The following is a 70,070-nucleotide window of genomic DNA, read 5'->3' as shown; positions in this document are numbered from 1 at the left end:
CAGGATTTTGATAAATCCTAAAGGAGAAGACAGGCAACAACCTCTGTGACCCTGGCCACAGCAACTTCTTGCTAGACACATCTGCAAAGGCAAGGGAAACAAAGGCAAAAATGAACTATTAGGACTTCATCAACATAAAAAGCTTTGCACAGGAAAGGAAATAGTCAACAAAACTAAAAGACAACTGACAGAATGGGAGAGGATATTGGCAAGTGTCTTATCAGGTAAAGGATTAGTATCCAAAATCTATAAAGAACTCATCAAACTCAATACCCAAAGAGTGAATAATCCAATCAAGAAATGGACAGACAGCATGAACAGATATTTCTCCAAAGAAGACATGCAAATGGCCAGCAGACATAGGGGGGGGAAAATGCTCCACAGCACTTGGCATCAGGGAAATACATACCCAAAACACAATAAGATACTACTTCACACCGGTCCAGAGTAGTCAAAATTAGCGTCAGGAAATGACATATGTTGGTGAGGATATGGAGAAAGGGAACCCTCTTACACTTTTGGTGGGAATGCAAGCTGGTGCAGCCACTCTGGAAAACAGTATGGAGGTTCCTCAAGAAGTTGAAAATAGAGCTAACCTACAATCCAGCAATTGTACCATTAGGGATTTACCCCAAAGATACAAATGCAGTGATGTGAAGAAACAACTGCACCCCAATATAGCAACAATGTCCACAATAGCCAAACTATGGAAAGAGCCCAGATGTCCATTGATAGATGAATGGATAAAGATGTGGTCTATATATACAATGGAACACTACTTTGCCATAAAAAAAAAAAAAGAAATCTTTCCATTTGCAGTGAGATGGATGGAACTAAAGGGTATTATGCTAAGTGAAATAAGTCAATCAGAGAACAATTATCATATGATCTTATTCATATGTGGAATTTAAGAAACAAAACAGAGGATCATAGGGGATAGGAGAGAAAAATAAAATAAGATGAAATCAGAGAGGAAGACAAACCATAAGAAACTCTTAATCATAGAAAACAAACTGAGGGTTGCTGGGATGGGGGGGATGGGTAACAAAGTGATGTGCATTAATGAGGACATGTTATGTAATGAGAACTGGGTGTTATATAAGACTGATGAATCACTGAACTCTCCGTCTGAAACTAACAATACACTATATGTTAATTAATTGAATTTAAATTTTTACAAATGAAAGGAAAAAGTATGAAACTCACAGGTAAAAGCAAATATATAGGCAAATACAGAATATATGACTGTAATGATGGTAAACAAATCACTTTTAATTCTACCATAACAATTAAAAGAAACAGTTATCAGAAATAACTATAACTAAAAATATATTTAAAAGATACACAATATGAATAGATGTAAACTGTAACAATAATGACATAAAGTGTGTGGGAGAAGCTTCTAGCTTCCTCATTTGGAAAAGTATGCAACTTTTGACTTCTGGATCATAAGTTCCAGCCCCACATTCCGTATAGAGATTACTTAAAAATAAAAAATATTTTTAAAAAGTGTGGGATAAGCTATTGTGAACTTTTTTGTCTGGAATTGAATGAAAGTTGTTATTAGCTTAAAATACACTGTTATAAGTATAATATATTTTATGTAAGCCCCAAGATAACCATATACACACATACACAAAAGAAAAAGAGAAAGGAATAAAAGCATATCAATTTTAAAAATTAATAGAACATAAAGGAAGACAGCAAAAGAGAATAAGAGACAAAATGATTACAAGATTAATAGGAAATAATTAACAAAATGGCAATAATAAAGCCTTCTCTATCAGTAATTAATTTCCATGTAAATGATTTAAACCCCCCAAACAAAAAACATACAATGACTCAATGGCTAAAAACAAGACCCAACTGGGGTGCCCAGTGGCTCGGTCAGTTAAGCATCCAACTTTTGATTTCAGCTCAGGTAATGATCTCTCTCTCCCTTCCCCTCTCCTCACTCTCTTCCTCTCTCTTAAAAAAAGGAGGGGCATCTGGGTGGCTCAGTGATTGAGCATCTGCCTTTAGCTCAGGTCATGATCCTAGGGTTCTGGGATTGAGTCTTGCATCAGGCTCTCTGCAGGCAGCCTGCCTCTCCCTCTGCCTATGTCTCTGCCTCTCTCTGTGTGTCTCTCATGAATAAATAATTAAAATCTTTAAAAATAAATAAATAAATACCCAACTATATGTTGTCTACAAGAAACTTATTTTGGATTTTTAACAACTTTATTTTTTTTATTTATGATAGGCACACAGTGAGAGAGAGAGAGGCAGAGACATAGGCAGAGGGAGAAGCAGGCTCCATGCACCGGGAGCCCGACATGGGACTCGATCCGGGTCTCCAGGATTGCGCCCTGGGCAAAGGCAGGCACTAAATGCTGCGCCACCCAGGGATCCCTTATTTTGGATTTAAAGACACATATAGGCTGCAAGTGAAGGAATGGAAAAAGATACTCCATGCAAATGGTAACCAAAAGAAAGCGGGGATGGCAATTCTTATATCAGAATAAGTATTATATTTAATATAATATTATACATAGAGAGAAGCTTTGTTTTTGTTTTTTTTATTTGAGAGAGAGAGAAAATGAGCAGGGGAGAGGGACAAAGGAGAGGGAGAAGCAGACTCCCCGCTGAGCAGGGAGCCTGATGGAGGACTCAATCCCAGGGCCCTGAGAGCATGACCTGGGCTGAAGGTAGATAGATGGTCAACCAACTGAGCCACCTAGGCACCCATGAGAAAGAGAAACTTTAAGTCAAAAATGTTATAAGAGACAAAGAAGGACATTTTATAATGAATAAAGGATCAATCCACAAGGATGATATAACCATTATAAATATACATGCACCCAACATCAGAGTATCTAAATATATAAGCAAACATTGGCAGAACTGAAGACATAAATAGATAGCAATACAATAGTAGTTTGAGACTTCAATACCTCACTTTCAATAATGGACAGAACATCCAGAAAGTATATCAATCAAAGCATAACCATAAGGAAACAAATCTTGAGTAATACTACAGACCTAATGGACCTAAAAGACATATACAAAATACTTCACTCAACAGCATCAGAATGCATTCTTCTCAAAGTACACATAGATTTTTCTCCAGGATAGATCATATATTAAGTCACAGAAACAGTCCTAATAAATTTAAGAAGGTTGAATTCATGCCAAGTACCTTTTCTTGCTATCATGGAATGGAATTAGAAATCAAATGCAGAAGGAAAACTGGAAAATTCACAAATATGTAGAAATAAAACAACACATTACTGAACAACCATTGAATTAAAGAAAATATCAAAAAGGAAATTAGAAAAAAAATCTTGAGAAAAAAAACAAAAACACAAATACCCAAACTTATAGGATGCAGCTAAAGTGGTACCAAGACAGAAATTCATGGTAATAAATGCTTACATTAAAAAAGAAGAAAGATTTAAAATAAACAATTTAACTCTACAACCCAAGGAACAAGAAAAAGAAAAACAAAATAAGCCCAAAGTTAGCAGAAGGAAGGAAATAGTGAGAAATCAAGCAGAAATAAATGAAATAGAGAACTAGGAAAACAATAGAAAAAATCAATAAAACTAAGAGTTGATTTTGAAAAGATAAACATTGATGAACACTAGCTAAACTAATAAATAAAAAAGGAGAGAAGACTCAAATAAAATCAGAAATGAAAGAAGAGATGCTACAACTGGTGCCAGAGAGACAAAGAGGATCATCAGAGCTGACTATGAAAAATTAATATCACCAAATTGGACAACCTAGAAGTGGATAAATTCTTAGACATTTACAAACTGCCAAGACTAAATCATGAAAAAAAATACAAAGTAGAATAGACCTATAATTATAATGGAGATTGAGTCAAGAATCTCCCAACAAAGTAAAGCCCAGGACCAGATGGCTTCACAGGTGAATCCTATCATTTAAAATAAACTTAATGGAAATTCTTCTCAAATTCTTCTAAAAGCTAGAGTAGAAACACTTCCAAACTCATTTATGAGGTCAGGATTTCCCCAATATCAAAACCAGACAAAAACATCACAAGAAAAGAATTATAGGCCAATATCCCTGATGAATACAAATGGAAAAATTTTTAACAAAATCTAGCAAACTGAATTCAACAATACATTAAAAGGATTATATATCATGACTAAATGGAATTCATTCCTGAGATGCAAGGATGGTTCAACATTCGTAAATCAATGTGATAAGCAACATTAATAAAATTAAGAATAAAAACCATATGATCATCTCAAAAGACACAGAAAAAGTACTTGACAAAATTCAACACCTTTTCGTGGTAAAAGCTCCCAACAAACTAGGAATAGAAGAAAAGCACCTCAGTATAATAAAGGCCATACATGAAAAGCCCACAGCTAATATCATATTCAACAGTGAAAATTTGAAACCTTTTCTTCTAAGAGCAGGAACAAAACAAGGATGCCCACTTCCATTCAACATAGCACTAGAAGTTCTAGCCAGAGCAATTAGGCAAGAAAAAGAAATAAGAGGCATCCCCAAGAAAGGAGAGAAAATGAGTGAGAAATATCAGAGAGGGTGACAGAACATGAGAGACACCTAACTGTGGGAAATGAAGGGGCAGTGGAAAGAGAGGTGGGTAGGGGGTTGGGGTGACTGGGTGACTGGCACTGAGAGGGGCACTTGACAGGATAAGCACTGGGTAATATGCTATATGTTGGCAAGTTGAACTCCAATAAAATTTTTAAAAATAATAGTAATAAAAAAAAACACTGAGTTACCAAAAAAAAAAAAAAAAAAAAGGCATCCCCCAAAAGTAAATAATAATGCATCCAGAAAGTAAGAAAAAAGAAGTCCATGTTGGCAAACAACATGATCCTATATATAGAAAGCCCTAAAGGCCTCATTAAAACAGTGTTAAAATTAATGTATAAATTCAGTATAATTGCAGAATACAAAATTAACAAATACAAATAAAAATGTTAGTTTTGTTTCTATACACTAACAATGAGCTATCTGAAAAGGAAATTAAAACAATCCCATTTATCACCAAAAAGAGTAAAATATCTAGGAATGGACTTAACTAAGGAAGTGGAAGGAAGGCTTGGTTTTTACATTTTTTATGTATTTATTTGACAGAGAGAAAGAAAGCACAAGCAGGAGGAATGGCAGGAAGAGGGAGAGAGAGAAGTAGGCTCCGTACTGAGAGCCCTACATGGGGCTTGATCCCAGAACCCCATCATGACCTGAGCCAAAGGCAGATTCTTAACCTACTGAGCCACCCAGCACCCCAGAAGGAAGACTTGTATACAGAAAACTATAAAGCACTGATGATAGATATTAAACAAGACCCATATAGAAAGATGTCCTATGTTCATGGATTGGCAGATTTAACCTTGTTAAAAAGTCCATACTATCCAAAGCAATCTAAAGATCAATGCAATCTCTATCAAAATCCCAGTAGTATTTTTTACAGAAATAGAAAAATTATAAAATTCATATCAAACCACAAAAGACCACTTATAGTCAAATCAATCTTGAGAACAAAGCCAGAGGCATCACACTTCCTGATTTCAAAATATATTACAAAGCCACAATAATTAAAACACTATGATACTGGCATAAAGCCAGACATATAGGGTTCCCTGGGTGTCTCAGCAGTTTAGCACCTGCCCTCAGCCCAGGGCATGATCCTGGAGTCCCTGGATGAATCCTGCATCGGGCTCCCTGCATGGAGCCTGCTTCTTTCTCTGCCTGTGTCTCTCATGAATAAATAAAACCTTTAAAAGAAAAAAACAGACAGACATATAAAACAATGGAACAGAATAGTGAGCCCAGAAATGAATCCATGCATATATGGTACTGATCTTTCACAAGGGTGCTGAGAATACCAGTGAAGAAAGGATACATAGTGCTGGGTAAACTGATTATTCATCAGAAAATTAGTTTCTTACCTTACATAGCACACAAATCAACTTGAAATGAATTAAAGATTTACATGTAAGACCTGCAACTGTAAAAATCCTAGATACAAACAGTACAAAAGTTTCATGACATTGGTCTGAGCAATGATTTTATGAATATGACACCAAAAGCACAGGCAACAACAACAAAAATAAGCAAGTGGGACTACATCAAACTAAAAGGCTTTCTCTGTATAGCAGAAAGAGAAAAATGAGTGGAAACAATCTCTTGGTATATTGAAAAAGCAACTTCTACAATGGGAGAAAATATTTGCAAACCATGTATCTAACAAAGGATTAATCTCCATACTATATAAAGAATTCCCACAACTTAATAATTTAAGAAAAAAACTGATCACCTGATTTAAAAATGGGCTAAGGACTTGAATAGAAATTTCTCTGATGAAAACATACAAATAGTAAACAGGTATACAAAAAGGCTCAACATCACTAATAATGAGGTAAATGCAATTTAGAACCACAATGAGATATTTTCATTCATATCTGTCAGGATGGCTGCTATCAAAAAAATGAAGACAACAAGTACTGGTGAGGATGTGGAGAAATTGCAAGTCTAACACACTGTTGGCTGGAATGCAAAATGGTGCATCTGCTATAGGAAACAGAATACAGCTTCCTCAAAAAATTAAAAATAGGACTAGCATATAATACCACAATCCCATTTCTGGGTATTTATCTAAAGTAACTGAAATCTGGATCTGAAAGAGATACTTGCATTCATTTGATCATCACTGCAAAACTATCCAGGATAGCTAATATGTGAAAAATACTTAAACATCCATTGACAGATCAATAGATAAAGAAATTGTGATATGGGCAGACACTGGAATACTATTCTCTTTAAAAAGAAGGAAATTTTATGATATGTAAAAACATGGATGAACTTTGATAAATAATACTAAGTGAAATATGTTAGTCACAGAAAGACAAATACTGCATGATTCCACTTACATGAGGTATTTAATAGAGTCAAATTCATAGAATCAGAGTGTAATGCTGGTTGAGGGGAGGGGAAAATGGGGAGTCACTAACCAAGGAGCTTAAAGTTTCAGTCAAACAAGATGAATAAAATCTAAAGATCTGTAAAACATTGTACCTACAGTCAACAATAATCTATGGTACACTTAAAAATTGGTTAAGATAGGGGTGCCTGGCTGGTTCAGTTGGTAGAGCATGTGACTCTTAATCTTGGAGTGGTGAATTTCAACCCCATGTTGGCCATAGGGTTTACTTAATAAAAAAGAAAGATTGGTTAAGAGAAGAGATCTCATGTCAAATGTTTTTACCAAAATGAAACAAGAAAGTTTCTAAAAAGGACATTATAAAGACAATTAACAGTCTGAATAAGATCTGTATATTGGATAATGGTATTATATCAATGTTAATTCTGATTTTTATAATTATTCTGTGGTTATGCAAATGAATATTATTATTAGGAAACATACACTGAAGTGTTTACAGATAAAGGATCATTATGGTTTACAACTTCCTCTCAAATGATCCATGAAAAATTATATATATATAATATAGCATTATATATATAATAGGATAAACTAAATGAGATAAATTGCTCATATTTAGGAAGTGTGGATGATGGATAAGTAGGAATTCTTTGTTCTATTCTTGTAACTTTTCTGTAAAAATAAAATTACCTTAGAAGTAACAGTTAAAAGAATGAAACATGAGCAAGGATAGCCAAGTCACGTAACAAAGGCCCATATTTGGTTAACGGCAGATTTTAGGACATGTTTACACATTCGTTATCCCAAACTCCATGCTCCTTTTCTTCTGTGTGTGGTCAGCAACTTAAATGCCAGCCTTTTCTCTGCCCTTATATGAATACAGATTTTATTTTTTACAATAACAATTTGAGCCATTGAGTAAATACTGCTTTCCCCAGAGAGCAGAGAGCATCTCTGGATTGAATTCACTTTTTAATTTATGCCCAATGCAGAATTTTAGGGGTTCTTTGTTAAGTTTGTACTATGAAGAAACTGATTCAGCTTTTGGCTGAATTTGAGGAGACTGCAAAATTTCATTAAGGCACCTTGGATACAACCTCTTGGAGCTCAAAACAAAACAAAAAACAAAAAACCTTGGAAGACTTGACCTCCAAATTCTCTTATATCAATTGTTAGGAATATCCAATAAGAGACAGAATGGAGAATTTAAATTTCCAAAGAGAACTCCTCATTAGCACAAATAATGCTCACAAACACATCAGTGAGTTCACCCATTAAATAAAGAAAGAAGATAAGATCGCTCCTTACTGATCTATAATTAAGCAAAGGGAATGGATGTGTTTACTTTTTTTACTGACAAAATTTAATCTAAAAATATCCTGAAAAGGAGTCATTTGCAAGTAATAGTTCCTGGGAGTTATAGAAACAGGCTTTCTCAATTTGGGGACTTTTCTCCCTAGAACCTGATGCCAATTCCCTTTGATTATTTTTTTTACATTTATGCTTTCTGCACCTCTGCTTATGTTGCTTAATTTTTTTTTATTTTACATCTATTTTCCAAAAAGAAAACAATAAATAACTTAGGAAAAAACTTGAAATTTCACATTTTTTCTCTTAGTCATTTTTCAGAATGTGTTCATGTTAACTACCACATCCACCATGGTTGCTCTTAGTATAAAATTGAAACACCCCAACATGGCAGATAAAACCCTGTCATGGTTCATCCCTATACTTTTCCAGCCTCATTTCTCATCCTGCTTGTGTGCATTCTTTCCGCTCTAGCCATGCCGGCTTTCCTTTGGTCCTATGCACTTTTGCCTAGTTTCCTCTGCCTGGAGGTCTCTCTGCTCTACTTCTCTTTTCTACATAATTCTTCCTTTTCTTTTCTTTTCTTTTTTTTTCTTTTCTTTTCTTTTCTTTTCTTTTCTTTTCTTTCTTTTCTTTTCTTAATTCTTCCTTTTCTTTTGCAACTCAAGTCTCTGCTTCTCTGACTTCGATTAAATGAAATCTCTTGCATATGTTCTCCTAAATCTTAGTCATTATTTTTGTCGCATTTATCATAGCTATGACATTTTCTTTCACTTTGTGATCCTGTAATTGATTTCTGCCTCTGCCTCCCACCTTACCCCCTAAGCTCTTATCTCCTTTCAGGTGGAGACCAGAACCATTCAGCTTACTTTTCCATATGTTGGAGGCGTAGGAATACAATACATGATTCTTCAAATAATTGAGGAAATGATTGAATGAGCTGCCAGCCAAAAGAGATGAAGGTTTATCTACTTCTTGAGACCAGCTCTAAGAGGTGTTTGTGCATGCAGAAAACCTTCCAGAACTCATTTCAGTGATCTCAGATCCAGAAATAAAACTTCTTGAAATTGGCATTCTGACCTAGAGTCATGACAATTCTGACCAGATGTCTGCCTGAGGGCCTAATTTAAGTCAATTTAGGAGAGAGATTAAGAGTCATAAAAAAATAACATCAAAAGTAAATATTTCCCTGTAATTTTTTATGTTTGCTAAACACCAATTTTGATTTAATATATTGTTTTATGGAAGTCAAGGATTTTTTTTAGTGGTTCATGGACATTCAAGAACTTAGGAAGTCAGCAACATCTTGAAAGAATATACAAACCGTGTCCATATGTCTGTTGGCTTTTTTTGTTTTTGATGGTGGTCATAGACAAGTTTTCTCAGATAATCTAATGAGTTCATGTGCCATACACATTTAAAAACTATTATTCTAAACCATACTGAATACTGTTTGATTTTTTAAAAAGATTTTATTTATTTATTTGAGAGAGTGAGAGAGCATGAGGGGGTGTGGGGCAGAAGGAGAGGGATATGCAGACTCCCTGCTGGAGCAGGGAACCTGAGATGCAGAGCTGGACCCCAAGACCCTGAGATAATGACCGGAGGGGAAGGCAGCCCCCAACCCACTGAGGGACCCAGGCACCCCCTTGTTTGATTTTATAAATACAATTATTTGAAATACAAGATCATGGCTTAGAAGCATATCAGGCTAAGACCCTAGCTTGATTATTTATGTACTAACTCTAATTTGGGCAAATTACTTTGCTTCTCTCTGATTCTGTTTTCTCATCCACAAAATGTGTCTAATAATGCTTACTTTTATGAGTACTTTTAGAGATTTAAAGGTATGTGCAAAAATACAAAAGTGCAACATTGTAAGTGTTCAATAAACTGCAACCATTTTTCATCTATGTATGTATGTAAGATGGCTGGAGTTTGAAAACCTAGCAGAATATATTTTTAAATAGCTTGAATTAAAATTTTTCAAATTTTATTTTAGAAACTCTGTGGTTGATCTTGAACACCCCAGTAGTTAAATGCACAGCAGAACCACATGATAAATCACCAGTAGAGGTGCAGAGAGTCATTGAGAACGCAGGTGTAAGGAGAGAAGAGCTCCCAAGCAGTAGATGTGATACTGAGATTATAGCAGATTTCAGACTAAAAAGTTTGAATAAATTGCCAAAAAAAAAAAAAAATCCAAAACAACCCCTAAAACCCGAGCAGGCCCCGCTGGGATTCAAACCCAGAATCTCCTGTCTACGAGACAGGTGCTTTAGCCAACTAAGCCACGGAGCAAGTTACGTCATAGATAGAGGTGCTTTTCTGATCAAACTGTACCCAGTTAGGCGAAAAGCTGCGCTGCTGATGAGTGACTGCTGCAAGCCTTTCTGGAACAGGTGGCCTGGCAGGAAGGGCAGACTCGCGCCGGCGGCCGGGGCTCCCGGGCTCAGACTCCCAACAGTTCGGCAGCACGCATGCGCGCTCTCCGATTCTCTGGGAAAATCCCCGGGGCCACCAAGGAACCCAAGACCGAGCTGCCAAGCCGACGGTTGTGCGCGGGCAGGGGCTCCTCCAAGCGAGGCCCCGACAGTTTTTATATCCCACTGTATTGCAGGAATCGAGAATCATCAGCTGAGTGGGCATTCTCATTGTGAGTGACAGCATCCTCCAGCAGAAGCAGTCAGAACTTCGCCTTTGGCTGCTGGAGGACCGCACACCTGTACCCTGAAAACCAAGGCAAACCCACACCACCCAGAGTCCTAACACCTTCCAGCCCCGCCTGGGGAAGGAGCAGCAGCAGCAGGGGGCGGGTTGCTCAGGGGTCACCCACCCCAGTGGTCCAGCCCCGAGCGCCGGCAGCGCCGGGCCCCAGCGCCCCAGCGCCCCAGCGCCCCGCAGGCCGACAGCGCACTTGTTCCCCGCGCGGACAGCACCGCTCTGTGCCGCCACCCTGCATACGCCTGGCTCTCCGCTCTTCGTGTTGCTGTTTGCGGAGGCTGCTCTTTTGTATTTTTCTCATGGATCCTCAACTTGTAGGAGCTAAATACACATCAACCTGTTGTGGAGTCACTGAAGTCAGCATTAGGATTACCCTGTACTGAAATAACAAATGTTGGAGAGGACGTGGAGAAAGGGGAACCCTCTTGCACTGTTGGTGGGAATCGGAACTGGTGCAGCCACTCTGGAAAACTGTGTGGAGGTTCCTCAAAGAGTTAAAAATAGAGCTACCCTACAACCCAGCAATTGCACTACTGGGGATTTACCCCAAAGATACAGATGCAGTGAAAAACTGAGACACCTGCACCCCAATGTTTATAGTAGCAATGTCCACAATAGCCAAACTGTAGAAGGAGCCTCAGTGTCCATCGAAAGATGATGGATAAAGAAGATGTGGTCTATGTATACAATGGAATATTACTCAGCCATTAGAAACGACGAATACCCATTTGCTTCGATGTGGATGGAACTGGAGGGTATTATGAGTGAAGTAAGACAATAGGAGAAGGACAATCATTATATGGTCTCACTCATATGGGGAATATAAAAAATGGTGAAAGAAATTATAGGGGAAAGGAGAGAAAATGAGTGGGAAAAATTAGGGCGACAAAACATGAGAGACTCCGAACTCTGGGAAATGAACAAGGGGTAGCGGAAGGGGAGGTGGGTGGGGAGAATGGAGTGACTGGGTGATGGGCACTGAGGGGGGCACTTGACAGGATAAGCACTGGGTGTTATACTATATGGTAGTAAATCGAACTCCAATTTAAAAATATTTTTTTCCTTGAAATGAAAAGAATAAGGTGTATTTTTTTCACAGAATGACCTAGGTTCGCCTCTAGAGTTTCTCTAGCCACAAGACTTTGTAGAAACTATGAAATGGAGTCAAACTCAGTGTAGGCTCAGAGAAGTTTCATTGTTGCTAAGTAAACGGAGTCTTTGGCCTTTGCTTCAATGTTAAGGAATAAAGAGCAACAAATAAAATATTCCCCAGATGTCAGCTCTCTGCTCATATCTATGTTCTTAGAAAATAACACCTTTTCTTTCTATCTGTGCTCCTCTTAATACTCTGTATGCAGAAAAACTGCAGAAAATAAAGTCTGGCTTCATCTAATTAAAATAGTCATCTCTTGAAATATTGTTAAAAACATTATTGTTTAAAGACATTTCTGGGCTCAGGGAATTCTAACCATTTCTCTCTTTCCCCATTCTTCCCTATGTCCTACGCATGCTTTATTCAAAAAATAAAATAATTTTGCTTGAACTGTGCCTAAAATGTTTATGGGTTGAGCTCAAGGAGAGTCTGTGTGGTTTGCAACAGAGGAATCCTGAAAACAATCTTTGACGGAACTGATCATGGTCTGGTGACCTGAGGTGAAGACAGAAGACAAGACGGGGATGAAAGATTAATTACGACTCAAGACTGTTACTGTTGCCTCATAGAGCTCTTGTTATTTGACAGCGGCCAGCCTTGGCTGTGGGCACCATGGCACACGGAAAACGTGAGAACACGCAAGGGAAAGTATGTAGACCACTCAGTTGGTAGATGCTATGGATACTAATTTTAATTTAGTTCAAAGTATTCCAGCATCTTTAAGGCTCCATCTGAGTCACACTGCTGCCGGCCTGTATAAATACCGGCGAGAGCTAGTGCGCGGGGACCGGCGGGACAGTAGGACTGATCCTGCAGCTAACAGGTGTTAGCTCCAGGACCCATACGTTCATAGGCCCACTCCAAGGCCTGTACCTTAATTTTGTGCGGTTTTTCTTAAGGAGTTAGGCAGCACAAGCAAAACGTTAGAGCCTGACATGAAGGATGATAGTCATCATTGCCTAAGCGGTGCTCCTGCACCTGCACTGAATTTGGGGCATTGCGGGAGGCTCCTCCGCGGTCTCCAGGCCTCTGGCGCTGCCAGGCGCCTGCCTGGGGGAACAACCATTTCCTGCATTCCCCGCTCTTGTCCCTGTGACCAGGTATCCCACCTGCAGAGGCAGAGACTGAGGCCCAAGGGCCGAGACTTCGCGCTCCCAGAGAGAGCAGGTCTCTAAGCGAGAACACCAAGAAGAGGTCCTCACCCGCAGGCTCCGGGTCCAAGTGCGGCGGATTCTGCGCGCGGGATCGCAGCTAGCCGGGGCGGAGGCAAAGTGGAGAGTGTGCGGCTGGCCGGCCGGCTCCAGACGCGCGGCCTAGCTCCCGGGTGGGACCTCGGGGCGGAGGGTCAGGTGGCCGGCGGAGGGCCCCCAGCGTGGGCAGCCGCGAGTCCGCAGAAGAAACCCTCCTCCCGCGGAATCTCGACCTGGGAGACCTCAGACCAAGCCAAGATACGAGTTCGTCCCCAGACCTTTCTAGCTCAGGGTTGACATGCGTAAATGTCAACAGTGCTTTTTTCCTGGAGCCGGGAGTGACCAGCCCGCTCTGGATCAGCTGCGTGGAAGCACCTGCCTGCGCTGCCGGCGCCAGGTGGATGCAGCGCTCACCGCGGTAGGGTTACGTGTACAGTCCAGCAGACTGCAGGGGCTCAGGAGCAAGATCATTCATTTCCTGAACCAGGCTGGGACCGGAAGCAAGAAAAGCTGGAGATGCTGGGGATCGAACCCAGGACCTCATGCATGCTAAGCATGCGCTCTACCACTGAGCTACATCCCCGCCACGCGTGACGTGACTTTCCTAAACTATCTTCATGAAATTGAGCAAATTTATCCCCTTTAACGTTTTAGACTAATCTATTTTGTTCTTTTGTAAAAGAGAACTCGAATTTTCACCTCGTTCCTCTGTAGAAATCCGCCGCCACGAAATTCTGACTAACTCCTAAATCGCCGACATCCAGGACGCGAGGAGAGAACGCTGGGGCGGGAAATCTCAGTAAGAAACACTCCCACACCCGCCTTCTCTGAGTGCTTTTCTCTTTTCTCAAAGGCCTGTGCGTCAAAGGAAAGATACTCCGAAGAAAGAAAAAAACGCTTTCCCAACGACTGTCTTTATGCAACACCCCAAAATGCTCCCCCCCAAATTCTCCTCCGCATTTCTGCACCCTATTCCGGGCTCCAGAAACCGCTATGCGCCTTTCCTTAGAAAACAAGGAGCGGGTGGAGGGAATTCTGTTGTAAAAATAACCTTCCGCTGTAAACACTTGGGAGGGCTAAAGGGTGGAGCTGATGGATGTTTGGATGCGTCCTTCTGACCCTCATTTAATCCAAAGAATGCAAATCCGACCTAGAGAATAAAAATCCTCAAATCCCGCTCTGATTCTTTGGAACAAAGGGCGGGGCCTTGCTAAGAGAACCTGCAGTAGAGATGGTGAGCCCAGACAGTTTGTACAAATCATGAGTTCTCTAGAATACTTATGGCCTATGCCTTTCTTTTTGCCAGTGACTGTTTTAATGGAAGGGACGTGACCCTCTGGTGCATAGACATACTAGCCAGTCTGCCTAAAGACTTCAGATTTTTGTCAGGATACAAAGAGAAACAGGAGAAGACAACGACAGGTCTTCATTCAGCCTTCCAACTCGATGTTCAGGGAATATGGTTTCTGATAATAGTCTGGTATCTTGAGAGAAACAGATAAAATTATTTTTTTGTAAATAATTATTTACCAAAGAGAATTTTTTTTAAGGCTTGTTGTTAATATTCCTTGTATATTGCTGAGTAAAACTCTAAAATTTGCTGGGTTAAGAAAATAAATGTTTATTATCTCACAGATTGTGTGGGTTACGGACTCCAGAGTGGCTTAGCTGGGGTTCTGGCCCCAGGTGTCCTGTGAGGTGGAACTCAGGTGTGTACAGGACATATGTCCCTCTGAGGTGTCACTAGGTCTGGAAGATCTGCTTTCAAGATGTTGGTAGGAGGCCTCCGCCCCTCCTCATCTCTGTCTCCACCACTGTTTTAAGTGGGAGGGAACTGCCCCAGGGTGTGTAACCAGGAGATAAGGATCTTAGAGCGCTTTCTTGGAGATTAGCTAAAACTCTGTCATCCTTAATCATGCCTCAGTGCTTACCACAGTACCTGGCATAAGTAAATATTTGAATCATTTTTTAGAAGTGAATGATTGAATGGATATGGAGATAGATGCTTGTATAAATGAATAAACAGTATGTTCAGTGGCCACTTAGGAGATTTTAAATGGGAGAAATTAGGAAATTTGCTTTCAACCCTCTCAATTCTAGTAGAAGAAATGGAAAATTTGTAAAAATGTATAAATTACCAAAACTACCTAAGAAGTTTGAGAAAATCTGATCCAATATACAGCCATTTTAAAAATTGAATGAAGAATTCAAGGAGAATTTCCATAAAATATAATTTCCAGTCTGAGACAATTTTATTGGCATGTTGTATGAAATCTTAAAGGAAATGATAACTTCTGTGTTATACAGAATATTCCAGAAAACAGAAAAGCTTTATAAGCTAGCTATTTGAGGAGACAAGTATAATATTGTTACTAAAAGCCAATGGAGAAGGCTTAAGAAAGAAAAATTATGACAATTTCACTAATGAACACAGAAGCAAAAACATAAATAAAAAACTAGAACAGACTTCCAGTTTCCAATTCTATATATAAGGAATTTGGAAGTTATCACTACATCCTAATGACAAGTAAAAGGCAAAACAGACTGAAAAATCAGCAACTCTTTTGGATCTGTAAGAGAGGTGAGGACACGCAGCAAACTGCTGCCCTCGAGGTTGAAAAGACAGGTAAATAAAGGGAGTAAGCCCACTCTTGACTTTTATTCTACATATACTGGAAGTCCTAGCTAGTACAATTAAGCAAGAAAAAAATAAAAGGCATACAAAATGGAAAAGAAGTAAAACTATCACTGCTTGCAGGTGACATGATACTACAGATATAGAAAACCCTACAGACCCCACCGAAAACTGAAGACTAAAGTCTTCAGCTGGGGTCATAATCCCAGGGTCCTGAGATCCTAGCTCCACATGGGCTCCTGGCTCAGTGAAGAATCTGCTTCTTCCTTTCCCTCTTCCTCTGTCTCTCCCCCTTGCTTGTACTCTCTCTCTCTCTGTCAAAAAAATGAGTAAGATCTTTAAAAAAACAAAAATCAGTTATGTTGCTGTATGCTAATAATGAACTATCTGAGAGAAATTAAGAAAACAATCCCATTTTAAAGAAAAAAATTAAGAAAATCTCATTTTAAAGTGGTATATATACAAAATGGAATATTATTAACCATAAAAAAATGAAATCTTGCCATTTGCAATGACATGGATGGAATTAGAGAGTTTATGCTAAATGAAATTAAGTCAGTCAGAGAAAGATGAATACCATAAGATCTCACCCATCTCTTGCCACGGACCTACGTTAGTCAGAAGCAACATGAAGAAAGACTCGGAGTCTCCCTGAATTTTAATCTGGGGGGCAGGGGAACTGAGACTCGGACTTGGAATCAAATCGGACTTGGACTCAACTCTGAGGCTTTGTCTACTTCAGTTTTTATTAGGAGAGCTAATGTGTTGGCTATAGGAATGATTAACTTAGGGAAGCAGAGAAAAACATGTTTGCTCCAAAAGGTAAGAGAATAGGCTATTGACTCAAGGAGCAGGGAGCAGAAGAGCTGTATCTGGAGAACAATGTGGTCAAGAATCAGTGTGCGGAATCAGGACCCCCTGTATCCCCAGTGTGCTGAGGACTATGAGATGCAGTTCTCAGGTAGGCTCCTCAACTGATTCCCCACAATCTGTGGAATTTAAGGAACAAAGCAAATGAGCAAAAGGGGGAAAAAAGAGAGAGAGAGAGAGAGAGAGAGAGCAAGCCATAAAACAGACTCTTAACTATAGAGAACACACTGATGGTTACCAAAGGGGAGATGGTAGGAGGATGAGTTAATAGATGATGGGGATTAAGGAGGGCACTTGTGATGAGCAATGGGTGTTATATATATAATGTTGAATCACTATATATTGTACACCTGAAACTAATATGACACTGTATGTTAACTAACTGGAATTTAAATAAAAACTTCTAAAAGATAAAAATATATTTAAAAGTGAAAGAAAGAAACAATCCCACTTATAGTTGCATCAAAAAAAAAAAAAAAAAAACACCTAGGAAGACATTTAACCAAGGAAGTGAAGATCTATACACCAAAAACTATAATACATTGATGAAAGAAATTGAAGAAGACTTTAAGAAAATGAAAGATATAGGGCACCTGGGTGGCTCAGTTAAGCATCTACCTGGGAACCTGCTTCTCCCTCTCCCTCTGCCCTTACCACCACTCATGTGTGTTCTCTCTCCCTCTCCCTCTCTCTCTCTCTATCTCTCCAGCTTGCTCTCTCTCAAATGAATAAATAAAAATCTTTTAAAAAATGGAAAGATATATTCATGTTTGTGGATTGGAAGAATTAATATTTTAAAAATGTACCCATACTACCAAGCAATTTACAGATTCAGTGCAATTCCTATCAAAATTCCAATGGCATTTTTTATAGTAATAGAAAAACAAATCCTAAAATTTGTATAGAACCACAAAAACAACTGAAGAGCCAAAACAATCCCGAGAAAGAAAAACAAAGCTGGAAGCTTCACACATCCTGATTTTAAACTATATTACAAGGCTATAGCAGTCAAAACAGTATGGTATTGGGATGCCTGAGTGGCTGAGTCGTTGGGAGGCTGCCTTTGGCTCAGGGCATGATCCCTGAGTCCTGGAATCTAGTCCCCATTTGGGCTTCCCAGGAGAGCCTGCTTCTCCCTCTGTCTATGTCCCTGCCTCTCTTTGTGGTGTCTTTCATGAATAAATACATAAAATCTTTAAAAAACCAAAACAGTATGGTATTGGCATAACAACAGACACATAGATCAATGGAACAAAATAGAGAGCTCAGAAATAAACCCACGTTTAGATGGCCAATTAATCTGTGACAGAGGAGCCAAGAATATACAGTGGGGGAAAGACAGGGTCTTCAATAAATGCTGCTGGGGAAACTGGACAACACATGCAGAATAATGAAACTGGACCCCTATCGTATATTGCACACAAAAATTAACTCAAATTGGGTTAATCATTTGAATGCAAGACCTGAAACCATAAAGCTCCTAGAAGAAAACATAGAGGGTAAGCTCCTTGACATTGGTCTTGGCAATGATTTTTTGGATTTGACAGCAAAAAAGGAGCAATAAAAACAAAAATAAATAAGCAGGACTACATCAAGCTGAAAAGCTTCTGCACAGCAAAAAAAAAAAATCATTAACATGGGCAAGCCGGTTGGCTCAGCGGTTTAGCGCAGCCTTTGGCCCAGGGCGTGCCCAGGGCATATCCTGGAGACCGAGATCTAGTCCCACATCGGGCTCCCTGCATGGAGCCTGCTTCTCCTTCTGCCTGTGTCTCTTCCTCTCTGTCTCTGTCTCTGTCTCTGTCTGTGTCTCTCATGAATAAATTTAAAAAATCTTTAAAAAATAAAAAAAGAAAAAAAATAAAAATAAAAATAAAATAAAATAAGAAAAAAAGAAAATCATTAACACAATGAAAAGCCAATCTACTAAAATGGGAAAACATATTTGCAAATCATATATCTGGTTAGTTAACTGATAAGGGGTAAATATCCAAAATATATAAAGAACTCCTACAAGTCAATAGCAAAATCAAACATATAATCCAATTTAAAAATGGGCAAAGGAACTGAACAGATGTTTTTCCAAAGGAGACATACAAATGACCGACAGGTACATGAAAAAGTGTTCAACATCACTAATCATCAGAGAAATATAAATAAAAACCATGATGAGATATTACCTCACACCTCTTCCAAAGGCTATCAGCAAAAAGACAAGATTGTAAGTAAGAATATTGTTGTTGGGAATTACATTTGTGGGGCCACTATGGAAAAGGATACAGAAGTTCCTTAAAAATTAAAAACAGAACTACTATGAGATCCAACAATTCTACTTCTGGGTGTGTATTAATGTAAGAAAGATGTTATGGCTTGAAGCCAACAGCCAAGAAAGAATTCTTGAGACATCCGTAGTACAAAAAGGTGGTTTTATTAAAGCACGGGAACAGGAACTGTGGGCAGAAAGAGTTGCCCCGGGGTCATGAAGAGTGGTCCCTTATATACTTTCAAGTTAAGAGGGGTTAGGGAGAGCATAAGCCTCCCAGGTATTTTGGAAGCAAGGTTTCCAGGACCTTGAGGAGGGGATAGCTATTGTTAGGAAAGAATAATTTATTACCATCTAATAAAACCTTAGTCAGGAGACCCTCCAGATGTCTAACGGTGGGCCATATGCTTGGAGAATGATTGCCAACATGTATCTTTGAGGGGGAAGGGTTAGAGATAATGGAAGTTTCCAAAGGAATTTTTATATGTTCAAGTAGACTTACAGGATCCTCGGCATTGGGCTAAGATTGCCTGTTGCCCTTAGCAAAGTATTAACATCAAAGCAGTTGAGTTCCTAGAGGAAATAGGTCACTGCCTATTTCAAAGACCTTGTCAATGGGCTATCTGTAATAAGGAAATTTAATTTTTCTTTTGCTTTTGTTTCCCACATCATGTATATCTGTGTTATTTGATTTTAATATGTATCTCATTTTCATCCTGTTGCTAGCACAGAGTTCTAAAACCCCTGGCATTTTCTACATCATTAGGGCAACAAAGGTGTCTTTTGTTATGTTAACAGTGAGGGCACCAAGACTGTGGGCTGCTTGCCAGGACTGTTCAGTCCCAGCTCTCTGACCTTCAGGGAGTAAACAAGGAATCAATTGCCAATGGACAATGATTTAATCAATTATGCCTACGTAGTCATGCCTAGCTATGGAGACTTCTCTGCATAACAACCCAAAATAAGAGGATCTGGAATGCTCGCTTCTGGATTGGTGATCACGCAGAGATTTGGTGTGAGTGATGCAGTTCGAAAAGCATGGAAATTCCATGCCCTTTTTCTAAGCATCTCTTCCATCTGGCTGTGTCTGAGTTACATCCTTTTAATCTAGTAAGTAAAATGTTTCTCTAAGTAATGTGAGGTGTTCTAGCAAATTAAAACCAAGGAGGAAGCATCATGGAAACCTCTGATTTATAGACAGTGAGGAGTACAGGTAATGACCTGTACCTGTGACCAGTGTCTGAAGCAGGGGCAACCATTGAGAAGACAAGCAATTCTTTGCTGGATGAACTCTTAACCTATGGGATCTGATTCTATCTCTAGGTAGTGTCAGAATTCAGCTGAATGATAGGACACTAGACTGACATACAGGGCATTGCTTATTGGTGTGGGGAAATACCCTGCACACATGCACTGGAATTTGGTGATTAGAACCACCTTTTACTATTCAAAGGAAATTAAAAGCGATGTTGAAGAGATATCTATACTCCCATGTTCACTGCAGCACTCATCACAACAGCAATATATGGAAACAATCTAGGTGTTCCTTAACAGATGAAGGGAAAATGAAGATGTGGTATATATTTTCAATGCAATATTACTCAGCCAAAAGAAAGAAGGCAATGCTGCCATTTGTGACAACATATGTAGACCTTCAGGGCTTTATGCTAAGTGAAAAAAGCCAGAGAAAGACAAAGGCTGCATGGTATCAATCACTTCTATGAGGAATTGGTGGTGGGTGGAGAAGTGAAACTCATCAAAATAGAGTAGAAAAGTGGTTACCAGACCCTGGAAAGTGAGGTAAATCAAGAGTTTGGTAAAAAGGTACAAACTTTCAACTGTAAGATGAATAAGGTCTGAGGATCTCATGTACAACATGAAGACTGTGGTTGATAACACTGGATTGTATAACTGAAATATCCTACGAGAGTAGAACTTAAATGTTCACACACACAAGATAAATAAAGAATATGATGGATGAGGCACATGGGTGGCTCAGTCACTTAAGCATCCAACTCTTGATTTTGACTCAGGTCCTGATTTCAGGGTCATGAGAGCGAGCTCCCCACTCAATAGAGTCTGCTGGAGATTCTTTCCCTCTCCCTATGCTTCTTCCCCAGCTTGTGTGTGTGCACACACGCTGTCTCCCCCCCACACCCAAATAAATAAATAAATAAATAAATAAATAAATAAATAAATAAATAAATAATGGATGTATTAATGAACCAGATGGAGAAAATCACCCACAGTATACACTATAAATATCTTACAATTTTATGTTAATTATACCTCTTATGGTCTATGCCTGACCTGCTCTACTTGCCCAAAGCACATTTCCTGCAGAACTTCCTGAAAAGTGTAGAAATTGCAGAAGAATAGGCCTCAGTATCCAACAGTTTTAAGGAAACAAAAGAATGTAAGAAGAGCCACTAGCAGACCAGGAGATCACCCAGTCCTATCAGAGACTGCTAAAACTCCCAGTGCTGATCAAAAGTAAAGACTGCCCAAAGCACTTTCTCAAGTCACCTTTGCAAGACCTAACCCTCTTTGAGCCTAAGACACACTAGATCAACTCAAGCCAAAGAATTGATGATGCAGACCCCTACTGGCCCTATGACTTCGACCTGGACTCTGTCACCTTAAGAGAACTTTTGCCCCAGCTCCATGCTGAATCCCCCTTGCTAAAGCTCCATCATGAATACATATGCACTCTTGGGTTAAAACTTCCCAGTTTTGTTGTGGAGGAGACATTGCAATGGGAAATATCCCTGGTGTTCTCCTTTAGTTGTTGCATATAAAACCTTTCCTTTTCCTATTCTTTGACTTGGTTGTGTCTTTGGCTTGATGCCAACCCCTGCCATCCCCTACAAAGAGACAAACCCAATTCCAGGTAACAATATGAGTCTGACATGTTTTTTGTTTTTTTTTTCCCAACACCACCAAGCACCCCTATAATTATTATTGGATACTGACTAGACGTCCTACAAATTTAATTAAAATCTGACTCTATCTACCTGGAGACAGTGTCAATCCCACCGGTTAAGGAGTCAGTCCCACAAGATGCCCCAATTCAGATACCAATCCCAAGTCCAGGGTGTTACCTGTGCTTCTTCCTGAATTGGAGGTTCACACCACTGCCTCCTCAGATGCAACAAATTTACTAAAGTAGCTCACAGAATTCTACTTACCAAGTTATTGATAACAGGTTATTGACTTGACTGAGTTATTATTATAAAGGATATAATAAAAGATGAACAGTGAAATATTTATATAAATAAATAAGAATGTTTATATAATACAAATATTATATCATAATATTTATGATATTTATGAGTTTGAAGAATGGCTGGGCATGCATATTAGAGTGAATGAGTAGGAAAGTGTAATGAAGCAATGGAGAGTAGCATTGAAAGTCCTAGGTGATTGATTAGATATGGGGCGGGATGGCAGTGGGGTGAGGGTAAGGGTGGGGAAGGGGCCAGGGAACAGGGCAAGGCACCCATGGAACAGCAAAGTGGAGATGTGCCATAGGCTACATGGCTCTAACTCTTGTAAGGAACTAAAGATGTATTTTGAGAAGTATCAGCTTATAGAGTGCATGTAGAGCCATTGTAGTACACAAGAGTGCTTAGGAAAAAACATGTAGAGTTTGAAGAAAGAGAGTTCCAAGGCACACAGTTTTGTTTTTAATGCAGATAGAAATGTAATGGCTTGAAAATTGGAATGTGTTCTCAGGAAGGTGCCAACCCATCTCCTGATTCTGGGGTTGAAGAATGTGCTGATTCTACTTGAAATAGTCACATCATTAGGGAGAGCCAGTTGAAGTTAAAGCAGGAAAGTCTGGCTAGGTGGGTTGTTAAACATGGAGACATGAGTTACAAAGAGTGGAGTTGAAGTACTCAAGGGAGACAGACTGCACATTTAAGTCATTAAAATGGAAGGACAGAGGGTATGTACATCCTGGAAGGTACCAGATAGAGAATTGGAGGGCTCATGTCTGGGGCCATAAACTGGGATAGCAAGAATGAGAGACAGTGGGTTTAGATGGCCAAATGGTTTCCAAGTAAATTAACCATCCCCCATAGTCCAAAAGATCCCACTGTAAGTGAAAAAATGGATGAGAAGGAATGATTAATTAAGAAATTAAAAGATTGAAATGGGCGAGGCTCTCAGAATTTAGCTCCATCTCAGAGATGGATCCACTGCTGGACCTCAATCTCTCTGAAAAAAGCAGCTGTGCCTACTGTCCAGGTGGTTAGGAGCATGCAAGCCTCTGACTCTCTGATTCTGGGGTTCTTAAGGAATGGTCTTAGCATAGGTCTTGGCATCCTGAAGCTTACTCCTCAGTAGAGGGCCCCACCACAGCTCTCGGGACTCTGCAATAATGACTGAATAAATCTTGTTTCATTTTCTTTCACCATCATTCCTAATCCATTTTTCACAATGTTTACAGCATTAACTTTGTAAACTCAAAATCTGATTGTGGCAATGTCTTGTCATTGGAAACTTGTGTGCGTGTGCATGTGTGTGTCTGTACTCCTTTATTTTGTCAGATACTTGCTTTCAAGGCTAGTGGAATTGATCTAAACCTGGCCGAGTAGATATTCTTTTCCATTTAAGTTAACCATATTCAGTATTTGCTTTTTTGCAGCCAAGAACACTGATTGATAGAGTCCAAAACCCTTGTAGTCTACATCTCCTACTTTTCCCTATAGCATCCTGGGATCCAGCCATATGTAACTACCTAAATTTTCCAATGTTTCATGTCACATGTTCATGCCATGTACATGATGTGTATTATAACTAGAATCACACTACGATCATCGTTTCCACCTTCAAACCTCCCACTTATTCTTTAATACACATTACAAGTATCTTCTTTTGTGAAGCTTCTCCTGACCTACCTCCTCAAGAACTGATCCTACCCTGTGCTGTGCCCCAGTGTATCCCCTACAAAACCTCCAATATGGTAATTAGGAGAGAATTACAAGTATGGTTTATAAATGGTCTCTCCTTCTGTTAGCAGTATTTCCTGATTAAGCACAGTTACACAGTAATATAGAAAAATCACCCAATAAAGGTTTATTAAGTAAATTACTGGATTTCCTTTTAATAAGAGTGGACAATACACGGTACCACTTTACTGTATTTTTAAATGTGAACAGAAATGGTCAATTATTGTTATTACATTATCAATATTTCAAAGCACTGAGTTGAATCAAGAATGAACGTGAGTGCAGTCAGAAATCACATAAGCCTAAAAATCCATTTGATGAGAGATGTCCAGAATGTAGCCTCACTTGGACCTCCAGTGCCGTCAGTCAGTCTTGTGTGGGTTTCTAACCAACTCTGCCTTCCATTTCCATGAGCATTTCTAACCTTACTATTTTCCCAAACCTCTTGCACTGAACCAAGACCAGCTCTCCTGCACAGAATGTCTAAGGAAAGGCAGAGAAGCAGTAAGAAATAAAGTGATAACTAGGTTAGTAACTATAGCAAATGAAGAAATTCCTCTAATGGTGTTAGGTTGGACCCTTTAATATTGATATGCAACTCCCACTTCAATACCCCAAACCCTACCCTACCCGCCCCTAAAATAATTACTAAAAGATATTTTACTTTTACTGCTTATTTCCCAGTGGAAAGTGAGGATGGATGGGACCTCATTTAACCAAACTAAATCATTCTGTGACATGCAGCTGTATTCCCTCTTTCTGGATGCCTTCCTAGAATGAATTTACTTTTGAATTGTCCCTCTGGCTTTGTACTTCTTACTGCATAATAAAACACCCCAGGGAATTTCCGGAAAGCAGGGAACATTCGGCGGTCAATCAAACGGAAGAGAAATAAACATACAGACGGGATATCGCTCAACTTAAAAGGAATGATAACGGCAGATCACATTCTGGAATAATGAGAAAGGACTAAAAAGTCTTACCTGGTAATTTCAGAGCAGAGGCTGAACTAGTTCAGGATGGGAATAAAAGGCTGGTGTGGAGATGCCGGGGATTGAACCCGGGGCCTCATACATGCGAAGCATGCGCTCTACCACTGAGCTACATCCCCCGCCGCGGGGAGCCGTCGAGCAGCGCTCCTGCCTGTCCCGTGAAAAGTGCGGAATTATTTGGTGCTATTTCGTCTCCCGCCTCCGCGCGGCGGCGCCCGAGGGACAGTAGCCTGCAGCCTCGCCGGGGGGCGTCCACGCAGCTTCAGCACGTGCGGAGGCTGCGCGTTTTCAATCCCACTGGCGGGTCCAGCACCAGGCAGGGAAGATGCAGGGATCTTCGAGCATCCCTTGAAGAATGTCCTCCCAGCCCAAAGCTCACGGCAAGGCCTCCCCGAACTCCTTGCCGCCAAGTCGGCCGAAAGGTTGAATGAATCTTGGGAGCTGTCGCCCTCCGCTTCATCCAGTTCCAAGGAAAACCCGCCCAGAGAGACGGAAGCACGCAGACCCTGCGCCGATCGCGATCCCTGCGCCCGCGCGGACGTCGGCCACCTGCCACCGGAGCGGCGACCTGGGAGCCTCGGCTTCCCGAGGAACCTTCCGTCCAAGACGCCCGCGACATCCTGCTGCCCTCTCCTGGATCCGCGTGACAGCCCCTCTGCTCGCGTCCCGCCCAGCGCCCCCACCGAGGCAGCGCGGAGGGAAGCCCGCACCCGCTCCCCGGGGCACCGCCCCCAGGCGGCGCAGAGAGGAGCCCGCTCCCGCCTACCTGAGCATGCTCGTCCTGAGCCGCCTCGGACGACACGGGGGGAAGCCCTCACCTGCCCACCTGAGGCCCCCCCCCAAAAAAAAACCAGCACGGAGGGACTCAATAAGAAAATAAACAATTGGTCTGGGATCCCTGGGTGGCGCAGCGGTTTAGCGCCTGCCTTTGGCCCAGGGCGTGATCCTGGAGATCCGGGATCGAATCCCACGTCGGGCTCCCGGTGCATGGAGCCTGCTTCTCCCTCTGCCTGTGTCTCTGCCTCTCTCTCTCTCTGTGTGACTATCATAAATAAATAAAAATTTAAATTAAAAAAAAAAAAAGAAAAATATCTGAGGTTCACAGTGATGGGCAAATAAATACTAACCAGTACTGTAAAAAGTGTCTTATGTGCTAAAAAAAAAAAACAAAAAAAAAAAACAATTGGTCTAAAAAACAGACACGATTCCTTAACAGACACTCACCAAAAAAGATGCACAGATGCCAAAGAAGTTTATGAAAAGATGCTCTACGTCGAAAGTCATCAGTGTAGGTCTTCGTCTTTCTGTGTATCTTTGATTTCTTTCCTTCCTTTCCTTTTCTTTCTTTCTTTCTTTCTTTCTTTCTTTCTTTCTTTCTTTCTTTCTTTCTTTCATTAAATCAGGTAGTACTTCCAATGATATTGAGGAGTGGTGAAGGGGACATCCTTGCTTTAATTCTGATCTTAGCCGAAACTTTCAGTTTCTCACTATTAGCTTTAGCTGTTTGTGGATACATATTCTTTTTTTTTTTTTTTTTTTTAAGATTTTATTTACTCCTTCATGATAGACACACACACACACACACACACACAGAGAGAGAGAGAGAGAGAGAGAGGCAGAGACACTGGCAGAGGGAGAAGCAGGCCTCCAGCAAGGAGCCAGATGTGGGACCCCATCCCCATCGCAGGATCAGGCCCTGAACCAAAGGCAGATGCTCAACCACTAAGCCACCCAGGCGTCCCTAGATACATATTCTTTATCAAACTGAGGACATTCCCTTCTATTCTGAGTTTTTTTTTTTTTTTTTTTTACCACAAATGACAGTTGGATTTTGTCAAATGCTTTTCTGAAGCTATCAATATGGTCTTGTTGATGGAAGAACAGGGCTAGCTGAGGACAAAGCACCAGCCCAGGGCAGCACATTGTCAAGTCTTTGAAACAGGCAGTGACATTCCTCTACAGACTCAATTGCCTTGATGTTAATACTTTGCTAAGGGCAGAAGGCAATCTTAGCCCGACCCCCAGGAGCCTGTGAGTCTACTTTAACATATAAAAATTCCTTTAGAAATTTCCTTTATCTCTAAACCCCCAAGACACGTGTTGACAATCATCCTCCAAGCACATGGCCCACCGATACACATCTGAAAGGTCTCATGACTCAGATTTTATTAGACAGTAATAAGTGACCTTTTCCCAACAACAGCCAGCCCCCTCAAGGTCCTGGAAACCTTGTTTCCAAAATTCCTTAGAGAGTACACTATTGAGACGCCTAGGTAGCTCAGCGGTTGAGTGTCTCCTTCGGCTCAGGGCCTGATCCCAGACTTCTGGGATGGAGTCCCACATCAGGCTCCTTGCGTGGAGCCTGCTTCTCCTCCCTCTGCCTGTGTCTCTGCCTCTTTTTCTGTGCCTCTCATGAATAAATAAATAAAATTTTTATTTAAAAAAAAAGTACACTGTCCCCAAACCCCTCTCAACTCCCAGATATATAATTGACCACCCCTCATAGGCCTGGGGCAGCAGCTCTTCCTGCCCACCGGTCCTGTCCCTGTGCTTTAATAAAACCACCATTTGCATCAAAGACATCTCAAGAATTCTTTCTTGGTCGTTGGCTCTGGACCTCACCCTACCAAACCTCACCTATATTCCAAAAGTTCATCAACATGACTTCTCTTTAGCCTTTTGATATGATGGATCACATTAACTGATTTTCAAATGTTGAACTAGATTTCCATGCCTGCAGCAAACCCCCCCTTAGGCACAGTATTAAATTCTTTATTATACATTGTTGGATTTTATTTGCTATTTTTTGAGGATTTTTGCATTGATGTTCACAGAGATATTGATGTTTAGTCTCCTTTTTTGGGAATGTCTTTGATTTTGGTGTTAGAATAAAGCTGGCCTCATAAAACAAGTAAGTATTTCTGATGCTTCTATCTATTAGAAGAGATTGTTGAAAATTGGTATAATTTCTCCCTTAAATGCTTGGTACAGGGGATCCCTGGGTGGCTCAGCGGTTTAGTGCCTGCCTTTGGCTCATGGTGTGATCCTGGACTCTCAGGATCAAGTCCCACATCGGGCTCCCTGCATGGAGCCTGCTTCTCCCTCTGCCCATGTCTCTGCCTCTCTGTGTCTCTCATGAATAAATAAATAAAATCTTTAAAAAATAAATAAAAATTTAAAAATGCTTGGTACATCTGGTCTCAGTGTCTTCTGTTTTGGAAGTTATTGCTTATTGATTCAATTTCTTTAACATATATAGGTTTATTCAGATTTTCTACTTATTTCTGTGTGAATTGATTAGTGTAATTTTTCTTTTTATTGTAGAACATCTTAACACATATGAGAACAAAAAGGATATTATAATGAATTTCCACATAGTCAATATTTAGTTTTATTGATTACCAACTCATAACCAATTTGCCTTATAATCAGAGTTCCTTTGACATGCAGTTCTGTTCTTATGAATGAGTTCAGGCATCTTTTCATGCATTTCATATAATTAAAGACCCACTTGTATTTCTCTTCTGTGAACCATCTTTTAATATTCTTTGCCAAATTTTCTGCTACATTTTTGACATTTTTCTAACTGATTTGTAGGTTGTTTTTTATGTATTGGAGCACAGTAATTGGTATTTTCCTAAATATGTCCCTTCTCCATTTCTGGGTACATGTTATGAACATATTTTTCTGCCCCCTTGACATTAGGTGCAACCATTTTTTCCCCACCCAAAATGAGTAACTCAATGCATGCGGCTTCTCGCTTGAACTTTAAAGGCATGTGCATAATTCTTCAGAGCTCACTTTCCCTCCAAAACAGCAACTGACAATATTCTAGGTAGGGGCTAAGATATGCTACCACAAAATATGTCACTTTGGCAAAAAGATTATTTTGAGTTGGGAGCAAATGAGAGTCAACAGATGCACAAAGAAACTTTCTCAGAACTTCCTTTCTCTAAGTAAAAGAGAAAACTTCTGAGAAATGAGGACTGCCACAAATTCCATCTCCTAGGTAGTTTTATGGCCATGAAAAAGTAGAAGGCTGGTGCTGAGATGGATTTGCACAATCAAGCCTTACTCTGTTGGTTTCCCCTAGATATTTGCCTTCCTGAAGCTCACTGCCCTTGACAGTCCAAAACCCTTTTTGTTTTGTCACTTCTCTACAAATGTGTAGTTCTCTTTTTAAAAAGATTTTATTTATTTATTAATGAGAGACACAGAGAGAGAGAGAGAGAGGCAGAGACATAGGCTGAGGGAGAAACAGGCTCCCTCTGGGGAGCCTGATGCAAGACTTGATTCCCACGACCTGAGTCAAAGGCAGACACTCAACCGCTGAGCTACCCAGGCGTCCGGTTTAGGGATTTGAAAAGGAGTGTGAATCAGGTAAAAGAGGAATCAACACCAGCCAAGATATCTTGAATCACAATCGGAAGCACCATTGGAATTCATCCTGCTTTATGTTGTGGAATATGGAATCATATTTTTTTCCTAGATAACTACCCAGATTTTGCTACATCAATTATTAAACAGCCTATCTTTACTCAGAATGGAAGAATGTAACTCACTAGGCTTGTAGTTAAAAATCTAGCAGACAGAAATAAAGTATGGATATAGAATATTAGAGCCTAGTTAACTAGTGAACAACAATTAGCTAGTTTGATCTAACACATGCATATAGAGCTCCTAAGAACAAAATTCCCTCATGATCAAAGTAACATTATACCAATTACAGAGTCTAAAGCCCCACTAAAAATTGTTTTACTTCCTTACCTTGCTTTCTTCCCCTGAAAGATACTGTGACTTGATGTCTTTTCAAATGTATATCTGAATTTCCTTCCAGATGTGAATTTTTTTCGATGATAATTTTTTATGATAACCTTATTTATGATAATTTCCTTTGCTGAATATATGTATATCTGAATCTCTTTTCAAATATGTCTTATCTTTTTGCTGTTACACATTCTGTTGTTAAAGCATATACTACTTGGATAGCTTTTTGAAAGTATATTACTAACATTCTGAAGGTAACTTTTTCATGAACCCCAGAATTTTTCTTCCCAGTGGATTGAAAAGTAATTTCTGAAACATTAAGGACCACAGACTTGGAAAACTTATATATGGCTTTCTGCCTGCAGGAAGTAATGGAGGGAATATCCACCAGCAGAAAGTCTGCTGGCTCTTTCCTTTCAAATCTGAACACATCCATTTTGTGAGTGAATGATTTGGTTGGAAGACAATCATATCATTCACAGAAAAAAAAAAAATCAGTCTTTAGTTACCAGAAAGAAAAAAAAGAGTAAAAGAATATGAAATATGAAGCACTTTATCAGAAAGAATTCAGACAACTTTAAATAGCCGTAATTTACCAGTGCCTAAGGATCACCTTACAAAAATGAATGAGAATTTGCTTACGGATTTCGAATGTGAGTTCTGGAACTGCTTTAATTTGTGAGCTCTTGGCCCATTCTATATATTTTCTTCTGTCTGTTAGTTCTTAGAACTCTGCTGCCCAATATGATATCCTGGCACATGGGAGGAACTTTTGAGCAGTTGAAATATGACCAGTGTGACTTGAGATGTGCTGTAAGTGTAGAATATACACTTGTTTCAGACTTAGTTTGAAAAAAAGAATAGAAAACAAATATCGAGGGATCCCTGGGTGGCGCAGCGGTTTGGCGCCTGCCTTTGGCCCAGGGCGCGATCCTGGAGACCCGGGATCGAATCCCACATCGGGCTCCCGGTGCATGGAGCCTGCTTCTGTCTCTGCCTCTCTCTATCTCTCTGTGACTATCATAAATAAATAAAAAAATTAAAAAAAAAAACAAATATCTAGGCAGTATGTTTATATGGATTACTTGTGGAAATGATATTTTAGATATATTGAACCAAATGAAATACAATATTCATTTCACCTGTTTCTCCTTTTTTCAATGTGACTACTAGAAATTTTTAAATTATATATGTGATTGGCATTTGTGGCTGACATTATATTGGCAGTGCATCCCAAGAACACTACCATGCTTTTGCTTAATTTATTGTCCAAGATGACATAGTAAGATGTGTTTTAGAATCTTTAACAATCAATTTTGCAAATCAGTAACTAATCACACAAGCTCTAAGCTGTAACTGCATTCCCCAGGTTGCTCCCTCTTAGCACAGCTGTGGGCCTATTACACTCTGCTCTGATCCTTGGCTTCTGATTTCTTTCCTTGAAGAATGCTAATTCCCTGCAGTAACTAGCAAGGCACCAAACCAATACTGTGACCTCTCAAAAGATTTGATTTCAGGATAACTTTTACAGTTTTTCCCCTTATTTTAGAAGATGTAAATGTCCTTTGCAAAAAATATGGGAAAATGCAGATTAGCAAAAAGGTTGAAATAAAAATCAAGACAGATTCCACTACTTCAAATTCAAATTTGTTACCATTTTGTTGTATGTGATTCCAGTATTTTCCCCTATGTGTTTGTTTCATTTCTTTAATAAACTGGAAATATACTGCCATATATATTTTGAAATTTATCTAAGTAACTCTACTTTGTGTCAGCCCCACAAACCTGTGAGTTCCTTCATGTTAGGAGATGTGTCTAATTCACCTCTGTATCTTCAATGTCTAGAACTTCATTTCTAGCAGTTATATAATACTATATTAATGAAAATAAATAAATAAATACTATATTAATGTGCTAAAATTTATCACCCCAGCAGTAAACTAATATAAACAATAAGAGTGTTGGGGTGCCTGGGTGAGTCAGTTGGTCAAGCGTCTGCCATCTGCCTTTCGCTCAGGTCATGATCTCCAGGTCCTGGATCTGGCCCCCAAATCAGGCTCACTGCTCAGCAGGGAGTCTGTTTCTCCCTCAGCCTCTGCCCCTCCCCCTGCTCATACTCTCTCTCTCTCTCTCAAATAAATTAAATCTTTTTTAAAAAAAACAAAACAGACTGCAATAAAACAAAACAAAAAAGCAAAAGGTTTACATGATTGGAAAATAAAGAAATAGTCACTGTTCACAGACAAAAATAGCCAATGTGAACAAAGTCAAAAAAGACTTTGAACAAAATGAAAAATAATGTGAATGATCATCTCACTGGAAAAATCTTTTAGCATCAATAGGAATTTCCTTCTGGGAACACAGTTGAATGACTGTTTGAACTGTCACTTAAGGATTGAACTTTCCTGTTTCACAGAGGCAGCTACTATGTATGTCTTTATTACAAAGGGCCACACTGCCTTACAAGAATTAAAAATTCTCATTTGAACCACTCAGTGTTGCAAAACTTGAAGAGTGAGAAGTACTCATCGTCTCTTCATAGTGATCAATAAATTATTGTGATGGAAATATTGGCAAGCAGTTTAAATACCTGAATCACCAAGGTGAGGACAGGAGACTTCACTGTTTGGTAGAGAGGTGCCTGTCATTGGTCAGCTATGTTCAATAACGTGTAGTTTGTGATTGGTCTTAGATCTTCCACAGTTCCAGCTAGTGATGAATGTAAATCACAGCTGTGATTTCTGCTGATGACAAAAACACAGATTCTGCTCACTCTCCTGTGGTTTGCTGCCTGTGTTTATAAAAGGAATAATAAATTATGGTTAGAGCTTAGTAAGTATAAATTGGTAGTTTTTTCACATCCAAGATCTTAAACCTTTAAAATCTATCCATAGACTCCATTGGCAATCACTGGGCTCCAGGTTAAGAACCTTTGCATTATTTTATCCTTATGTTACCTTATTTAACCTTCATAAAGATCTTATGCAGTAAATAGCATTATTATCCTCATTTAACTGCCCAGAAAATGAGACACCAAATATTTCCTCCAAAGTCCTATGACTAGTAAATGGCAGAGCTAGGATTTGAACCCAGGATAACTGACTTCTACATATATGTCTTTTGTTTTGTTTTGTTTTAAGTTTTTATATATTTGAGAAAGAGAGGGCAGAGCAAGAGATGGAGAGCATGAGCAGGGAGGGGAGGAGGCAGAGGGAGAAGCAGACTCTCGCTGAGCAAGGAGCCTGATGCAGGACTCCATCCCAGAACCCTGGGATCCTGACCTGAGCCAAAGGCAGGCACTTAACGCACTGAGCCACCCAGGTGCCCCAATTCTGACATGTTTTTTTAATTTTTTTTAATTATTTATTTATGATAGTCATACAGAGAGAGAGAGAGAGAGGTAGAGACATAGGCAGAGGGAGAAGCAGGCTCCACGCACCGGGAGCCTGACATGGGATTCGATCCTGGGTCTCCAGGATCGCGCCCTGGGCCAAAGGCAGGCGCCAAACCGCTGCGCCACCCAGGGATCCCCTTTTTTTTTTTTTTTTAATTTTTTTTTAAATTTTTTTTTTCAGTATTCAAACTAATTTACATCTGAGGGATCCCTGGGTGGCGCAGCGGTTTGGCGCCTGCCTTTGGCCCAGGGCACGATCCTGGAGACCCGGGATCGAATCCCACATCAGGCTCCCGGTGCATGGAGCCTGCTTCTCCCTCTGCCTGTGTCTCTGCCTCTCTCTCTCTCTGACTATCATAAATAAAAAATAAAAATTTAAAAAAAAAAAAAAAAAAAAAAAAAAAAAAAAATAATTTACATCTGAATTTTGAGGAAGGATTTTTTTGTTTTTTTATAGGCTAATATGGGGAGAACTGGTATTTGAAAATGCTGAGCATTCTGATCTAGGAACAGGATATTCTCTCCATGCACTAGACTAGGTATGTAAGTCCCTCATTAAGATAATATTGCTTTGGGGGGCACCTGGGAGATTCATTCAGTTAAGTGTTGAGACTGATTTCAACTAGGATCATGATCTCCAGGTTGTGAGATCAAGTTCCAAGTCTGGGTCACACCTTACACTGAGTATGGAGCCTGCTTAAGATTTGTTCTCTCCCTCCACTCAGCCTCTTACCCACCCTCTAAAAAAAGATAATGTTGCTTTCTTTATATAACTGATGTACTTTTAGTTTAATTTATTATCAGTTTATATTTCTATTACAATCATAAATGTGTATTTCCCTTGTATTTCCTTCTAATTGGCTATTGCCTGTCATGGTGGTTTAACAATGTATACAAAATATTTAATACTCCTCCCTTCAAGAAGAAGAAACTAATTTCCCTTCCCTTGAACATAGACTGGACTTAATGACTCTCTTCTGACGACTAGAATGAGGCAGAAGAATTGCACAATTTGAGAGACCTGGTCCTAAAAGATGGGGTAATTTATTATGCAACAAAAAACGTAACTAATACACTGGTATATATTTATTTAGATATATGTGTGTGTTTATATTTATATATATTTATTTCCTACTTAGTTCATACTTTGTACAAACTTTCTTTTATATGGATTTTTAGCTGCTTCTATTTCTTGGTATAGCAAATTGTATTATCAGAATAAATGTAATCATTTTAAATATGATGCCTCTTTTTTTCTTATGTTGTTCCTATTGCTCCTGACTTTATCCAAAAAAAAATATTCTTTTTTTTTTAAGATTTCATTTATTTATTCATGAAAGACACAGAGGAGAGAGAGAGGCAGAGACACAGGCAGAGGGAGAAGCAGGCTCTATGCAGGGAACCCAATGTGGGATTGGATCCCGGGACTCCAGGATCATATCCCAAGCCAAAGCCAGACACGTAACCTTAACCGCTGAGCCACCCAGGTGTCCCCAAATATGACTTCTTATGATGAACTTGTTCCTGCCTCAGGTTTGTACACCTCAAGCCTCATTTTCATGACCCCTGATTAGGCAAGAGCAACCTGAAGAACCATATCACCTCCTATCCTCTCCCAGCTTATGACTGGTATAAAATTGTCTTTGTCTTTCCCTATATTTGCTTCTAATTGGTTATTAGAAAGTGTTCTATCTCTTCCCTTTAATATTGGTGTATTACAAGGGATCCCTGAAAAAAATTGATTGTATAGGCAAGTAACAGAGAGTTCTACTCACTGTAATAAGAGGGGAGTGAAAACATTCTAGAACAGGATGACTACATGTCCTAAATGAAAAGGCCTCATATTCCTCTACTTCAGTCCCTCATGATTACTCTGGTTTGTTTGTTTTTTTTTCTGGTCCTTCTCTACTCCAAATTGTGAAAATGATAAGAGTTACTTGATTTAACTTCTGACAATTGACCTATGGTGTAAAAGTGGGGATTTGTCAGCCAAAGATCCTAATGGGAAAGCAGGAACATCATTAAACAAATATTTGAATGCCTTCAATGGACCTGGACTCCTTCCAAAAAGGCACAGAAAGTCTTCTGTTTTCCCTCAGGACAGAGATTGGTTAGACATTCACTTTGTGTTTAGGGGTTTTCTGAACAGAGTATGTTGGTCATGGGTGTGTTCTGTCTTCTGATGAAAATGTTGAGTTTCTTGGTTTCCCCCAAAAATCTGTAACTGAAGACTTAATCCCACAGCCTTCCATTGAACAGTAACATTGCGCAAAGATTGGACACTGCCACAAAAACTCAGAGAAAATTTTTGAGGTGTAACAGGGCATACATACTTTGTATACATGTATGTATTCCATGTCAGGAATATACAACAGCCCACTTGGAGACCAGCCTGCTCCCACCACGGACCAGTGATGATTTACTGGGAACGTTGGACTGAGCCTAGGAGCACTGTACATGAGGGCACAGAAGCAAGTTAAAACCAGCCCATTTCCCCACCTCACACATGTCTGTTCCTCAGAGTCTAGCAGCCTGATGATGCAACTGAGAGACAAGTTCTGCCAGACAGACAAGCTCACAATCTACCGCTGGGATTTCTGTGAATGTGAACAAGAGTCTCTTAGGGGCAGAGGAAGGCAAAGAGGAGATAGCAATGACCTCACCTCAATTCTAAGAATTCTAAGCATTTCCTGAGATTTGTAAGGAAGTTCCAGAAGCATTGTGCTATCTGCCATTAGTCCAGAGTCCAAGATCATTATAGTTCATTACAGGGTTTTCCATGAATACCATTAATGCGTGCCTAATCTTCAAATCACCGTGAGCCCTTCTCAATTCTCGCTCAATGTACTGTCCCTTTCTTTTGTAGATACATAATTCATAATAATTTTTAAAGAAAATCTTAGAATCAGCCATTCCTAGAGAATAGCAGTCTTGGGAATCGCTGTGATTGTCAAATATTTTCATAAGACTGCATCTTGAATGTGTAGGTATCTTGAATTAGTCAGGTTCAAATCCAAGTTCCTCCCTGCTTCTGCAGGAAATAGAACAACCTACCAACAAGCAGAAGGACATTCTTTCCCTGCAGCTTGCTAAAAGGTACTTCCCCTTATGCAAGCAGAGTATCCACTTTCCCAGACAGGATATCCAAACCCCTTGACCAGGGCAGGAAATACCCTTAACACTTCTGGATGTGAGAATTCTCAGGGAAAAAGCACAACTCCACCCCCTAGTGGGACTTGAACATTGGACCCTCGGATTAAAAGTCTGAGGATCACGTCGGGCTCCCGGTGCATGGAGCCTGCTTCTCCCTCCGCCTGTGTCTCTGCCTCTCTCTCTCTCTCTCTGTGACTATCATAAATAAATTAAAAAAAAAAATTAAAAGTCTGAGGATCTATCAACTGGGCTGCACAGGCACAGCATTGGGCCTGCTCTAACAGCCCTATAAAGGTAAGTGTGTCAGGCTATGGTTGACCTTGCTCTGCTTTCTTGGATAACATCTTGCAAGCCATCACTTGCACACACAACTCATACACTCAAAGCAGCTTGCAGACCCCACTCCCACCCTCACTGACCACTCCCAGCACAACCAGGTCTGGCCTGGAATAACTGGGCTTCCCTCAAAACTCCAAGCACAGGGTGCTTTCTGAAGGCTCAGGTTTGGAAAGGGCCTCCACAGTGCTCTCCAATCCCATGGTTTGGGTGAAAATGAATGGGTTCTTCTTGTGGGACAAAAGTTTTCGCCGCACTTCTCTTACAATGCACAAGACTTCAGTATTTCCTTGTACCTAGACGCAGAGCTGGACGCGTCCTTCCTCCCCATTTATCCAGATCCTCTTTCTGTTAAAAGCTCCACATTCATGTTCTCTTCTCTCCACTCTGCTGAGAGCCAGCAATGAGGCCCTCACGGGATACCCAGAGGCTAGCAAGGAGGAGGCGGTGGCCAGCCGCGGGGAAGGTCCAGGCCTGTCCTGGCAGCACCCCACCGCGAGAGGAGCCGCATCACACCAGACGCCCCGATGGCGGATGGCGGGGCCTCGACAGGAACCCCTGAGCAGGTCAGGAAGAAAAGGTGGGAAACCAGCTTCCAGCTTCAAGTAATGAATAATCGTCCCCTAGTTAACAACTGTCGAAAAAAAGATGGAAAGCCCACCCCGGGGGTGCCTCTCCCTCCTCTCCCTCGCACCTGCTCTCTCCTCTCCAGAGCGCGCTTCTGCTTTATTAAAGTTTCCTTCTGGTGTCGCTCGATGGCAGTGCTGCGAGCGTGTCCTCGGGTTCCCTCTTCCGAGACCAGAACCTTCCCCTACGTCTTGGGGTCGGGCTGGGTCAAATCCCCCGGGCCCCGGGCTCCTTAGCCCACCCCGCGGCGGCCCCAGTCGGCCTCCTCCGTCGCCCCTAGCACCTGTGCCTCGCCCCCCTCCTTCCCTAAGCCTCCTCCTACGAGAGGCCCTCCCAGCTACTCGGTCCAGGCTCCCAGGTTCTGGGTCCTCGGCTCTCCAGGTCTGGGTTTCCCGGACCCGCCACATTTTCAATCCGGGGAGTTTCTCAGTATCAATTTCTGGGCAGCCCTGCTTGCCTCCTACTCGAGGTGGCGGCAGGCGGACCGCGTGGCCGTGGGCGCTCCCGGATCAGGCTGGAGCTGCGCTCAGGGCGCACGGCGCACCCCGGAGACTCCCCTCCGGAAAACTGTCTCCCTGCTCCCCCCCATTCCCGTCTGTCTACCCGGACCCTCCGCACCCCGGGGCGCTCCCTCGGGAGGACGTGCTCCGCCCCCCCCCCCTGCCCGCCCGCGCCCTCCGCCGCGCGGGTGCCGGGGTTTGGCGCGCTCAACGCCGCTCCGCCGGGTGCTGGGAGTTCTCACCGCCGTCACCTCCTCCGGCCTTTTAGGGGACAGCGGGAATTTGGAGACACAAGGCAACAGGAGCGTCTTGAGATTCGTCCGGCAGGAATGGAAGTGCTTTCCCGAGGGCTGGCTGACCACGGGACCGTGGAGCCCGCCGGGGGGAGCACAGACGACACATCCCACGGTCCGAAATCAGTCTCCAGCCAGCTGCTCGTTTGTTTTCCAGAAATACAGAGCAACCCCCTTAACCCTCCTGTTCCCATGGTACCCCACCTTCAACAGCACTATACCGCCTTCTCTCTGATCGCTGCGGGAGATTCCGGGTCCCGGGTGCAGGCTCGCGGCAGGATTCCCGCAAGGACTGCCCCGGGGCGGCTGTTGTCTGCATCCCAGGAAGGTGCTCCCCAGGCGGCTCGCGTGCGTTCCCTCAGAGCTCGCAGCAGGGCATTGGGGCGGGCTCTGCCCCTTCTCACCTTCTCACCTTCTCACCTAGCTGATTTTCTGCCTTCCCTTTCAATCTGGACTTAGATTTCCAGAGACAGCTTTGTGGGTGTTTTTTTTCTTTCTTTCTCTGTACCCATCCCCTGCATTTTCTGACAGGTATCTGGTGGTTAGGAGCGGCAGAGCTGCCGGGACCCTGCCGCGATGATGTGGGAACCCCACGGTGCCGGTGCCGCAGAGATTGACCAGACAGGGACCCCCAGATCTGCAGGTCCAAGCCGCGGGCCCCAGGACCCCTGCGGCTGTGCAGGGCCCGGGTATGAACTGTTTCCTTTCCCTGAAATAAGTGCCCAACATGTGACCTCCCTCGGAGACCACAGTGGCAGAGGCCCAGTGCTCTTTCCCACTTCCTTTCTGGTTCTGCCCCACTGCCATACTTGAGGCCACATAGAGGCTTTACATTTAATCCAGTGCGATGATACAGAGTGAGAGGGAAAAGACACTCTGGTGCTCCTGGCAGGGAAAATATCAAGCGCAACCTTTAATTCTCTGCCAAGAGTTACCAGAAGGAAAATTCAAGAGAGCAGCTAATTCACCCAAAAGGAATTTAAAAGCAGTGTTTACCTGGCATCTGCCCTGAAATAAACCCTGCTTTCTAAAAGCAGGTCTCAGCTAGGAGACTCTAAAAGCCGCATCCTTGGACACCTGTGTTTAGGTGGTTATAGCACCTGCTTCATAAAAGGCATCCTGAGTTCCAGTGTATGTGGAGTTGTGACTGCCCCATTTTCCTGTGTGAGTAGTGAGTCCCACCCTTTCTGGTCCTCCTGCCTTCGAGAAGGGAGATCTTTTGTTTGTACACACGAAGCAAGCCTTTCTCTGTCTTTTAAAACTTGGTTTTTACACATTTTCTACATCTTTCTTACACAAATTAACCTCAAAAGGAAATGAAAATAGAACTCATTTTGATACATCTACTCAATGTAGAATCATGTTTAGAAACAAAGTAGTCATATAATTTTTACTGGCCTCTTGTTTTAGGAAACAACTCATACATCTATCTATTCTTACCCTCTCCTCCTATCCCCACAACCACACACACGCACACACACACACACACACACACACACACACACTCGTGCTGCCCCTTTGGGCTGCATCTTTCCCCAGGATCTTTGGCATGACATTAACTCACATAACCCAATTTATGACTTTTCTTAAAGTTCTAAAAAACAAGTGTTAAAAATGATTACAAAAGACAACTAAGCTGATGCAAACTTTAATTAACACTTCTTGAAGTGGACAGTGTCCTTTCAGAGAACTTTAGAATAGGGTAGAAGGCAGGATAAAGACTAAAAAACATGGAAGTGACAAATAGATGGGAACAGCTGACCATTGGAGAACAGATGCTAAAAGAGAGCATACATTTCTTTTTCCCCTGAAGTTGCTCTTGTTTCCGTCCTGCCCTTTCTGAAGAGACCCAAGAAAACTCACTGAGAAGGTGGTGGTTAGAAAGGCCGGCTTCCTGCTTCCAAAGGAGGAGACTCTGATGGGTGTGGGCCCTTCCTTTGATCCTCTTCTCTTCTGCTGGTGTGAGCCCCAGGGGGAGAAATGCATGAACAATAAATAAAAGCAATCCAGGAGATTTCCTAACCCCAGAGAAAATGCAGAGTGGAGGTGCTGGGGATTGAACCCAGGGCCTTGTACATGCGAAGCACACGCTCTACCACTGAGCTACACCCCCTTCCTTCTCTCTGTTTCTCCTGCTTTGTGAAATACTCTATTTTCCCATTTTCAAACTATAAGAATTGGCCTGCAGAAAGTCTACTGGGTTAAGTTTCACTATGTTTGATATTACTAAACTGGACAGTATTCACAGTCTTCTCTGGGTAACTAGATTGTAATCTGAATGGTGCCTTCTCTCGACCGAAGGCCTCCCCACCTGGGTCACCTGCTCCTGGGGCTGCTCACCAGCAGAGTGTTGGCTGAGGGCTACTTGCCTCTACCAGGGAAGTTCCAAGGACTTCTCCTGCAGCGCCTGCGGTGGTGAGGTTTGGGATGGAGCGTCCCCCGGGGCCTGGGCAGCTGTGGCCGCAGGTGAACCAGCGACTGAACAGCGCACCTGTTGGCGCAGCTGGCACACACTCGGCACAGGTTCTGTCTGGTTGGTTCCCCTCTCTTTCTTTCACTCTCTTGACCATTATGTCCACAAGGGGTTTTACAAACAACAGCTTCAAAACTATCTCCACTGTAAATTCAGTGATGCCCACCTCCCCCCCCCACACACACACACACAACTGGAGGAATGACCAGGGGCGAAGGCAGGCCTAGGGCAGCAGAGCAAAGTTGGGGGACAAAGTGAGGCGCGCAAAGCCTGCTATAGACAGGGATGTTGGAGAGATGAAGTCAAAGAGCCCTGGAAAGCTCCAAGTGGTACCATCCATGGGCTGGAAAATTCAGGGGAAGTCTGGACACCTCAAAGCAAGTAGGATTGGCTCACCTGTGAAAGACAGAGGAAAGGGCCATTTGCTCTGGAATGCTTGCTTTCAGCTCAGCTAGTGTCACCAACAATCTACTGACTGATGCCAAAAACATAGGCTCTCTTCATCCCAGAACCTCTTGTAATATTGGCAAGTGTATTTCAGGCAGACTTTCATTTAAAGACTTCACAATGTTATGTGTCTACTAGTGAAGGGAAGGAAAATTGGAGGCTCCTGGTTCTGACTGTATTCCAGAATCCTCTGGAAGATTTACCAGAGACAGTGAACACAGAAGAATATTTGCAATCAGGTGACATGCTGTGGGAAGAATTGGTTGATGTCTTTTATGGACTTTCCAAACTGGGATCTAGGACGTTTAGGCCTTTTAGGTTCAGCTTTCCTGACTTATGTCCACCACACCTCTACCTTCATTCATGAACACTAATAGTTTTCTCAACTTGCTGCTCAGAAAGCACTGCATCTTTGAGAACCGTCTTTCCCCTGCTCCCTCACTCAGAAGTTGGAGATGACACCCTGCCACAATTGGTGATTGATCTGGCCGACAGACAACTCCTTCCCTCCTTCCCTCCCTTCCTCTACGTGTGTATAAGGAAAATGAGAGGAGACAAAAATCAATGGGTAGGTTTGCTATTCCTCAGCCTTCACACAGGTTCAACTGAGAATACAAAAGAAAATTTAACAAATATTCCACAATGGCCTGTTTTTTTTTTTATTTGCTCTTTCCTTTAAAAAAAAAGTATTTTATTTTTCAATAATCTGTACACCCCACCTGGGGCTCAAACCCACAATTCTGAGACCAAGAGCTGCATGCTCTACCACCTGAGTCAGCCAAATGCCTCTGGCTCTTTGTTTTTTCTCCTGTTCCTTAGTGAGCTGTGAACCAGCAGGAAGGAACTTATTCATGTGGTGATAGCATGCTTATTCCTTTCCTTTCCAGAGATCCTAAGTGAGCATGATCTTTCTCTGTCTCTCTCCTTCTTATCTTCCTTGTACTGATGCAACTTGAATGTGTACAGTGTTGGAGGGGAAAGAGAAAGGCTGTATTGAAGGAACCCAGGAATAAACCCAGACTCTCCTACACATTGAGCCTCTGTTCCCATGGAGGTGCGCACCTGGATAGACCCTACACTACAGTAAATCCCTACAATGGACAATTGCCCTGATTTCTGGATTAGTATAGTATCAAACAGTTGGTAGAACAAGATTTACTGTATTTAACTTCACTATTCCACAAAATCCTAGCCTGAATCTTTTTTTAACCTTTGCCGTGAGAAGGATATCAGAATGCTAGATCAAAGAGCATTAATGCCACTAAGATCCCCCCAGACTAGCCTGCTTCTAGGTCTGCTCACCAAAGGACTACTGGAGCATCAGTTCCAATTCTGCACCAGGGAGAATCCCAGGTGGAATGTTTACTTCTGTCTCCAATTTTCTTTTCTTCTAACTTCTGTTGGGGAAGACCCTGTTAAAATTAAATACAAAACAGAGACTTGAAAATTGAGCAGACAAAACAATTTAAGCCACAGAATCCAAACTAGCTTAAATTGGTAATTCTAGCTTATCTCATGAATACAAGTGAAACATAGGTTATTTCTTGTAAATGCCTCTGATAATCATAAAAAAAAAAAAAAAAACAAGTCATCTTCCTAAAACTGGTGTAAAAAAATCACTTTTAAGCAATCCCCTGATGTCTGGAACCCCCACTGCAATAACCAAACACTGCAAAAAATTAAACAACTTCCTCATTTTTTTTTACCTTATCAGCCATTCTGTGATGTCATGCCCTGAGCTTCATACCAGCTCTAAATCTGAAAGCTCCTAGTTCATGAGCTATTATTATATTCACAATAAACTCTTACTAAATACTATTTTATTGATTTGGTGGTTTTAATTTTGCTATTCAATTTTTTTGATAACCCATGAGATTAGCATTAGAGAATATTAGCAGTATGTTATTTTGGGGGAATTAGGTCCCAGTGGGAGAAAAGATAAAAGTGGAACAAGGTAATAACATTGGTGAGAAATGGAGCATGATGAGTTACATGAGTGCAGATCTCAAAATTTAGGCTTCTGTGGGGGGAGATATGGCAGAAGAGGAATGAATTTATCACAAAACTTGGTCATAAATGAAGAACAGTGTGTTTTTCTATTGTCACCACTCTAGTAATCCCTGGGGTAGACCCAGTTAGTGGAAGTTTCAGGTCTAGTTCAGGAGACCCCTTACAAAGAAGAGGGGAGGGATAAGGAAGGAAAAGCTATAGCTTATTACAGTGCCTCGTTTGGACAGAATTCTCCCCTAAATAAAGCACAAAGAGGCAATATGTAAGCTGAGACACTACGTTTTGTAAAGCCTTTGCAAAAATCTAAGACCTTATAAAATCTCCATAGGCCTAGAAAAGTCCTCAACTTCATCACATACAACACAAAGAGTAGTCCTGAGTTTGGCCAATATTTTGTGTGACAGTCAAGTCCCACAGGAACTTTGTTGTTGTTTTTAAGATTGATTTTGAGAAAGAGAGAACACTCAAGTGGGAGTGGGAGGGGCACAGAGAGAATCTCCAGAAGACTCCCCACTGAGTATAGAGCCCCATACAGGGATCAATGCAGGGCAGGGCTCAAAGTGAGGCTCAATCCATAACCCTGAGATCATGACCTGAGCCAAAATCAAGAGTTGGTCATTCAGCCAACTGAGCCACCCAGGTGCCCTTCCCACAGAAACTTTAGAGGAAAGATCTAAGGCAACTTGGACAGTGAAGAGACCAAGAGGAGTTGTCTGTAAGCCAGAAGCAGTCAGTAATTTCTATGATTCTGTTAATCAGCTGGTTTGGACACCACTAGCCTGGAAAGTCAAGCACCTAGAAATTGGATTGGATCAATTTATTAGGAAGATTTCATCCAAAAAGAGATATATTCGTAGGAGATCCACTCTATCTTTCTTCCCATCTTCTGAATTCAAAAGAAAAAATGGACAAGGTCCCCTTCCTCCCAGAGAAAGAGAAGGTGCTTCCCACAGGGAGATCTGACTTGTAGAGTCCAACACTGTCATGGCTTTGACAATGCCTGGCTGCTCTTTATGTTGCTGGATAAACAGTGTGAGCATGCCTGGACTGGTCTGGGGTCCCTCTGTGCAGGAGCCCCTGTTACAGGTAGCTCCCACAAAAACCACAAGAAGCCAGCTTTTCTGAAACCCTGTATGTGGTTATGTTGGGAGGAGTGCTGAACACTTGATTCAGGCTTAAACATCTCAGGTATAAACGGGAGCAAAATCAGTGTGGAAACCCAGAATAAAGAGAAAGTATGAGATTAAAATCCACTTGATTAGATTTCTATGATTTCTTTGACTATGAAGTAGCAAAGATCAGTTATTGGTGGTTTACTCTTTTTTAAAAAAATTTTTTAAAGATTTTATTTATCTATTCATGAGAGAAACAGAGAGAGAGAGAGAGAGAGAGAGGCAGAAGCAGGCTCCAAGCAGGGAGCCCATTGTGGGACTAGATCCCTGGTCTCCAGGATCACACCCTGGGCTGAAGGCGGCGCTAAACCTCTGAGCCAGCCAGGTGCCCTAGTTTACTCTTTTAATGTGAGATTTCAGTGTTTAAACCCCTGTTAAAGCTAGTCTTTCTGTTCACCTACATATTTCTAATTCTTAGAAGCTAACTGAAACCTGGCTTTCTCTTACAGTGTGCACCTCCTTCCATATAACTTCCTATTTTCTCAACTGGCTCTTTTTTTTTTTTTTAATTTTATTTATTTATTCATGAGAAATACAGAGAGAGGCAGAGACACAGGCAGATGGAGCAGCAGGCTCCATGCAGGATCATGCCCTGGGCCAAAGGCTGTGCTAAACCACTGAGCCACCCGGGCTGCCCTCAACTGGCTCCTAAAGTCAAGATTTTGAGGGAGCAAAACCAGAGTGCAATAGAATGAGAAAACCATTGGTCAAATGTAGGCAACCCAGCAATTTTTGTACTCTATCCTCCCAGAGTAGGCAAAAAGACAATTTTAGAGAGTCTTACAAGGTTTAGATAGGTAAACAAAAGAGTGAATTTAGGCATGAAAATGGAAAGATTTGAGAGAACAAGAAAGAACATTGATTGACACAGGACTTGGAGCCATGTTGGATTTGGGGAGTAAGGGATTCATCTAAGAAGATCTCCAGGTAGCTTATCCAGACTTATATTGAGCTACTAAGTACAGAGGGATGAACAAGGTTTCTTTTAGGTTTTTGTTGTTTTTAGGCTAATTTGCTTTTGTATCAGAAGTAAGAAAGTTCCTGCCACCATTATGTGGTTTTAGGCTTCCTGTTAGCATTGAGAACACTTGGGCACGAATTAACGATGTAGCTTAATGTGATTATGATAAAATACCTATAATTCCCAACCAGAAAATTAAGAGCTCACAATTAAAATTGGAACAACTGCCTAAAACCTTCTTATCTTCTGGTATCAATGGATAATTTTGAGCCCTCCCCACTACCCACTCTTCAAGGGCCCTCCTCTTCATAGACTCATGAAAATGCGAGACTTAGACCCTTCTGAAATCTCTACAAATTTACTTAGATGTAACAGATTCTAAATGAAAAGAAGTGTCGTGGCTCCTGCCAGTAATGCTCACATAAGTTACTAATAATGATGACTGCACTTGGGATGGAGATGTCTGATTCAGGAGATAAAGTCTGCACTAAAGTTCATATAGACTAAAATAAAGAGTAATAGCAAGGACAGATCAGAAGTTCAGAAGGGAGAGGCATATTTCCTTACATGGGCTTCTTTTTTTTTTCCCCCTCATTTCCATCTTCCTTTCTCTTCAGTAGCATTGCAAAATGGTAACTCAAGTGAAAAAGCTGATTAATCTAGTGGCTACTTGTCGCTTTGTACTCACTTCTTTCTTATGTTGTCCCAATCACCATATGGGAGGGGCAATCCACTGAATCTTGTGTTTGTTTTGTCAGGGAGCAGAAAATAGCAAGAAGGGGGTGAAAGGAGAAAATTCCATATTACCAGAGTCGTGGGAAGACTGAACAGCCCTAGATCCACCAGGAACCAAACCCAGAACTTGCACACATGTAAGAAATACCACCTCCCACTGAACCACACCCCTGACACCTTGAAATATATGTACATTTCACCTATTTTCTATGAGTCTTTGAAAGCCTAACTTTTCAAAGTAAAAGCCATCACCTCTGAGTACCTAGTTGGCTCAGTAGATAGAATATATGACTCTTGCTTCTGGGGTCATGAGTTCAAGCCTCATTTTGGTTATTGAGTTTACTCGACAAAAGAAAAAAAAAAAAGCCCTGGATTTAATAACCCTTTTTTTTTAAAGTCCACTGTGTTAAGCCCACTATATCTATAACCTCTAAACTAAATCCTTTTTGTGCACTGACATAAAGAAAGGATAATACATTTTAGACTGCATGACACCATTCCTTTTTTTTCCATTCCTTTTTTTAATAATAAATTTATTTTTTATTGGTGTTCAATTTGCCAACATACAGAATAACACCCAGTGCTCATCCTGTCAAGTGCCTCCCTCAGTGCCTGTCACCCATTCACCCCCACCCCCTCTCCTCCCCCCCTAGTTTGTTTCCCAGAGTTAGGAGTCTTCATGTTCTGTCTCCCTTTCTGATATTTCCCACACATTTCTTCTCCCTTCCCTTCTATTCCCTTTCACTATTATTTATATTCCCCAAATGAATGAGACCATATAATGTTTGTCCTTCTCCGATTGACTTATTTCACTCAGCATAATACCCTCCAGTTCCTCCAGAAGCAAATGGTGGGTATTTGCATGACACCATTCCTGCTCCTAGAATCTTACCTGTCTGTCCAGTCCACTCTCGACCCTCTCATTGGTCTAAAACCTCTTTTTATATAATTTTTGAGCCACTTCCACTGGAGTCCCAAGATGGAACTTTCCTTTCCTCCCTACAGTTTCTTTCTCTTGTGGTATGAACCGGTTTCAACCCAGTCTCCCTAGACCATCTTGTCTATATCTCTGTGTTCAAGTATTATTTATTCAAAGTTAACTTAACTCCTGTTCTTCATGAAGCTGCCTTAGACTCTCCTGCCAATCGAGTGGTTTTTAAGTTTTAGCAAATATGCTTAGCCCATGGGATGGATGAACTTACACCTTTCTTTGTATATGTATAGGTCATGCATTCTTTCCTAGAAAGAAGGGAGCAGTCCTACCGTCACCTGGCATTCCTGCACTGCCCCAGGCACCAAGGGACCAAAACCTCTTGCACAACCTCCAGCACCCCAATAACAGCTGTAGCTGGCACCATGGAAACCATAGGTAATCAAGAAGTGTCCTAGATCACTGCACTCCCTTAACAGAATAACTAAATCCCTTTAAAAATCCTTGACCGGGCAGGAACCTTGGAGTTGGCTGTTGGACAAGACTCATTCCTTCTCCCCAGGAGCCCCGCCTCCTGAATAAAGCTCATATTTCTTTCCAATCAAAACTCTTTCCTTGAGTACTGGCCTTTCCAGTGACCAGCAGCTGAACTTGGGTTTCCACAACAATGCCCCTGAGCTTTCCAGTGCTTTCAATCTCTGTCTCCCTGCAACACCTATGCTAAAAAATGTTTTTGTTCATGCTTTGTTTTGCTCTGTTGTATTTATTTATTTTTTTGTAGTTTTATGGTTTTATTAACACAAATATGACACGCACATAAGCTGTCTATTTATTTTCTTCGCTACGCAGCCTGGCATTGGGATTGGTGACTCTGATGGCCAGCTGGGCTGCTCTTTCCACAATGGCTTTGCGGTTCTTGGAGGATACATTGTGAGCAATCTGTGCACAATAAGATTTGTTGCACATCAGCAGCACTTCAAGCTCCTTGACATTGTGGACTAGGAACTTCCGGAAGCCACGGGGCAGCATGTGCTTTGTTTTCTTGTGGCTCCCGTAACCAATGTTGGGCATCAAGATTTGGCCCTTGAATCCTCTGCATACCCTATTGTCAATGCCTCTGGGTTTCTGCCAGTTGCGCTTAATTTTGACATATCGGTCTGACTGGTGCCAGATGAACTTCTCGGTCCTCTTTTTAACGATCTTGGGCTTCGCCAGAGGTCTGAGGGCAGTCATGATGCCCAGCGCAGGTGGCTGCCACCTCCGCAGGCGGCGCCGAGGAAGAGCTTGTTCTGTTTCAATATCAGGTATGTACTGATGAAAGTCAGCCCTGTTTCTTAAATAATTTTGCGGCTTAAGTGGCACCTCACGCACCTCTTTCAATCATATTTAACTTCCATATAAAGAAAATACAAAATCCCATGAACCCGTGTTTGGATGATATATCTTTTTGTTGTAAGGTGCAGTCCCCTTCTGTATCCTGTCACTCGAGTCCTGCGACTTGGAGACAGCGATAACTAACACATCCTACATTCATAGGGGTAGCTGTGCCTGACCGAATAGTGCCTGCCGTTCCCACATTCATGGGCTTCCTGGAACCTCAGGATGTCACTACATCAAGTCCAGATGAGGCCATGGGGGTGGGTCCTCATCCAAAAGTATTGGTGTCCTTGTAGGAGGAGGGAAATTTGAACAGACACACCAGGGGAGACTGCGAGTGACTGCAGAGGCAGGGTTTGGAGCAGTGCAGTTGCACACCCGGGAAGGCCAGGGAGGGGCGCCCTCAGCTCTTCCAGGACTGGTCTCCAGTCCAACTCTCCCCTCCACCCCGGCCCGCATTCCCGGCTGCCCGGCCGGTGCCTTATCCCGCGGACTGAGTCAAATCTTGCCTAAGAGGTGAGTCTCACCAGCGCGCTCTGTATCAGCTTAGGATCGTTCTCATGGACTTTAATCACAGTATACGGGATTATTAAAAGCCACTCCCAGGAAATCTCCTTGAAGTCCACACATATCTTTGTAACCTCACTGCGTAGTAATGCAAGGCTTTTCTCTGGAGGGTTTCCCAAACAGCAGATCCACACGGAGCCCACCTGGACCCTTCAACTTGAATCCCGGAGGCCCCGCAGGTCATAGTGGTCACCAGTGAGCTGGATCCCGCAGCTCACTCGCCAGAAGGGGGTGTAGCTCAGTAGTAAGGCATGTGCTTAGCATACATGAGGCCCTGGGTTCGATCCTCAGCACTTCCATGGGCCCCTTTAGGGGTTGGTTTTACCTGGGTTCCCTGGGGGTTCTGCACAACCACCGCATAAGGGGACCTCAGGAAAAAACAATGTTGTCTTTCCTCTGTGGCATATTCGTGCCAGATATGTGGGGGGAGGATACAAAGAGTATGTACTAGAAAAAGAAGGTGAAACTTTTTTCTCTATTGACTCAAGAGGAAATAACACAAGAAAAAGAAATCTAAACCTAAATCTACCCGAGAGCCTCTTATTTTTTGCTTTTATTTTTGCTATTGCATTTTCTTTCCCTTTCATAGTGGATAATTTAATGATAATCCATTGCAATTCCGAAGACCTTGGCTCCTCCAACTCCGCAGTGATAATACTTGACGTACTGAGTAAAGGTAAGATGGCCATTCGGGCGTTGGTGGCATTCAGGCCAGTGTTTTTTTTTTTCATTCAGGTACTTCCTACCGTGTTGAGGTAGGTCGGTGTAAAAGTGATACTGCCAGAAGGCCTCATGGAGGTGCTGGGGATCGAACCCAGGGCCTCATGCATGCTAAGCATGCGCTCTACCACTGAGCTACACCCCCTTCCCATGACTGAGTTGCAGGATCCACCACACCGGTGACCACTAGGACACTGTGGGAATTCAAGTTGAACGGTCGAGGTGAGCTCCATGCAAATTTGCTGTTTGGAAAACCCTCCAGAGAAGAGACCTTGCATTCCCAACTGCAGAAGCTCTCAACACCTGTGTCAAACACTTGGAGGACTGACTGGTTGTGGCCCACTTCCTGAGTGGCTATTCCTACCCGCCACCAAGGAGAATCTCAGGACGCAGTAGTCTCTTGGTTCCTCTATTTTCTTCCCCTCTATCTGCAGCGCTCCCAGAAGTATGTCAAAGGTGGTGTGGGGCTTGCAAGACCCAGCCTTGCATGGCACCAAGTACTATTAGAAAAAAGGAAGGGAGGGAGGAAGAAGGGTGGGAAGGAAGGAAGAAAGAAAGGGAGGGAGGGAAGAAAAGAAAAACCTGCATTGTTAGAGGCGCTCGGGAAATTGAGGTCTAGGTGGGGAGACAAGACTGAGCTGTAACTGCTTCACAATATTAGTGTGAAATGAGGAGCAAAGACTGTGTCAGTCACTATTTTCCTAAATCTCTGCACCCAACACCTTTGCCTAGAGATGTGGGGTCCCTATTGCAGGGTGGCGCTTCCCTGGTTCTGAGAGCCCTGCACAGAATGAGGACCCTGCGGACAGAGTGAGAGCCCCAAGGACAGGAGACAGGAAAGTGCACCAGGAAACACCTCCCATGGACATAGCACCTGTTTTAGGGGTCATGTTTCCGAGGGGAGTTGAAGGAAGTGAAGGAAACAAATTCCTTCTTTATAAGCACAACACACTAAAAATCAGCCCCCCCCCCTCCAGACATAATGAAGTTGTTCAAACCAGCATACCACTGTAAAGAAAACTTCCTCTTCTCCCTCATCCTTTCTTGTCAGCATGGACTCAGGTATTCTTATTTTGGCCGTCAGGCTATATTTCTTTTTTTAACTTTTGTTCAAGTGGACTCCGCACCCAGCCCCAAGCAGGGCTCGAGCTCACTACCCTGATCAAGGGTCGGATGCTCAACCAACAGAGCCATCCAGGCACCACTGTCCTTTGCTCATTTTAACGCCCAAGCAAGCTTCCAAGGTAGCTCCTGTGTCCTTGGAAGCCTATCATCATCTTCTGAGCACTTTCTTACATCCTGGCAGGGATATATGGTCCAGACTGTTGTGATGTCCCTGCCCCAGCCCTCGGGTGACAGCAGATTCTTCCAGTAGGCAACATTGGTTCCTGCTAGTGTGGATCTTCATTAAGAAATTAAGTTAGGAGACTAGCTCTCCTCACTGTCACCAGGGAGTCACTGAGTCTATGTTTTTTCAGCAGACAGAGCTAGGACAGAACTAGGACAGGGCTCTTCCCTGATGCTTCTCTGAAAGTTCTGTGTGGCTGGGTGGACCAGCATAAATGAATCCTGGGAAGGATGCCTTCACACAGCAGGGAAGGAGAATGCAATCCAGGAAGTTCAGAAACAAGGGAGTTGTGTATATAAAGAGTCTTTTTGTTAGCAGTTTCAGGTCCTCAGGACTCCAAGATAGGTAGGGGGCCACGAGTAAAATGATTCTGAAGGTAAAACAAATCAAACCTGTTAAAGCATAGCGGGGTATAGCTCAGTGGTAGAGTGCATGCTGTGCATGTAGGAGGCCCTAGGTTCAATCCCTGACATCCCCACTTCTTGGGTTCCTCCTGTTCCTTGTTAAGTGGTGATATATATATATATTTTAAGTAGTGATATTTTGATCTTTGAGTGAAAAAACTCCAGGTTTCTATCAGCAATTCTCCATGGTGTTAGGAGGATGATGCTTTCTTTGTGAAAGTCTCAGACACGATGGAATACAAGGTGATAATTAATGCTACTTTACTCAAAGTCCACCCTTTTATTTTCTATCCATCCTGAGCAAGCATTGCTGCATTCTCTAAAGTTTTAACACTGCACAAAAACCAAGTTGTGAGGAAAAGCAGATTTCCGAGAGCAGGAAACTCTCTGACCTGAAAGGGCATCTCCTAAGGCAGTTAAACCATACCCACCTCATCTTTCATGCTCCCCAAACTAGCATCAGGAAACAAGTCAAGAGTGTTTTTCCTGGATAAGAGGAAAAATTTAAAAATAAAGGCCTAGAAAATCTGAAAAAAATCAACCTACTTTAGTACTTTCAGGGAGGACAGTTTCTCCTCTGGAACGAACACAGGCTTGCCCAGTAATGAGAGTCAGCGCCAGTTGGCCGCATAATTGGATGGGCCCTGGTCACCGACCCCTGCAGCTGGCCCTGATGACAGGTCAGGTGACAGGTTGAGGAGAGCCCATCCCAGCTGAAGGAGCAGGTGCCCTCTGTTTCCTTGTCATCTCCGGAAAGATGAGAGATGTTCAAAGATGCCAGATGTGAGCTGAGAAGGCAGAAGATGCTTCTTTACTACAAAGGCCCGCAGCACTGCCCTGCCCTGTTGGGATTCCAATGTTGAAGAAGTGGCCAGAGTGTGGGAAAACTTACCCCTCCCACTGGTCCGGAACTCGGACTCTGGTGTAGTCCAGAGCACCACCTCTTGGAAGGGCTGCAAGAGATGTGCATCAGGGGTTCTGGGCACTGAGGGAGGCATCAAAGAACACAGACACACCTTCTCCCCGGACTCAGGGCAATTCTACCTCCCCTGCAAGAAGTTTTAAATCCACAGTCTCCATAACAATAATAACTTTGATGAATCTATATGAATTTGATCATTCAACCGAGGTTATAAAGTAAGATAGTTTTTATGTCTGAACTAAACCAGGAGAAAATCTTGTACAGGGAGACCTGAGTGCAAAGCAAGAGATCTCAGTGAAAGACAACAGCTATTCTTGATCACAAAAGAGGTGATTGGTTTGGTTTGTGTTAATTTGGCATTTGTTGCAAATAATGTGCCATTTTCAAGAAACCAAACTACATAAATCAAGAGGCACTGTGAAGGTTTTACTTTAAGAGTTTAGGAACCTGGCATCTCTTCTGCCCCATAATTGTGGGTGCCCTTGGCAAGTCATGCAAAATCACCAAGTGTTCTGTAAATTAATTTACACCAACTCCAGGGGGCGTGCTCCACCCAAAGTAAACATTCCTTCCCCCAAGACCTCGCAAGTAATTCTGTGCCTCTAGGTTTCACACAGCATCTCATCCATGGAAGACCCCTTCTACTCCTCCTGAGACCTGAGGCCCACTAGGTCTACCATCCCTCACACATGGTGATTCAGCCAAACATGTTCTAAGACTACATTCTTATTTTTCCTCCAAGTATCTTCACTCCTTAATTTAATTCTGTGCATGTTATAAATATGTAGTTATTTATAAGAGAGAAATGTTTTTTTGCCACACTACGATCTGTAATGACCTGTAAACGGGGTGGGTTCTTCCATGTGTTATGAGTGATTAAAGGAAATCCTAAAGAAAATTCAAAGTGACTTATAAATTTGTATCTATTGCAAAGTCCCAAGAAGATAATTTCCTTACAGTGATGACTCTTAAACTTTAGTAAGATCAGGTTCTTGAAATCTACAGTATAAATGATTTGTATGAAAGACTTTTTTCTTCTAACGGAGATGTCAATTGGTAAATTGCCACTCACAACTTCTTCCTGGAGCGTTGTTCCTCAGAGCCTCACATCTTCCTAATATTCCATCCCTTGGCTCTCTCCCCTGTTCCTGTCATTTCTCATGTCATTTTCTCCACCTTCATGGCAGGAGTAATTCTCTGGCTCAGGCTTCTCCACCTCAGATTCTTGAATATACACACATATAATCTTGGAAGTGCCATCAAAATCAACATCCTCCCCAATTTTGTAATATAGTCCCCTTTCTGGTGGAGATCTTGGTGTCAAAACTTGGCAATCCAAATGGGACTAGCATACATCCATCAACTGTGCTAACTCATCCATTCTGGTTGTGACTTCATTTAAAAATTAAAAAAAAAATCTAAAGTATTTCTAAAAGATTTTATTTATTTATTTATTTGAGAGAGAGAGAGAGAGAGAGAGAGAGAGCAAGTGCATGCATGAGGGTGGGGGAGGAACAGAGGAAGAGGGAGAGACACTCTCTCAAGCAGACTCCGTGCTGAGCACAGAGCCTGGACTGCGGCTCAATCATACGACCCTAGACCATGACCTGAGCCAAACCCAACTGAATGAGCCATCCAGGCCCCCCTAAAAATCTAAAGTTTGATGGAAAACTCTAGAAAAGTTGAGGGGCAAGAAATTCCGAAATGTTACTCAGCAATACACTTTTTAATTCATTTTTACCTTGAGATTTTGTATGTGTGTGTGCATTTAGGGTGAGGGTCAGTCAAAAGACACTATGAGATGTGCATTTAGGGTGAGGGTCAGTCAAAAGACACTATGAGAAGGCCCATAAAAGAAGAATCTCTATATTGTGTGTGCATGGCCAATGTGATGTGATGTTGTTATGAGAAACTATTTGACATTAGGGCATCTTGATTTCTCTGGTGACATGAGGGAAATTATTAAACATCACTGGTCATTTGAACAATTAACTGAGTCTTCAGATTTTCCTTACCGCCAAACAATCTTGCAGATGACATGCCATCGCTGGTAGAGTTCATTCTTAAATGAAGGCTAAGTTCACTACTGAGATTAGCATACTAAAAACTGAAAGCAGATGAAAGCTAAGGTCATAAAAATTCAGATATGAAAACCCAATCTCATAACAACTTCTTTCTTGGTATTCCTTGATATGGAATCTTATTTTATTTTATTTTATTTTGCCATATATTCATTCACCATTTCTAGGTCCACATCTTGGATGCAACCTTTTGCTAATGTCTTGGCATCACAGTTTTTAATAAAGTACCATTTTGTAAAAGCCTGGATAACTAATGTTATTATGTAAAATATTTAATAACTGCTCTTTAATTTAATCTTCTTTCCAAAGAACTCCTTTTTTTCATTTTTAAAATTTAAAGTCAATTTGCCAACATATAGTATAACATCCAGTGCTCATCACATCACATGCCCTCCTTAATTTGCCCATCACCCAGTGACCCCATCCCCCCCTCCCCTCCCCTCCAGCAACCCTCTGTTTGCTTCCCAGAGTTAAGAGTCTCTCATGGTTTGTCTCCCTCTCTAATTTTGCCCACTCAGTTCCCCTCTTTTCCCTTATAGTCCCTTTCACTATTTCTTATATTCCCTGTATGAGTGAAACCATATGAAAATTGTCTTTCTCCAATTGACTTGCTTCACTCAGCATCACACCCTCCACTTCCATCCATGTTCATGTAAATGGGTATTTTTCCTTTCTGATGACTGAGTGATATTCCATTGTATGTATACATATACATACCACATCTTCTTTATCCATTCATCTGTCAAAGGACATCGTGGCTCCTTCCACAGTTTGGCTATTGTGGACATTGCTGCGATAAACATTGGGGTGCAGTGTCCCATCATTTCACTACATCTGTATCTTTTGGGGAAAATACCCAGTAGTGCAATTGCTGGGTCATGGGATAGCTCTATTTTTAACTTCTTGAGGACCCCCCACGCTGTTTTCCAGAGTGCCTGCAACAGCTTGCATACCCACCAACAGTGTAAGAGGGCTCCCCTTTCTCCACATCCTCTCCCACATTTGTTGTTTCCTGTCTTGTTAATTTTAGCCACTCTCACTGGTGTAAGGTGGTATCTCATTGTGGTTTTGATTTATATTTCTCTGATAACAAGTGATGTGGAGCATTTTTTTTCATGTCCTAATGGGCCATATGTAGGTCTTCTTTGGAGAAATGTCTGTTCATGTCTTCTGCCTACTTCTTGATGGGATTGTTTGTTTCTTGGGTGTTGCGTTTGACAAATTCTTTATAGATCTTGGATACTAGCCCTTTATCTGAGATGTCATTTGCAAATATCTTCTCCTATTCTGTAGGTTGTCTTTTACTTTTGTTGACTGTTTCCTTTGCTATACAGAAACTTTTTATCTTGAGGAATTCCCTAAAATTCATTTTTGCTTTTTTTCGCCTTGCCTTCATAGATGTGTCTTGCAAAAAATTGCTAAGGCCAAGGTCAAAAAAGTTGCTGCCTGTGTTCCCCTCTAGGATTTTGATGGATTACTGTCTTACATTTAGACCTTTCATCCATTTTGAGTTTATCTTTGTGTATGGTGTAAGAAAATGGCCCAGTTTTATTCTTCTGCATGTGGCTGTCCAATTTTCCCAACACCATTTGTTGAAGAGACTGTCTTCATTCCATCAGATATTCTTTCTTGCTTTGTCGAATATTAGCTGACCATAGAGTTGAGGCCCCATTTCTGGGTTCTCTACTCTGTTCCATTGATCTATGTATCTGTTTTTGTGGCAGTACCATACTGTCTTGATGATCATAGCTTTGTAATACAGCCTGAAGTCAGGCAATGTGATGCCCCCAACTTTGGTTTTCTTTTTAAATATTCCTCTGGCTATTTGGGGTATTTTCGAAGAACTCCTTTTGTTTTGAATGTATTTCATATTTTGGTGTTAATGTATCTTAAGTTTTAATGGCTTGTGGCTTGATTAGCCAATGTATTTATGCAAATATCCCAGCATGCATTAGCACTTCACCATCAGTGAAAACTGCTAACCAAAGTTAATCTATGAAAGCTCACATTCCCACCTAAAAATCAGTAGGACCAATTTTGGTCTTCATTTTTCTTCAATCATGTCTATCCTCACCATATTGAGATACTATCACTTTTTTGGAACAAGTAAAAGTCAAAATGAATCTAGTTTAGTCTTCAATAAATTAGGTTTAAAAATAAATGACATAATTTTAAAATTCTAATTTAGCTACTAATGTCAAACTGTAAATTTTAAAAACAGACTTAGTTGAAAGCATTTAAACATAAAAAGATACAAAAAGATATACTTGTAACTTCTCAGGTCTTCATATGCTTTGAGGCTAGTTGACAAATTAACCCTAAAATATGACATACCATAACATGGTCCCACTACCCTGATGAGTGAAGGGAAGGAAGTCAATATATAGCACCCAGAATACGACAGTTTGACCTAAAAATTACTTTGAACAGAAGGCAGTTAAGAAGTAGCGAACACAAGAAAGGCTTTCTCTTTACTTTTGCCTTTCTGCCTAGGGTCAGGACATAAATTCCAATTTTACAGGGGATGGTTACCAGCCCAGGGAGGCACCAGACAAATCTGCAAACAAACCTTCCTCTATTACTTTTCTCTCTTGTATTTACCTTCCCAGTTTGCTACCCTTAGGCCCTAAACTGCTTCCCTCTGTCCTGGCATTTCGCTACAAATCTACTGTTCTTTGCAGCAGATGCTGAGAAGTTCTTAGCTGTTGCTTTTGGTTTCTGTGCATTTAGGTTAATCTCATGTGATATGCACTGCACTTGTTAATAAACTCTGGTTTTCTCTTGTTAATCTACCTTTTCATTAAAGAGTCCCAGCTGGAAACCTAAGACAGGTAGAGGTAAAAGTTTGGCTCTCAAAAATAAAAAAAAAAAAATAATAAAAAAAATAAAAAAAAAAAAAAAAAAAAAAAAAGTTTGGCTCTCTGTACCAGCCTTTTGCTCTCACTGTGTATTCTCTTCACTGAGCAGCTGTGCAGCCCCCACTATACCCATGCACTATTAGATTAGTCAGGTCTTCTGGTCATGCACTTGGGGGTCAAAGCTAGTCAAAGATTCTACGAATTCTTAAGTCTTTATTGCTATGTCTACACTCACTTCATGGAGACCAGTAGCAAATAATGGGAGTCAACAGGGAAAGGTATTTTTCTCAATTTCTTGGATTATAAGAGAGTGGGGTACAGTGGTAGAGAGCATGAAATGCAGTGCTGGGTTCAATATCTAGCACCACCATTCCTGCCCTTCCCCTTCAATCTCTTAAACCATGCTCAGACAAACTTTTCTCACTTTCCTTTCTTTGTATTTAAATTGATACAGTTTTTCCTGCTCATATCAAAGTTAGATTCATACCCTTCATGGGTTGCCTTTGCTCCTGATCCATTTCAACTCCATGAGCCTCATCATTACTGATGATGCCTGTCTTCCCAAGGAACATGTGATTGATTGAAGGAAACAAAAAAGAAAGATCTGACTCATGCAGGATCTCCTGAACCAGAGACCACAGACATGGCAGATTTATATCAAGCTTGAGAACTCTATTCCATTGACAATATACAGAGGTGCATGAAAGAAAAAGAAAAAGAAGAGAAAGAACAAATAAGAGATTCTAGTTATTGCTGAAAGGGCATTATTTTTTCAAAGGTGCCTGAGTCAGTGCCATAGCTGCAGACCAAGGAGAAGCAAACCTGCCCAGTGACTCTCCCTCCCCCATCTTCTCCACCCATCTACTTCCAACTGCAAATCATCCTGTACAGACACCAGAAGGAGTGAACAATGGATCATGAGTCTTCCTAAGCACATAAACTAGGGTACTCCACAGAAAAAACCTAATCACTCTTTCCATCAACTCAGTGCTTCCAAGGTTGAGAAAAGTGGAGATGAAAGTCAGGGGTTAGTGAAACCACATTCTGGTGTAACCAAAATAGGTCTCCCATCCTTACTAGATGTAGGAAAGTTTCGTAATTTGGTCATTTAGAAGAGGCTTGAACCAGATCTATTTTGCTGTATAAAACCACACTGCTGAGCCCATACATGACCTCCATCACTGTCACCAAGGCCACTTTGTTCATAAGCTCATTGGAGAAGAGCAGTGATGACTAAAGAGAAGCTTACAGACGTCAACAAAATGGATTATCTTGTCTACATACCTATTAAGATTCCCCTCTGAGGAGGTTGCTCTTTGGGGAGCATTCACATGGGAAACAAATATCCTTAGACTCTGCACATTTGAAGAAATCTATCCATCTACCTCCTTCTCAGACTTCTTTGTTACCACTTTACCAATAATTTTCCTTTCAAACCTCTAATTATCCAGCCAAACTGTTAGCTATTTCTCATTAATTAGTGTAGACCTCTACCTTAAATCTGTCCTTGCAAGCAAAATAGTCAGGTGCCTTGCTTGAAGCAATGCCCACTGGGAAGATTTGCCTTTACCACTGGCCTTCAGGTATTTTGGAAGCTGATCATTTTTGTGTGATGCCAGCATATGATGCAGAACCACTTATAAACCAAGCCTGGCCTTTTTTTCTTTTTTGGTTATAGGAAATGCCCTATGAGAATCCTCTTACACTGTGGGTGGGAATGCAAACTGATGCAGCCACTCTGGAAAACAGTACGGAGTTTCCTCAAAAAGTTAAAAATAGAACTACCCTACCACTCAGCAATTGTACTACTGGGTATTTACCCAAAAGATACAAAAATACTGATTTAAAAGAGTATGTGCACCCTGATATTTATTGCAGCATATCAGCAATATCCAAACTGTGGAAAGAGCACAAATGTCTATGAATGGATAAAGAAGATGTGGTATTTAAAGACAATGGAATATTCCTCAGCCATCAAAAAGAATGAAATTTTGCCATTTGCAATGATATAGATGGAGCTACAAGTGTATCATGCTAAGTGAAATAAGTCAGTCAGAGAAAGACAAATACCATATGATTTCAGTCATATATGGAATTTAAGAAACAAAACAGATGAACATATAGGAAGGGAAAAAAGAGAGAAAGGCAAACCATGAGACTCTTAATGATGGAGAACAAACTCAGTGTTGATGGAGGGAGGTGGGTGGGGGCTGGGCTAGATGGGGGATAAATATTAAGGAGGGCTGGGTGTAATATGAGCACTAGGTGTAATATGTAAGTGATGGATCACTGAATTCTACTCCTGAAACCAATATTACACTATAGGTAAACTAGAATTTAAATAAAAATTTGAAGAAGAAAAAAAAGAAATGCCCTATGAGGCTGTAGATGTAGCCTGAAAGAGTGGAAGAAATGCACTAAGTGTAAGGACCAAGGCAATAGAAGCTGTTTTCTCGTGTAAATTATTCCTGCATGTAGACCTGCTCAGATATTCTATTTCTACTTGATGATGAACTGATGTTGTGCATGCCCAGTTTCACAGCAGCATGGATTAGAGAAGACCTCTGTCATGACTGTAAGCCCTATTCTCGTGGTAATTTAATTAGTCATTCGTGCTCAAGCATTCAAGCTCTCCTGAACCCAATAGCAAGCCAGAAACTATATATATTTTTTAAAGAGGATAATAATTTGCAAAGGATGCTGTAGTTTTGCCACTAAATCCCAAAGGTTTGTCATGTGATTCACTTGTAGAAGAGTGCTAAAATTCCAAATGCCATCTCTTGCATAGACACTTGGAGTACTTTGGTGTGTCATAGAGGAGAGAAGTCAATGTAGGCTTCACACAGCCTGGACCTTTTGCACAACTTTCTTTTTCCTGGGCTTCACACAAAATAAGTAGCTTTCCTAAATAGAAGAGATTGGTAGTTGCCAAAGGCAGGGGTGGGAGGCAAAATGGGTAAAAGGAGTGATTTCCATTCATAGAATAAAGAAGTCATGGGGATGTAAGGTACAGTATGGTGACTACAGTTAATAACACCGTGTTACATATTTGAAAATTGCTAAGAGATTACATCCTGAAAGTTCTTATCACAAGGGAAAAAAATTTTTGTAACTCTGCATGATGACACATGTTAACTAGACCTACTGTGGTGATCATTTTGCAATACATACAAATATTGAATCGTTATGTTGTACACCTGAAAGTAATATAATGATATATGTCGATTATATCTCAATTAAAAAAAAACGTGGTAGCTTTCCAAGCTACTTGGTAAGTCAGTCAGAATATTAGGTCCAAATGACTCTGTTCTGCCTCCAAAATTTAAAGAGACCCACTGGACATTTTATTTCTTTTCTAGTGGTAGGAGCCAGAAGCAGCAACTTGCTCATCACCTCTGAACGGCTATCTCAACATACTCCATAGAAATTTTACTGAGATGACGGGCTCCTGAACTTCTGTAGGGCTCATTTCTCCCTCTGTGGCTCACATGTATTGTACCAATGAGTCTAAAGCACCTGCTACTTTTAGACCACGGGGTCAAAAGCGGGTCCAATAAGTCTGTGATTATCAATATAATGGGCCAATGCCATACCCTGAAAAATGGAGAAGTGATCAATGTCCCATGACTAGATTATTTTTTAAAAAGATTTTATTTATTTATTCATGAGAGAGACAGAGAGAAAGAGGCAGAGACAGAAGCAGGCTCCATGCAGGGAGCTCAATGTGGGACTGGATCCCGGGACTCCAAGATCACGCCCTGAGTAGAAGGCAGGCGCCAAACTGCTGAGCCACCCAGGGATCCCTCCATGACTAGATTATTAAAGGCTGGGAATATTAAATGATCCTATGGTGAGAGCAGAAGTATCTTGCTGGCCCTGCCAACCAACGACAAACCATGCTTGATGGCTGTATTAGTTTGCCAGGGCCACCATAATAAAACACCATAGGTTCAATGGCTTAAACAACAGAAATTTATTTTCTCACAGTTCTGGAGGCTCAAAGTTCCAGATCAAGATGTCAGCAAGTTTGGTTTCTTCTGAGGTCTCTCTCCCTGAAGCAACCTTCTTGTGTCTTCACATGTCTCTCCTCAGTTTGCATGTTTTCTGTGTCCTTATCTCTTCTTTTTCTAAGGACGCAGCCCATAATAAGTCATGCTGGGTTATGGCCCAACCATATGACTTCATTTTACCTTAATTATCTCTTGAGGGGCCCTATTTGTAAATACAGTCACAGTCTGAGTGGAACTGTCAACCACAGGAGTGGGACTTCAACACATAATTTTGGAGAGGCAGAATTCAGCCCCAAATGGTCAGTTTCTATCAGCGTGAAGAATGAATAATTTTCTACAGCAAGAGCCACACGTCAAGTACCAGTGGCCATGATTATCTGTTCCAGTAAGGAAATAATTTCATTGTAATTGAAATCATCACTTCCTTAAATTCACAATAGTATGCTGCTGCCTTCGGCACAGGCCAAATAGGCCAGCTGAATGGAGAAGTCGTAAGAATCACCACCCTGGACATCTTTCATGACCTTGTTCATGGCATTTATCTTTAGAATTCTTCCAGAACTGCAATATCTTTTGTGTCTGTTATTTTGGCCTGTACAGAGAACTCTAATAGCTTCTGGCTGGCCTTTCTTCACTTGGTATCTCATACATCAGGAATCCAATCTAGATCTCCTTGAATGAAGAGGATACTGGCCTGAGAAAGGCCTGAGAAAAGGTATTTGGTACACAGCTAAAAATGTATATGGCAAATATTTTTTTTCTAGCCTTCCCAGAAGAAACTCCACTTGTCAAGACAATCGTGTGCTGGAGATAGAAAGTTTGGAGATTACTGAACACGACTCTGAACTGACACCAAATATTGGAACACAAAATGCCACTGTGGTCTATCAGTCAGAGGGTGACTGAGAGAGATCTTGTGATCAGTAGAATCAGGTCTGTTTTACTGCAGGCCTATTTCGATCTCTGATTTCACCCCATAGTTATTTCCCAAGATCCAGGATGCCCAGTTGCAAGAGACAGCTCCTCCAGTATCCCATCATGACAACTGTTGTCAATCCAGTTGTCATGATGGGATACTGGAGGAATCATTTTAATTGTAGTGTCTATGATTGTCACTCTTGGCCAGAAGAGAATAGCCACTGCAGGCACTTCTTGGGAAGGAGGCTGTTGGTCTCCTCACCAACACACTTCTCAAGGACTCAATGACTCAATGAAGAAGGTCCTCTAGAACAGGAGTTTTGGCAAACCTTTTCTGTAAGTGGCCAAAGGTAAATATTTTAGAATTTGCAAGTCACATGGCAAAATCAAGGATATACTTACAATAACAAGAGGGGAAAAAATTTCCACCGTAAAAAATTAGAGTATATTAATAGTTGTGTAAATTATTCTTACTGCTAATAATTGGAAGAATGGAATTCTCTTTGGGGATAATATTTTGCTTAATTGGGTTTCAAAGTTAGTGTTCCCTATCATCAAAATTTCTCAGCATTTTTGGAGATAACGAAAGACAGAAGAACGAAAAGAAGAGAAAAATGAGGGACCTCGAGAAGTATTTCCTTCGGTTTCCTTCACTGTCTGAGCGGTGCCTGGGTCTACTCACAGGCTGCAGAGGAGCAGAAGGGCTTCCGGGGTTCACCTCACCACCGCCCTCCTCCTCCTCCTCCTCCTCCTCCTCCTCCTCCTCCTCCTCCTCCTCCTGCCCCTCCCCCACAGGCCGGTCCCCTCCCCCGCCGGGACCACCGCCCCTGCCCCCCCACCCCCCACCCCCCACGCCGGGATTGGACCCACCCGCGCACACGTGGAGGACGGTGGACGGCGAGTTTCTGGGCCGCAAACGTACTGGACAGACGGACAGTCCCACTTGGGGAATCTGCAACCCCCGGAGCGGAGGTGGAAGACAATCCGAGCGCTGAGGGGGAAAGAGCCAAGAAAAGGCCCTTTCCCGGCGGCCGAGATAGCTCAGTTGGGAGAGCGTTAGACTGAAGATCTAAAGGTCCCTGGTTCGATCCCGGGTTTCGGCAGCCGCGAGCGTTTTGTCGCCTCTCCGGGGTTGCGGCGGGTCCCGTCCGCGCAGGACCGTCGTCGAGGACTTCCGTGGGTACCACCAAAGGTGCACACAGATCCCGGCGCGATGCGGTAGCCGGAGTCTGAGCTCCGTAACTGAGGGGTCGAGGGGCGGGGTTTTGTCGCATGCACGGGCGGTGGGAACAGGGCAGCGGTGGAACCTCCCGGTGCAGACTCGCGGGACCCTGACGTGGTTGTGCATCTGCTACGGTCTGGGCGACTACGGGCGAGACTGCCGGTGGGGGGCAGACAGGAGGGGAGGGGCAGCCGCAGCCCGTCCCCGCGCCTGCTGTGTTGCGACCCGAAACAGCCGGACCAGGTGCACCGAGCATGTGCGGCCCAAGTGAGCACCAGATACTAGTTCAAAAATAAAGATTACCATTTAGTGACACGTTAAGTTTATGAAATTCAAAGCTCAGAGTGTATAATGTGGAGTTTTATTTGCCCATAGTCCCATCAGTCCTGTGAGCTCCTGCGCGGACGGTACCCGCCGCAACCCCGGAGAGGCGACAAAACGCTCGCGGCTGCCGAAACCCGGGATCGAACCAGGGACCTTTAGATCTTCAGTCTAACGCTCTCCCAACTGAGCTATCTCGGCCGCCGGGAAAGGGCCTTTTCTTGGCTCTTTCCCCCTCAGCGCTCGGATTGTCTTCCACCTCCGCTCCGGGGGTTGCAGATTCCCCAAGTGGGACTGTCCGTCTGTCCAGTACGTTTGCGGCCCAGAAACTCGCCGTCCACCGTCCTCCACGTGTGCGCGGGTGGGTCCAATCCCGGCGTGGGGGTGGGGGGTGGGGGGGCAGGGGCGGTGGTCCCGGCGGGGGAGGGGACCGGCCTGTGGGGGAGGGGCAGGAGGAGGAGGAGGAGGAGGAGGAGGAGGAGGAGGAGGAGGGCGGTGGTGAGGTGAACCCCGGAAGCCCTTCTGCTCCTCTGCAGCCTGTGAGTAGACCCAGGCACCGCTCAGACAGTGAAGGAAACCGAAGGAAATACTTCTCGAGGTCCCCCATTTCTCTCTTCTTTTCGTTCTTCCGTCTTTCGTTATCTCCAAAAATGCTGAGAAATGGAACCCAAGGACCGCATACATTTGCTAAAGGGATCCAGTATGAACAGTGCCAGGCTAGACATTCATCACAATGGTTCCAACTCACGGGAAAGCAACTGTCACAAAAATCAGAAAATGTACGTTGGGACAGACGGGAGAGGCGGGAGGAGGAGAAGGCACCCGTCAGTTCCCTCCTGTCATCATCACCTGGTAGAAGACTGCTCACCACCCGCTGCAGGGTTCCCCCCTCCCCCACCGCCCCCCCAACGCCCCTCCTCTGCCCCCGCCCCCCCAGCCCGGAGCCGCCTGCCCCGCGCCGGGCCCTCGGGTTCCTGCCGGTGTGCGGTTCCCTCTCCATAGGGCCTGGTTCCCGGGGCCGCTCTGCAGGCTCTGGCCCTGGAAACCCCCCTCCCCGAGCGCAGGTGGCGGCGGCTGGGGCCTCGGGAGTGCAGCGGGGACCCCGCGGGACGGCACGGAGGCCTGGGAGCGCGGGGCCTGGTCCGCAGGACCTCGCCGCCCACCGTGGGGCTGGGGCGCCTTCAGTCACCTAGTCAAGGTGCAAAAGGGGCGAAAAGGGAAGAGGCCCTGCTGCAGCGGCGCGGGTCTTGTCCCTTCACCAAACCGGCCTTGAGAACAAGCAATTCTCTTGCGGCTTCCCGCCCGGGTCGGTGCTCGGGGATGTCTGCGCAAAGCCCCCCGCCCTCCGCCTGCCGGTTCCCGCGAGCCCCGCGAGGCGCACCCAGGCTCCAAGAGCGAGAACACCCACCAACTGGGGCGTGGGCCGCGCTCCTTGCGACCGGGGGACTCTGAGCCGGTCAAAAACCGAGAGGATGGAAGCCCGAGGAAAGGTGGAGCCTGCTCAGAAACAGCTGCAGGGCAAGATCCATCTCTGACGGGAGAATTTCCAGCCCCTCTCGTGTGGGCTCCGTGGCTTAGCTGGTTAAAGCGCCTGTCTAGTAAACAGGAGATCCTGGGTTCGAATCCCAGCGGGGCCTGGGGGTTATTTTCTGTGTGCAGGTTTGTCCGCCCCTCCCGGAAGTGTTTTGCTCTTATCGTGTAGTTTTATTTCCACCATAGGCCTCCCCTCCGCATGCTCCCTGGCCCTTACTAGGCACCCCACTTCAGACGTAACAGATAGCATCCCAAGACGTTGGACACAAAGGGGAACTGGTTTGATCACAGCCACACAAGTCAAGACTGTATTCAGGAAGCAAAGAGCAATGAGGTGATATTAGCATGCAACCCTGTTTTCTCAATGTGTCTTTTTATAGATACAGACCACAAGTTCCCTTGGGATATCTCAGGTATCAAGTTCCAATTTGATTTCATATAGTCATGAACCGACTAATTGAAGTTCCGAGAGGGAACTCTGTGGGCATGAATTTTAATACGATACCCACAGGTGCTCTTGAGGTTATAATTCACCTATATGTGTGTGGGAGCCTGGGGGTGGCCTCGGAGATTGGTGTATCTAATCCAAGAACTTTGTGAAAGCATACTGTGAATGTTGATGGACTGTTGACCAGCCGGGCTGCATAAGGTACAGGTCCAGTGAAAATGAAAATGCAAGATCCTTTACTCAAAACAGGAGGAGAAGCCTGCAGTCCACCGCCGGCTTGGCCCTGCAATTGCCTTCTCCACCTGCTGTGTTCCAGCCTTCACACCTGCCCCTGCCTTGGCAAGTGTAAAATCAGCGCTGATATCAGCTGTGCTCTAACAGAAATCCAGAATCTTTACGGCTGCGCATGTAAGGCCTTGCTTTAATTCCTTTGAAATAAAAATCTGAAGTGTAATATGCGATCACTCTTGGGGGCACGTGTAAGCAGTGGTTTGTGGCTTTCTCCCCAACATCGATTCTTCCTCTTGACTGTCCTGTCATCCAGTAAACAAACAAACAAACAAATAAAATTTTAAAAAATTTAAAAAGTAGAGAGAAAGTACCATTAAAAGTAACAATAAAATATAAAGCTTTTTCCTTTCTTCGTTGGTCTTTCTCAACCTATTATGTATTTTTCATTTGCTTATTTAATATCATTCTAATTAAGTAGAATTAACATTGTAAATTATCAGCATGAATTTTATTGTTCACCTTTATTTCACACATCAAAATCCAAGGAGCATTGCGATCGCTGTGTGAAGAAAGAGATGCAGGGAAAGCCAAACATGCACATTGTGCTCATTTCCTTTGTTCACATACCATGCTCCACTATCCCATTGAACCTCGGTTACAAAACATAAATTCAAAGGTGTAATTATTATGGAGTTTGAAGGTGGCAAATAGAGTCGCCTGTCCTCAGTTCACCAAAGCACCCTCCCTGCCAAAACCTGGGGTTGAACTAGGGATCTTCAGATTTGCAGTCTAAGTCTCTCCCAGCTGAGCTATTTATGCTACCCAGGAGCAAAGTTTCCCAGTATTTATTTTTCCAAACTTGGATTGTTCTCAACTTCTGTTTTAGGAGATTTCAGATTAAAGGTTGCTGTTTAATCATCCAGTACATTTTCTTACTCAGAAATTTGGGGAACCTATTGCCTCTCTCTTATATGGCTTGGATCCAATTCCTGGCAGCGAGGGAAGATAGGTGAGAAGGAGGGCAGAAGATAGGTAATTGGGCTCCAACGGAGAGACTTTCCACTCTTCCTCATCTTGTGACTTAACCCAGACCTGTCTCAAAAAATTAAGGAAACTAAAGAAAAAATGTGTGGGGTCCCTTACATAGAAAATTTTTGTGACCCTGGGTCAGACAAATATTTTGTAGATAAGACAAGAGAAGCATTTGATAACTGCAACCTCATCAAAAAATTTTAAATCCTGTTCTGTGCAAAATATGTTTAAGAGAACAGAAAGGCAAGTGTCACAGACCATGAGACAACCTCTGCAAACCATATATTTGATAAAGAATTTACATCCAGAATACATAAAGGGCTCTAAATAATCAACAATAAGAAAATCTGATTTAAAAATAGCAAAATATTTAAGCAGATACTTTGCCAAAGCAGCAATAAAGATGACAAATAAGCAAAAGAAGCTCAACATCAGTGATTAAGGAAATATTAATTAAGGCCATAATGACACACCATTGCAGTTATAAGAGTTGCCAAAATCTAAAAACGTTAGCCATACCAAATGTTGGTTAGAATGCAGAAGAAATGAAACTCTCATACACTGTTAGCAGTAATAGAAAAGTACTATTTTGAAACACTTTGGCAGTTTCTTTAAAAATTGAAGATATACCAACCCCATGATCCAACCACTCAAATCCTAAGTATGTATCCAAAAGAAAAAATAAAACAATTGTGTCCATACAAATTCTTGTGTACAAATTTTTGTATCAGCTTTATTTGTAATAGCCAATAACTGGAAACAATCCAAGTGCTTAGCTTAAATGGGTGAATGGATAAACACATTGTGGTATATCCATACCATGGAATACTACTCAGCATAAAATGGAGTAAATTATTGATACGTTAAACATGGGTGAAACTCAAAATAATTATGATGAGTGAAAGAAGTGAAATCAAAAAAGTAAATATATGATCCCATTTGCATAAAACTTTGGAAAATTCAAACTAATCTATACTGACAGGAATTACATCAATGGTTGCTTGAGAAAGGAGAGGCAGGGAGAAGTAGGAAGTTGAACTCAAACGTTTTCTTCCTCTCTCTCTCTGTCTGTCTCTCTCTTTCCCCTTTTCTCCCTCCTTCTCTCCCTAACTCTCCCTCCCTTCTACCCTGCCTCCTTTTTTTCTCATTTCTAAACTTTCGAACCAGCTGTAGGGTGAAGACCACTTCTGAAGATATGGAATTGAGGAACCCAACATGATTGGAAATGAGCAATAATGATTTTCATTTTGCATATAGGCTGTCAAAGTGCTTCCTTGGTTTTCTAGAGCAAGATATCCTGGTCGTGAAGTTGACTGGTGAGAAAGGCAAGTGGTCTAGAAAGTGAGGAAGAGAGTGATTACAGACCAAAGACACTTGAAGAGGTGGGTACAGACAAGACAGCCAATGGAAATCAGGTAGAGTGATCTGTGGAGGAGAAAGACATGGTAGAGAAAAAGAATGAAGGGAAACTCCTAACTCAAGACTTTCCAAAGTGGTTCTCAAAAATAAAACAAAACAAAACACAGGCATTAGGGCAGTAAGAAGATCTTAGAGAAGACTGTCCCTGGCTGGGAAGAACCTAGGAGCAGGAATGGTTTAAATCTGGACTTAGAATTTACTATTCTGGAAAACAATCCAATTTAGAAATGTAGAATTAATTCAGTTAACAGAATAAATTTTCTGACACACACACACAAATGGCCTTGCCAAAGAATACAGAAGATACCACATTTCCTAGTATATCACAAAACAGGCAGTTGTTGTCTGGGGGGTGTAGCTCAGTGGTAGAGCGCATGCTTTGCATGCATGAGGCCCTGGGTTCGATGCCCAGCACCTCCAGAGGTGTTTCTTTCTGTTTTGCTCCACACTGGTACATTCTTTCAGGGATGCCAAGTCTACTTTTCTGTTTCTTTGTTTTTGTTTTTCTGCTCACATGGAAAGTAAAAATGACTGGTGAAACATCAGAAGAAAGAAAGGAGAAGAAAAGACTTATTCAACATCCCCAAATGCAACCAACTTTGTCACCTGGACCATCACTTTGCAATAGGACTTTAAAAAAGGAAGATCCAAGTGAGAGGAAGAGAAAGAGGGAGAGCGAAGGGATGAGTGGAGGAGAGAAGGAGAGGGGGAGACCCCTGTGCAACTTCTTTAGCCAGAATAGCTAATCCTAAAGACAAGAGAATGAGAGAAATTAGAGTGGTGTGAGCAGGATCTCAACCGTCTCTGGAAAAACACTTCAGATGGCAAGCCGAATGCCTTGGACAAACAACTATCCCTGATCCTTTATTACATACCAGGAACAGAATACAGGAATTCAAACACAGGCTTTTGTTTCTTCAGTTAAGAGCCTGAAAAAAATGACTAAGGAAAATCCCGTCATTGATCTGCTTTAATTTTGGAGACAAAATAATGTTCATCCCTGGCAATACAGAATACTTCACTTTCAGGTAAATCCAGGTAAAGGAGAGGTCTTGGCTTCTAAGAAGTCAACCATCTCCTTGTCTCCTTCCCAATCGACTGTACCTGAAGATGGCGAAAACGAGATGCTCTGCACTGAATGCATGCTGTGGAAGCAAGAGACCCTCTGTTTCAATAAACCAGCCCCTGTGAACAGTGTGTCTGCTCAAAGATTTTCCTTTGGGGACTAGAGGAAGTGATGCTGTTTCCTTGCACAGACAGTTTACATGATCTGCAGGTTCTGCTTTTGCTTCTTTTGCAATAGCCAGTCTCAGAAGCTGCTCTGTGAGGAGTCTGACTACAACAGGATCAGCATGCTATGAGAAAGCCCAACCTAGAACCATGGAGAGAAAAGTGAACAGGAAACTAGATAGAGAAGCACTGATACACCACAATGGAGCCTCCTCAGACCTTTGAGTCCAACCCTGCTACCAGCTAAATAAAGAGCAGTGAACAATCCCAACTGCCTCCAAGCAGCAGAAGGGGCCCAGCCAAAATTTCTGACCCAGAGAATTGTGAGCAAATGTAATTGATAGTTTAAAGTTGTTCAATTTTGAGAAGTTTGATATGTAGTCTGATATAATTAAAATAGTCATAGATCAACAAAGAGGGTCAAAGAAGAGATAATCATCTTATCTGGAAGCTCATGGTAGGAAATGAGACTTTTACTTTTGTTCTAAGGAAAATTTAAGACCATAGCAAAGAGTATAAACTTTTAAAAAATGAGATCGATGTAGGAGCAATCCTGTTTTTTTTTCCATTAATACCAATAATAAGTTCTTTATCTACTAGTCTTAGTGGATAACT

The 70,070-nt window shown here is 42.1% G+C and overlaps 1 protein-coding gene and 8 non-coding genes across 9 annotated transcripts; 3 read left to right on the top strand and 6 right to left on the bottom strand.

The window, feature by feature from the left end:
- Positions 1-13,814: 13,814 nt before the first annotated feature.
- Positions 13,815-13,886, bottom strand: TRNAA-AGC. The gene has a single exon. It is a non-coding gene; the product is annotated as a tRNA-Ala (tRNA).
- An 11,176-nt stretch (positions 13,887-25,062) lies between these two features.
- Positions 25,063-25,134, bottom strand: TRNAA-CGC. The gene has a single exon. It is a non-coding gene; the product is annotated as a tRNA-Ala (tRNA).
- A 14,992-nt stretch (positions 25,135-40,126) lies between these two features.
- TRNAA-CGC lies at positions 40,127-40,198 on the bottom strand. Its single transcript has one exon. It is a non-coding gene; the product is annotated as a tRNA-Ala (tRNA).
- Positions 40,199-47,584: 7,386 nt separating this feature from the next.
- On the bottom strand, positions 47,585-48,047 carry LOC121500477 (60S ribosomal protein L32-like). The gene has a single exon (XM_041772199.1). The coding sequence runs from the start codon at positions 48,045-48,047 to the stop codon at positions 47,640-47,642; it is 408 nt and encodes a 135-aa protein (XP_041628133.1). The 3' UTR covers positions 47,585-47,639.
- Positions 48,048-49,551: 1,504 nt separating this feature from the next.
- TRNAA-AGC lies at positions 49,552-49,623 on the bottom strand. The gene has a single exon. It is a non-coding gene; the product is annotated as a tRNA-Ala (tRNA).
- A 13,426-nt stretch (positions 49,624-63,049) lies between these two features.
- TRNAF-GAA lies at positions 63,050-63,122 on the top strand. Its single transcript has one exon. It is a non-coding gene; the product is annotated as a tRNA-Phe (tRNA).
- Positions 63,123-63,690: 568 nt separating this feature from the next.
- TRNAF-GAA lies at positions 63,691-63,763 on the bottom strand. The gene has a single exon. It is a non-coding gene; the product is annotated as a tRNA-Phe (tRNA).
- A 1,362-nt stretch (positions 63,764-65,125) lies between these two features.
- On the top strand, positions 65,126-65,199 carry TRNAT-AGU. The gene has a single exon. It is a non-coding gene; the product is annotated as a tRNA-Thr (tRNA).
- A 3,374-nt stretch (positions 65,200-68,573) lies between these two features.
- TRNAA-UGC lies at positions 68,574-68,645 on the top strand. The gene has a single exon. It is a non-coding gene; the product is annotated as a tRNA-Ala (tRNA).
- The last annotated feature ends 1,425 nt before the right edge of the window (positions 68,646-70,070 follow it).

The sequence above is a fragment of the Vulpes lagopus genome, chromosome 10 (assembly GCF_018345385.1).
Source record: "Vulpes lagopus strain Blue_001 chromosome 10, ASM1834538v1, whole genome shotgun sequence".
NCBI lineage: Eukaryota > Metazoa > Chordata > Mammalia > Carnivora > Canidae > Vulpes > Vulpes lagopus.
The sequence above is the reverse complement of the archived record's forward strand: the minus strand, read 5'-3'. Positions and strand labels throughout refer to the sequence as shown.

Coding starts and splice junctions, on each gene's coding strand:
- LOC121500477 (XM_041772199.1), bottom strand. CDS start 48,047: ATGACTGCCCTCAGACCTCTGGCGAAGCCCAAGATCGTTAAAAAGAGG.